Genomic DNA, 72089 nt, shown 5'->3' with positions numbered 1-72089 from the left:
GAATCTTCTGAGAAAGTTCTTACTCGTTCTCAACTGAAAACGAAACAAACAGCATTATTCTCTAAAGTGGAATTTTGTATGTTTAACTCGTTTATCTCCAAGATAGAACCGAAAACAGTTAATGCTGCTCTTGATCATTCTGATTGGGTTCAAACAATGCAAGATGAGCTCCACGAGTTTGAACGAAACCGAGTTTGGAGGTTGATTCCTACACCAAAAGATGCTTCTGTGGTCGGCTTGAAATGGGTATTTAGAAATAAATTGGACAAAGAAGGGAATGTCATTCGCAACAAGGCTCGGTTGGTGGTGAAAGGATATTGTCAAGAGGAAGAGATAGATTATGAAGAAACCTTCGCTCCAGTAGCTAGGTTGGAATCAGTAAGAATCTTCTTGGAATATGCTGCTCATAAAAACTTCGAAGTTTTCCAGATGGATGTCAAATGCGCTTTCTTGAATGGAGAATTAGAAGAAATAGTGTATGTTGAGCAACCGCCCGGATTCGTAAACGAGAAATTCCCTGATCATTGCTATGTGCTAGATAAAGCTGTCTATGGATTAAAGCAAGCACCGAGGGCCTGGTATGAAACTTTAACTCGCTTTCTGAAAATGTCGAAATTTAAGCAAGGTTCGGTTGACCCAACCTTCTTTCGAAAGAAGGAAGGCGAACATCTTATGATAGTTCAGATTTATGTCGATGACATCATCTTCGGCTCCACGAATCCTAGCTTAACAGCTGAATTCAGGAAGTTGATGGAGACTAAATTTGAAATGAGTGCAATGGGTCCAATTAATTTTTTCCTTGGTTTGAATATTAGACAGGGACCATAAGGTATTTTTATCAACCAGGAGGCGTATACAAAGACCCTACTAACAAAATTTGGCATGGCAGGAGACTCAAAAGTGAAGGTTCCTATGGCTTTTGGCACTAAGTTAACACCATCTCTGGAAAACCTGATGTTGACATGATAGGGTCCCTTATGTATCTAACAGCTAGTAGACCGGACATTATGTTTTTTGTTTGTTATTGTGCTAGATTTCAAGCTAATCCAAGAGAACCTCACATGGTAGCTGTGAAGAACATTTTCTCTCGGTCTCTGGTATCCTGTAAGATCTGGATTCTTCATTCAAGCCATTTCTGATGCTGATCTAGCAGGATGTGGTCTGGACAGAAAGAGCACTACCGGTGGATGCCAATTTCTTGACGGGAAACTTGTGAGCTGGCAGTCCAAGAAACAAACCTGCGTGTCACTATCCACAGCCGAAGCTGAGTATATAGCTGTTGCATCTTGCACTTCTCAAGTAATTTGGATTCAAAGCCAATTGAGAGACTATGGGCTGAGTATGAAGAAGATTCCTCTCTATTGTGACTCAGAAAGTGCAATAAGGATTTGTCACAATCCAGTGCAACACTCAAAAACTAAGCACATTGCACTTAGATACCACTTCATCAAGGATCATGTAGAAGATGGGAACGTGGAAGTGCATTTCGTTCGATCTACTGATCAACTGGCCGACATATTTACTAAAGGATTACCTGAAGCACTCTTTAACAAAATCTTACAAGGCTTGGGTATGATGGAAGCAGAGTCGGTACCGAATCCTCAAATCTCTCACTAAAAATTAGACAGGCGAAATGGAGCGAACGCTCGGTCTATTTCGGCTCCATAATTTTCGGGAACCGAAATGAACCGACCGCTCGGTCTATTTCGGCTCTGGAAATTTAAGGAACCGAAATGAACCGACCGTTCGGCCTATTTCGGCTCTGAAATTTTTAGAACCGAAATGAACCGATCGCTCGGTCTATTTCGCTTCACTCTTCTAAGATAAGGTTTCGGTTGTAAAGTATGTACATTTTTCTTTCTCTTGTCTTTAATATGGTTTATCCAAAAATATTTTCTCTTTCTGTTTTTATTATTTTTCAGAAAATTTCAAAAATTCCAAAAATATTTTCTCTTTCTGTTTTTATTTCTTTTTCAGAAAATTTCAAAAATTCCAAAAATATTTTCTCTTTCTGTTTTTATTCTTTTTCAGAAAATTTCAAAAATCCAAAAATAATTTCTATTTCTGTTTTTATTATTTTTCAGAAAAACTCAAATCTTCAAACATATTTTTCGTCTTGTTTGTTTGTTTGTGTGGTGTGTTTGTTTCTTCTTATTTTAATTAGGTCACAAGAGTACCAATACAACTGAATTTGGAGCTAAGGCAGGTACAATTATTTTCATAAGAGAACTAGTTACGTGTCCCTAGAAGCATGCTGCTGCATGTTGACCAAAGCCTCTACGACTTTGAGTAGGTCTTAATGATTCGATCTATACCTATCGTTTCTTCCCAATTAGGCTGTTAACATCTACTCGGTCTAGAGCTACCTTACTCTTCTCATATGAGTTAAGAGTTTTTCTGCCTGTCACGATTTTATAGCAGAAGGTACTTTCGGTTCCCTAGCCACCTTCCTTATATTCTCCATCTACTTTCGGTTCACTATTGTAACCCTTGAGACTCTCGGTCCTCACCACTGAGGTTTATGGTTGCACAAAATCTGTATTAGTGATCTTAGATACGTATACCACGTGCTGAGTGAAACCCAACATCCAACACCTATAATGAATTGATGGTGAATAATTATATTCAAGAACTTACTGGTTACCCAATGAAATCTCTTTTTATTTTTGCGTGGTCTTTTATGAAATTGTCTAAAACCAAGGCTTTTCTTCCCAAAAAGATCCAGTTTAATTTTGTTTTTGAGATTCCTATTACTTTATTTGTCACTCCAACTTATATTCCACCTACTTGTTCAACAGACCACATCGGTCTCACAAGTACTTCTTCCAATGTTCGGTCTTATGTTAAGACTCGATATTCGGTTGAAGATAAGCTACCCTAAGCCTGATAATTAAAAGAAGCCTTTCAATGTTTATTAACAAACACTTGATCGTATTTTTCGGGAAACCACACAAGCACTTCAAGTCTCTCTTGATTATGAAGGAAGCGATTCTTGCCCGGAATCTTCTGCTTTCTGTCTTATAATGAGACATCACTCACATCCCATACACATTTGCTTTATTTCTTTATCTTTTGACACTCTAATGCACGAAAATTTCATTTTCCCACATTCTGGTCACTATTTGGTTCGATCTTTGTTTCTCTATTGAAGTCAAAAGAGGGGTTACTCAGAATTTCAAACGACGATTAACGATAAGATTTAGGCGTGTGAATTTGAACGGTTTCTATACCCATGCGTGCTGACGTATACCTAGGAGTAACCACACTGTCACATCGTGCTTTTTCAGGCGACGTTTTAGTGATCGCGTCATAAAGGGTTTAAAGGGTTTCTTGTTTTATTTGTTTTAAAGGGTTTCTTGTTTTATTTGTCTTTTACCAGCAACAAATTCTCTCAAACTTACAAGGCAAGTATCAACTGTTCATCTTCCTTCTTCGTTCAACAATGGCGACCTCTTCCTCAATTCATGATCAGACTGCGTCGTCTACATTGCTTTCAATCAGGCCAAATCAAAATATGATCATCGAACTTAACCCGTTTATGTATGATTCATATATGCTGCACGTTGTAGAATGTTTGAAATACTCACCGTTGGTTTTAGCCCTAACTCAAGTTGAAGCTGTCCCAATGTCGCTTTTATCCCAAGTTTATTCTACTGCGCAATATGACAAGAATAAAGAGTGCATCTACTTTCAAATCCATGATAAAAAGACTTCTATTTCCAAGGGAAGATTTTGTTCATTACTGCATCTTGCCATAGATTCCTCTGTCATCTCGCCAGATTTTATCACGACGACTCAATTATTCTCGATGCTCTACGAGATGGGGTATACGGATGTGCTAACCACCATTACCAAAGTAAAGAAGTCCTGTTTGCCATCTCAGTGGAATGGTTTGCTAACTCTACTCATTAAGGGTTTGGCAGAAAGAAGTGGTGGATCAGATGGCACTAGCAAGGGTTTCCTGGCCCTTCTTTATGGTCTTTACAACGGAATTAATCTTGATTATGGGACGATTATCTGGTCTCAGGTGGTGCAGAGCCTTAATACTTCTACGAGGCATTCTGAAGTATTATGTGGACGATTTTGGACTCTTATTACCAGAAGGGCGATCAATTCATTGGATATTCCGGTTATGAAAGATGTTCTGCTTGCGTCTATTGCTACCTTTCACACGAAGAAGATCATTATTTCGGATCCACACAAGTTCCCTCACAATGGCTCAATTCCTGAGTCGATGTATCGGTGTGTCACAGCCGAGAGTCACGTCATGGCTGATTATCGAAAACTTCCTCCTACTGGACCGAGAGTTCTTTCTCCAGAACAGCAGGCTGCCCTGGATGCTGTGGATAAGCCTAACAACCGAGGGAAAAGAATTTCCAAGAAAGATTCAACTGAGGAGGGAAAGTCTAAGTCTTCTAAGTCGAAGAATCGTAAGTCTGATAAGGAAGAGTCTTCCAAGCCCAAGAAGATCAAAAGGATGGCAAGAAGGTCAAAGAGTCCTACTCCTCCTGGTTCTCAACACGATGAAGAGGATGACGAAGAAGAGGAAGTTAATCATGCAACACCGAGAGGTAACACTCCTCCCCGTTCTCCTACCCCAACCGAACCCATTCATGACAAAACTCCTACCCCACCTCAATCACCGAAACAGACTGTTCCAGTCTCTGTTCCTATTATTCCTCCACCTATTACTTCTCAAGAAACCACTTCTTTACCACCACCACCACCAGTCACTTCAATTCCTATTTCTACAACTCCATTACCACCTCCCATAATTTCCCAATCGACCACTACTACTATTCCTGACCCAACAGTAGAAGTCAACATATCTGATGCGGGGGCAACTACTGTAACAGAAACTCCAGTCATCACTAAACCTCTTTCACCTACCAACTCAACCGATTCTGGTGCTACTCTCGGTGGAGAGCATGATGAGTATGACTCTACATACTTCAGTCCATACCGGCTTCCCACTGATGAAGATCATGATGCTCCTATCAACAGCCAACACTTGCAGGGTATTCATGAAAAGCTGGATCGTTTGCTTGAAGACAGCAAGGCTTATAGTGGTGTGGTTCTCAAAGCTTTCCTGGAAACTGCCATAGAACAATACACATCGTCAATTGAAAAATCAACTAAAGCCATTGATGCGTCTACTTCTTCCTGCAAAAAGGCAACAGATGATGTTACTGAGATTGTTCACACAACTCAGATTTTTCTTGAATCATTGAAAGGTCATGCTGATACAAGTGCAGCAAAAGTACAAGCCTCTGTGGATTCCTTTTCTAAGTCCCTTCAGGAAGAGAGCACTAAGTTTGAAGCTGTGCGTTCATCTATCCAAACCGAGAACACTTCCTTTTTGAGTTCAGTGAATTCTCGTTTTGCCTCTCTTCACGCTGACCTGGCAACCGAAAGTGCTCTGAAGGCAGATCTGGCCAAACAAGCGTCTACTACTGAAGTCCAGAAGGTGCAGCTAGCCCAAGCTGAAAAAAAGATTTCTTTATTAAAGACAGAACGGGCTGTATTTCGAAGCTGTGCAGGAGATGTAAAGGACATGTTGACCAATCTCCTTGGTGCTCATGATCCCATTCTAACTCTCACCATCAGAAATCATCTAACAACCAAATTGCTTCCAGCCCTTGCAATGCTCCATGAAATGAAGGGTGTTTATGAGAGGTTCGTACCTCCGAAACAAGGGGGAGAAGGTGCTCGTGTTGTTCAACCGAGAGTAATTGTAAAGACAGAAGGTGCTCAACTGAAAGTCTCAACCGAACTGAAGCATAATGTAGCTTTAGGTTCTGGTTCACAAATGAAGCAAAAGGAGATCCATGATGGTAGTGAAAGTGATGTGGAAGAAACAATTGCTGAAGCTCTCCAGAGAAAGAAGAGAGACCGAGAGTTGGATGAAAATTTGAAAGTTGCTAAGGAAGCAGAGGAGAGGGAAAAGAGAAACAAGGAAGTAGAAGAAGCCTTGAATTGTAAAAAGGCCTTGTTTCCCTTATGGACGAAAGAGACACTTGTCAATCAGGCGATAGAATTTCCAAGTATTTATTGGTTAGAACCTGTTGCTTCATTTGACTGTGATAACTCTAAGGACTCGCAGTTCGACATGCCAATTACAAGAAAAGCATTCACGTTCCATTGCTTTGATTCGACTGCTGAGGTTCCTTTTCCTCATCCGAAGGTTGATCGTGAACTGATTGACTTCTATTTTAAGTATGGGCAACCGCAGTACTTGACTTGGAGTGCCCAGAAGATCATTACAGTCAAGGTACTGAAACCTTCACCTGCTGGGAGATTTATCAATGTCCATTTCAAGATCACTCGTGGTACTGCAAACACGGTGTCGACTATCTCTCTAGAAGACCTTCCTAATCTCAATCCCCATGATTGGATTCTACTATATAACATTCTGCTCACTAATCCTAAGGAATATGAGCCCATTATAGAACATTTGAAGAGAATGTTAGCCTCTTACATCCATGAAGTTGCTGCTATGGATCAGGAGATAGCAAAGGTTATGAACAAGAAGCCAACAGTCAAGCCTACACCAAAGCCAGTGGATGTGAACAAGATGAAGATGGGTCAAATAGATTCAACACATCTCACTGTGATGTTTACCAAAGGCGAAGCTCACAGATTTTTGTTTGCTCTGGTTGATAAGCACTTATTTTCCACAGACTGCTTGGAGCACATCATCAACATAATACATCGGTGCAAGCAGAATTCAGAGGATGACAAGAAGAATTTTACAGACATGCTTCGGTGGTACATTACATTTCGCTACCATCTTTTAGCCATTATACCGAAGGTGTTTAAAACTGTGAAGAAGACTTCTGTTGTTCAACAGAATTGAGGTTTCGGCTCCAAAGACGCAAAGGGGGAGATTGTTGAGTCTATTTGTGTTGCATCTTGGGCCTTACGTTTTGTATCCGGATTGGGCATGTCCATCCGTGATTATCTAGATTAGCTGGTAGGGTTATACTATATATATGCATGCATGTATGCATTATACAGAGTCGATTATCACGTTGATTATTTGTAACCCTAAAACACCTCTACAGTTGAAGTTCTTTATCGAGCTCTTCTGAGGTGTTGAAGCATTAATCATACGACATATTCAAAGCCATACTCGTGTTCTTAATTACTTTCATAATTGTTTGCTTGCATAGAATCTAACGATCCTAATTCTTACCCTCAAGGTATTTTTGGTCAAGCAACCCAAGCATACATATTCTAGAAAATTACAAATTTTGATACCACATTGGAGCTCTTTAGGAATTCTTCAACTCTTTGAATATTTGATATTTGATTTCTTTGAATTCACCATCTTCTTTGATTTGATTTTTGGTATCTTCAACTTTTGAATTTCTTCAGATGTTTGATATTTGATCTTCATAATTTGACTTGAACGCTCCAAAATTATTACAACTTTTCTTGTAATTCTCTCTCTTTTTTTTCAATTTTTTTTTACATGTACCTCACTTTTTTTTCTCTCTCAAAACCTACATGCTTAAGCAAGGGCGGTCCACTTCAACCTTTATTGGAAAATTACTCGAAAAGCACCACGTTGTGGTGGATATCACCACGTCGTGGTAAACCAAACAGAACACTTTGTGGTTTTTAAAACTGCGACACCACGTCGTGGTGTCAGATACTGCGTCGTGGTGGCCTTGAAAAGTGATATTTGGAAGGCGAATAGAGCTGCAACTTGAACTAAAATGACATCATCTCTTCCATACAGCTTTAGGTCATGACCCTTCACTCTATGACTCAATTAGACCCCTGAAAAATGCTCTCAAATCACGCTTCTCTCGACGTTCTCTTATACCTTCACTCTAACGAACTTTCTTGTGCCAAATATACCCTTACTTGACTCTTAAATATAACCTGGAACTAGGACAAAGGAAATGCTAATAAAAGTAGGAAAAGCATCCAAACAACCAAATCATCCACAAAACATAAAACAAACCAAAGAAAACCATATTAAAGGACTAGTCTAAAACAAGACAAAAAAACCAAAGAAAAGGATAAAAACTCAATCTTCTTCATCATCACCAGCTCCACCACCACTGCCTCCAGCTCCACCCAACTGCTCTCGCCAAATGTCGTCCCACGTTGGAACATGTGGGTACGCACAAGGAAAATGCTCAGGACGAGATACACACATAGAGCTCATCAAATGATCTAGGCTCATGTTGGTGTAGTTTGTAGCTCTAGACATGTAGTCCTCATATCGTCTCCTTGCCACACTGTAGGGATCCATGGGCATCTCATCTTCTTCCGGCACCACTGGCTCATCTGCTCCGACTTCATTACCCCGTTTCCTTCCACGGCTTGGAACCCAGTGCCGTGGAGTATCGTCAGGAATGCTAAAACCAGCCATTCCATGATCAACAACAATTCGAGCCCTCTTATAAAGAAGAGTGGAAAAGGACTTTTGGGGCTCCTTCAATTCACTTAAAACCTAAAGTTCCTTTTCTTTTTTCGTGGTGGAATTTGGTAAATCGTCATTTACCTACCTTCAAATAGTTTACAACTGGATTACGGCATCCCTTTTCGAATTGTAAAATATTGTGTTGGGTCCTAACCTTAATATTTCATTTGGGTGTTATATTAAGGACTAAAATTAACTAAACTTGAATTTCTCCCATTATAGATGTCTAGTTCAGACAACTATGGTCTTCCCGAATCTTTTGAAAAAAATTGCTTTATAAAGATGATTTTCCACAACGCGGTCAAGGTGAAAGATTAATCCCTTCTTCGTGTTGTAGTGGAACTTCACTTCCTCCACCTCCTCCAATAATTCACCCTAACCCACAAGTTCAAGGTCACTCAAAGCCCTATTGGCAGGAAGGAAAGTATGTGTGTACTCACGTCTTGGAGATGAAGTTACATATTGACAAGCTGGGAGATTTTGGTGTCGAAGTCTCAAGGAAGTTGGCTGTTGATTGGGTTCTTCAATCACTTCCTAAGTAAGATAGCGGGTTCTTTAAGGACTACTATATGGGAGATTATGACATGACCCTTATTGATCTAACATATTTGCTTGTAGCTACTGAATCAGAAATTGTTTGGTGCACTGGTAAAGCTAACTTGATTGGAAGATCTACTCCCCAAACTTCCATGGACATTAACAATGGGAACATTGGAAGTCTAGAAAAGCTTTCTCTTCTCTATGTAAAGGGATCGGCCATAGTCAACCCAGTTGACCAAATGGTAAAGAGAAGGGCTAAGTCTGAGATTTAGATTGTCCCATGTGCCATTCTGAAAAAGTATGTATGTTTCTATTGCCAAGAGAAGGGGAATTGGTTGCGAAGCTGCCATATTTGCCTGAAAAAATCCAAGGATGGTAAAGTCAGAATATTTGACTCTACTTCAGGTAAAATCCACTGTCTAACTCTATTAAGTTCCTATTTGGATATTCTTAATACATGATGTAATGTAATTACATTTTGATGTTTTGAAGAATCGAAGAAATGAAAGGAAGCATAAAGGAAGAGTATGTTGAGTCTGATCGCGAAGAGATGGATTTCGATCGCATGGTTCGATGATCAGTTTATGAGTTGTTGCTTAAGATTTATGATAGATTGCATAGGAATAGATAACAACATATTTTCACTTGTATTTGCATTGTAAGGATAAGTTTTCCGCAATTTTTATAAATAAAGAAAAATTTTGAAATTTATCTTATTTTAAAATTTCCTTACAATGGCATTTGTGAAAAATTGTTGCTTATATGTTTCCATTGATAGCAATATTGGAATATGAATTTGATTCTTCCGTTTGTGGTAGTGTCATAATTTACCAAATAAGGAAAGATTCTCATCACCCAAGTTTCAATTGGATAGGAACTTGGAATCATGCAACTTGTATTGGGTGATGAATGAGAACTTTCATCTTTGAGAAATTAAGACTAATTCCTTGTTCACATAAATATGTGAGTCAAGTGAAGGACTAGGGGATCGAGTACACTGGGTGTGCAATTTTCAAGGTCCACCACAAAGATCGATAAGACTATTCGTCATGATTTACTGAAAGTAAGTCAATATGGTTATGTTTAAAGGTTTAAGTATAATTCTGAAACATTGGAAAAGTTTCAATGTATGGCAGAACGAATGAGAAGAATCAAATTAGGCAGAAAGATAAAAGTTTCTCCAATCTAAAATGATGGGAGAGTACTTCAGTATCGTGTTTTATGATCATCTTATGGAAACCCATATCACAATTGTTCCTCTAAGTATATCTTAGTGCATTTGTATGGCTAAGAAGAGGGATCGTGAATTGTTGAAATGGTTAAATCAAGAAGATGAGTCATACTTCGTTCCGAAATCGAATCTTAGAGTTATACTCCGAGATTGGAATTTGAGTGACATATCGTAAGAAGGTTCATAACACTCATCAAAGGTAGAGTTAAATGTTTTTACTCTTGTACATTTGAAATTGGTAAGTTGTGATGTCTTGGTAAGGACAAAGACCAACTAAGACCAATTGTGTGAAGTGTTTATCTTAATAAGAATCCGCACTAACTCTTGAATATTTGTTTTTCCAAGGAATGGTTCTTGACAGAGAATCTTATATGTCAAGAGGACAGTGGGAGTCTTAAAGATCTTGACAAGTTTCAAGAACTAATCAAGAAGAAAACATATTGTTTATCACTAGCACACGACTTGAGGTTTGAACCTATCGTGTTGACATATTCTTATTTCTGTGCCCATTCCAGTTAAAGTTGACTATGAATATGAGTTCTCAATTTTTTGCATAAGGCAAAGCATCTGGATCAATGAAAGTTTCATCGATCAGTATGGGTGAGCTGCTTAACAACTTGGAAAACATGGTAGGCCTTTGTGATGCCAAGTGGCAAGAAATTAAGATTGAACAAGTTCAATCCATATGAGTTTGGATTTTTCACTAACCTTGTCTTTTGATTATAGTTTAACAAATTCACATGGATAGGAACATATACACCATAAAATCTAATTGTCATAAGGTTTCTCTCCGATTCATGAAAATGATGGTGAGGAAACGCTTTCACTAAGTAGATTTTAAGGAGATAGCAGTTGTGATATTTGCATTCTCAAATTTGATTGTGATTACGGCATCCCTTTTCTTAATTTGAATTGTGAGGAATGACAAAAAGTCTAAACATTTGAGACTTATTGCTGTAAGTTCTTAAATTGTTTAGACACACATGTGAGCTATCTAAGGAAAGGTGTATGAGTTTGAGAAGCCTAGATAAAGTCTTATCAAAGCATCTCGTATCAGAAATCTGAACTTTGGTAATGAAATTCAATAAGTATTGATTTCTAGAAGTCCAACTGATTTCTGGGTACATGTCAAAGCTAGTGGGAGCATAAATGTTATGCTAGTAAAAGTAATGATTATTATGCTAGTGGGAGCATAATCAATTATGATGAATGTTGCAAGTTAGCAATGTTAATTATAGAAAACAAAAGTTTCAATTCGCAAGCTGCAGGGTTTGAAAAGTTGTTTTGCTATAATTAAGGGAGAGGAATTCATACTTCATTTCAAATCTAAAAGCTTAGATTGAGATTTTAATCAGATTTAGTCAATATATATATATATATATATATATATATATATATATATATATATATATATATATATATATGTGTGTGTGTGAATGTTATGTTTGAATGGTTCAACATAAGGAAATTCTATATATGGATGTGTTAATTGCGTTCTCAAAATTCGACTATGATTACGGCATACATTTTCATAATTCGAATGATGAGAACATGGAAAATAGAAATATTATAGCAAAAGACTGGTCAAGTATCATGTCTTTATGTAAGACATCATGAATCGTGTCCTATATGCTTCGGGTATAGGATCAATTACATGTGCTATAATATTCATCTGTTCTAATATTTTCCAAATGCCTAGGGCATTAAGAGGGAAAAAAGAGATAGAACTGGATATGACTAAAGTGGTTAAACAACTGTTAAGGACAATCTAAGGTTCGCCAAAGATTGGTCGCTTAAGGACAGTTGGAAGCATAGCAATGGATGGACCATATTGACATTGTTATGAATAGACAGGATTCTATTAATAATGAATTGTCCTATGGAAAATATGGAATGTTTTCCATATTGGGAGTTGAAGAATAGATGAGAAAATTAGAAACTTTTATGCAAGAAGGATGTTCAAAGGAATGTACTTTGAATTTGAGACTTCATTTCCATGGAATTGTCTTGTAACAATCTCCAAACGAATATTTGGTAATATCGTTGGTAAAGTCTCTGTGACTTTTGGTACCTAGACATTACACAAGAATCATTGCATGATAGTTTAGAATCTAACACTTCATAGCAGTGACAGGAATTTGGAATTCTTACACTTGCAATAGAGATTTGAAATTGTGAAATGAGCATCATTTAAATGTTTTTCAATTGATATATTTCACAAAGTCAGACCCATAGACAAAACATAGTGTGCATGCTTGGAGCATGGCATAGCTATAGTTTTAATTCAAGTATTAAGTTGATAAATCGAAACATTATACAATGAATAATGAGTAATCAATATGGCAATCAAAAGTTTTGGGGCCATATAGGATTAATATTATTCTTGTCACACCCCTGAACCAGACGGCGGAAACGTCCGAGGGCTCGTGTGACTTAAATTGAAATATCATCACAATGAATATACATGAAACATAACATAAACATCCCCATGCATTAATACATTTCAACCGTCATTGTTCATATCCAGTACATTGTTTACATTACATAATCCATAACATAAATTGTTTGAGAGTCACAAAACATAACATCCTAACACACTTGGCAGTTTTCTTCAGCTTATCTGTTACCTAAGAATACAAGTTATTTTGAAAACGGTCAACATATATAATGTTGGTGAGTTCATAAGCAGGTTTGATATGAAAATGTTTTGTGTAGTTTGTAAAACCCAGAAAATCCGATATTTTCTGAAAAGATAATTGTTTACGAAATAGGTGTGATGATCCATAAGTATATACGTGAATGATTTCAAACATGTAAAAGTAGTATGAATTCTTGCATTGTAGTTATCGAAAGTGAAAGCGAATAATGTTGTTCCCCCGGAAAACCGGATGTTTTCCGATATAAATAGTATGATTGTTTTGTATTATTGTATCGACACAATGAATATATATGATTTCCCATGATTACTTAGATGGTATTTGGATCTCTATGTGAGTCGTTATAACCATGCATAATAATGACTATTTCGTCTGTCTTGGCATTCTAGTGAAAGTCGGTATTGAATTTAAGATTTTGTCACCCTAGACTGGCCGAGTCTAACTGTAGCGAACAACTTAGGTGTGGGGGAGTCACCCCCGTATAGATCTATACACAAACTCTCGCTCTCCCTCCAGGAGACTTTGATTATAACTACAGACTACGACCGACACTTTTTGGTGTCACCCGTTATTACTCACTAAATCCAAATGAAATTGAATAACCTTGTTTAACGACCTGAATTATGTTTACTTGAATAAGAGGTAAGCCTAACAGACAAACAGAAGAGGACTACGGGGGCCCACTAATCACGCAAGTTATTAAAGGCTGTCGAGTGTGCGACGGACACGTTAGCCCATCACACATATGATTGATTTGGACCTTACTAGCAATGCAAATGGGCCACTACGGCCCAATAGCATGTAAAAGCTATTGAGGGTCCATTAGGCATGTAATTGGGTCACCTAAGGCCCAGTAAACATGTCTTATTTATGTTGGGCCCAATAGTCATGTTAATGGGTCACGAAGGCCCAATAAGCATGATTAGGAGTATTAAAGCCCAACCGATATAATGTTTACTTGTTTTGTATAGTATTAATGTCGTAAGGATTGTTTCACACGAATTGTTTAATCGAAAAGTCACCATATTCGCCAACTTGTCTTATAATGATATTTAGATTTATATATAAGATGTATTTATATTCCTTCTATTTAAATCCATAAGTTATTAAAAATTATGTATTTTTGACCCAATTATCTTAATATTAACATAATTTGACCCAGAAATAATTGTTTGACCAATTCAGCCCCTTTTCTAGTCAAACTGACAAATTTTTACCCTTTTTATGAAAATGACATTTTTGGTGCTTCGAGTATGTTTCTTGACATTTTCGGCCCAACACTTATTTAAATCATGATTTCAGCCCAAAATAAGGTTTTGGACAGTTTCAGCCCTTTAATTAAAAAGATTTACAATTGTAATCCCAATTTTCGCAATTCTTACAATTTTTGCCCAAAAATCCAAAAACTTTGCATTTTTAGTCCTATTTGATAAGAAAGACATTTTCAACCCCTGAAATTTGTTTATTCATGTTTTTAACTCATATTTTGTTAAACTTACAATTTCAGTCCCTTAAGTTTCCCATTTTTCTCAAATTGGGCCTAAAAGCCGAAAAGCCCAAACTTTAGCCCATTAGGCTAAAATTTACACTTTTAGTCCTTTAAAAACCGTGATCTTCATAATAACTCATATTTTAAGAGATTTGACCCTTTTGATCCTTATAAAAACCGTAATGACATCATTTCCTCCATCTTTTGCTTATTTGTCAAAAATGGTTCATAAATAGAACTTGTGTTTTGTTTTACTTAGTTTAACTTGTATAATACTTTTGACTTGATAATAATATGTACTAGGTGTGAGACCCGTGTATTACACGGGTTGATTTAAAAAAAGATTAAACATTAAATTAATGAATAAACAAAAAATATTTTTTAATTTACAACTTTTAAAATAAGAAAGGAAGAAAACATATTTTTTTTGAAATTTAATATCATATATATGATATTTAATACTTTACATATATAAATATATGACTTTAATTTTAAAAATTGAAACAAATCAAAAATTGACAACTGGATAATATTTATTTCAAAAATTTTTACAAAATGACAAGTGTCAAAACTCATGAGAGATTGACATGTGGCAAAAAAACCTTCATTTATTAAGGAGGATAAGATATCTTAGGTAACATATTTCCTTAACAAGGTTAAAAATCTCGAATAGATCAAGTTTCTAACACATAATCATCAAATAAATTCAAGAAATCACACATATCATACCAAAAACACATGGATCTACATATTTTACTTGTATTCTCCCCCATAAATCATGTAAAAACCAAAAACAAGGGGTATGAACTCACCTTGCTTAGTTGTTTCGGTTTTGAAGAAGATATGAAGAAGATTTTTGGTCCTAGCAACACCTTGATGTGGATCTCGAACTTGAGGTGATTCTAGGAGTATGATTATCACAAATGTTTAAGAGAATGGATCTAACATGAGAAAAAGTGTTATAAAATCCTTGGATATGTATAAATTACCAAGAAATGATGATATTCTCTTGAAAATCCTCTTGATACACAACCAAAACTTCGAGATTTTGGAGGGAGAAGGAGGAGAATGCTTGAGAGAGTTTGAAGGAAGTTTGAAGTTGTGTGTGTGTATGTGTTTTCCTTGTGCTCTCGGCCAAAGAAGAAAAAGAGAGGGGAAGAGAGAGGTGATGAAATGACTAACATGGATATATATGCTGGATTATGCATGGAGATATGAAGGGTAATAAGGAGGTGGCACATAAAAGTCAACCCTCCTTATTCTTTTTTTTATTTGGGCCGAGAGAGAGAGATGAGAGACAAGATTTGGGCCTTTAGTGCTTGATTTCCATAATGTGAAGCCCAAATTGATGGTTTTCGGCCCATTGGGCCTTTGGAGTAGTTCACGGCCCAATCTTGCATAAAGGAATGGATTTATGGCCCATTAGGATTTATTAAATTTGTTATGGCCCAAGAAGGCTCATTAAAGGTTAACTAATCCATTTTAGACTTATAAGGCCCAAAAAGGTTAAGTTTCATGAAAGTGGGTCCAATTAGGGCCCATTTAAGGGTCCTAAGCCCAAAATAGTCAAATTGGAAGCTTATTGGTCCATTAGGCCCAATAAGGAAATCCTAGTCCATAATGGACTTAAACCGGGAGTTTTAGGGTTTCCAATCTTTTGTTGACTATTTGAAGTGTTGCATAGAGTGTTTTATGAAATCTTGGTGTCATTGAATAATTATCATGCATACTTTCCAAACTTTAGTTTCGAATGTTATCATTGTTAATGTTTACAGAAGCATTAGAATTTCTAGTTGTGACAATTCTTGTGTTTCACTTTGCATGTTTTGACTTCCCGAATAACTAGGTTATTCAAACCATCCACAGTCGATCATACTTTGGAAGTAGGTATTGAGGCAAGACTGTCGTGAATGGGTCTGTAGTTTGTCTAGGTGTTTTAGACATAGCTGCAGTGTTCATGAGTACTCCTGGAATAAGATTCGAGTATTGGATTCAACCCACGCTCATCTGAATCACTTCATGGATTTTATCACGAGTGATTGTGAGACGATAATATCTTATATTCTTGAAGCCAAGACGTGTGAGTTGTAGTTGCAAGTCGGTTACGCATTGACATATGTAAACGCACCAGTAACTTGGTGTTATAAAACATATCGTTGTGTGTAATTTGATGAGTAAGTACAAGCAAGCATTTGAGTCGAAGTTTATCCGTTCCTTTTACCCCATGTGGATAAAAGCGATATATGTGGGCCCCTCGATGATTTAGTGATGACACCCGAAGTGCTTGGCCAAGCCTGGACAGATTTTATTTGTTCAATCACTCGGTCATCATAAATCGGAAATCAGGAAACAACAGATGGACAGAGAGAATGATTATAATCCATGTTTCATTCCATATGATATCTAGAATGGAGGAATATATGATCCCTTATCTAATGGACGCGTTATTGAGTAGGTCAGAGTTGGTCAGCGGTTTTTAAGAGCTACGATTACTAGTCGGGATTTTGGAGTCGTACTTTCAATTATAGTTATTAGACTTATCCAAGTGGGAGACTGTTGGATTAGGTGTCTAAGCCCATAAATATTATTGGTATGTACTTGACCCGAGAGTAGCATGGTCCATTTGGGTTGCATATCATCAGGACAATTTGATAGGATGGACTTTTGAGAAGAGGTTATTTATGGTTTATTAATATATTATAAGTTCTAATATATTAATATGAAATAATATTATTTAATTAGTATTGATCAAGAATTAATTTGGAATTAATTATGTGATCAAAAGAGACTAATTAAATATATGGGGATTGATTATGTAAATCATTCATTCTTATAATGTGGGCTTATGATCCATAGTTATTTATGTTGGGCTAAACCCATGTGGTGACCCATGGATGATCCATGGAGGTTTAAACCCATGGATCATGAGGAATATGGAAGGTCATGCATATTAGGGTTTGCATGGTGTAACCCTAATTAAGCCACACTATATAAGAAGCCCCTAGCTCATGAAATCGGCTACACATGTGTTCTTTGGCAGAGCTAGCCGAATTTGAGTGCAAGACACCTTCTCTCAAGTTATCCTTTGTCCTAGGTGTGTTGTTATTCCATTTGAGGCATTCATACTATTGGTGCTAAGTTCTTAAAGGCCAAAACTACAAGCTACAACAAAGAGGTAATTCTACAACTCTTTTCTATGATGTTGTAGACTTAAAGCTTTGGAAACAATATTGCATGTATAATTAGAGAAAACCTAAATCCAAAGCTTTTAGGGTTACATGTACACCATAGGAGTGTTAGAATGCTCAAAACCCTTCACTATTGTCCGATCCCCATGAAACCTGAGTCTGATCCGACTTCCTTTTCCTCTCCATCTCGATATCAATATATATATATATATATATATATATATATATATATATATATATATATATATATATATATATATATATATATCTGGCTCTCGCTTTCATATCCTCCAGTTTCTATTGAATTAGGTGTCTAAGCCTATAACTATAATTGGTATGTACTTGACCCGATAGTAGCATGGTCCATTTCGGGTTGCCTTCACCAGAACAAATTGATTAATGGATATTTGAGTAAGAGGTTATTTATGATTTATTAATATATTATAAGTATAATATATTAATTCATGAATCATATTATTTAATTAGTATTGATCAATAATTAATTAAGAATTAATTTAGTGATCAAAAAGACTATTAATTTGATACATATGAGTTGGGCTAATGATCAATGGTTTGATTTGTGATGCGCTTATGGGTTAAACCATGAAGTATTTATCCAAATCAAATGGATGGATAATGGGCTAATGTGTACGGATTAGGGTTACACATGACCTGTGATATTCTACACACACACACACACACACACACACATATATATATATATATATATATATATATATATATATATATATATATATATATATATATCTATATATATATATATATATATATATATATATATATATATATATATATGTTGTGCTAAGCCCTAAAATCGACCAGTACTTGCATTCCAAGAAGAGAAATCGGTTTTTAGTCTCCTTATCCTCTCTCATATCCATCTAATTGTTTATTTGGTGTTTGTGACTTGTTTGAGGCACAACACTTGGGGTGCTAAGTTCTCTCAAGGCCAAAGTCTGACTAGCTACATCAAGAGGTAACTTTCTAACTTATTTTATGATTCATATGTTAAATTTTGTATGCTAGTTTACGCTTCATGCTTTGGAAACCAATGTTGCATGTATAATTAGAGAAAACTTAGATCCAAAGCATTAGGGTTGCATGTGCAACATAGGAATGTTAGAGTACATAAAACCCAACAGTGGTATCAGAGTCATGGGTGTTTTCTATTGTATTGATGCAACCGTGTAATTTTCAAAGCTGAAAAAACTGCAAAACTGGATTCTGCCAGGGCCTACTCGACGAGTCCATATATGAACTCGACGAGTAGGTGCCTTATGATGATGAACTCGGCGAGTTCATAAGTGCAGTCGATGAATCGGACAGTTAGTGGGCAGAATCTTCGAGTTTTTGGCCTGTTTTGGATTAGGAACATTACGACAAACTGTTTTGGTTCATAAAATTCGATTTTAATGATATGGTAACGTTAATCCCCATCCAATAACATGATGTTTGTCAAATTCTAAGATAACTACTTGATTTTTATGAAATACTAGTTATTTGTAAATTTTGAAGTTATCATGTAACATGAATCAAATTAAGTCAAGTTGGTAAATAATCATCCTATCATAGTTGGATTAGTTAATTTGATCTATATGTGTGTTCTTGAAAAAGTTCCATAACTTGTCCTCAAGTTATGGAATATGAAAAGTCTTTATTTATGAAACCATTAACTAATGTAAGTTATAGAATTCAAAGAGTCTTGAAAGGTTTCATAACTTGTCCACAAGTTTGGAGTTTGAAAGGTCTCATTCATGGAACATAAAAGTTCATAAGTTATAAATGTCAAAAGTTTTTGACAAGTTACAAAACTTGCCCTCAAGTTTTGGAACTTGAAAAATTACATTACTGAAACTTTAATTCCAAACCCTAGAATTTTAAAAGTCCCCAACTCATGGGTTCATAACTTAAAATTAATTAATAGTTTTTATTTGATTTAGCATCTTGATGTGTTTTGAATAGTTCAATTAACTCTTATAGACTTTATTAATAGTTAATTAAATGTTTAATTAAAAGAGTATTATTAAATCCATAATCATATGGTTTAAGTTTAATTAAATTAAGAGTATAATTTATTAATAGATTAAACCATCAAGTATTTTAAAAGTTTAAAATACACCCTTATACTATATAAAATTAAAATTATATGTATAAGTTAAAGGTCAGTCTTACCGTTAGTAGGCCTCATTCACGAAGCCGGTCTATAAGGGGGGGGGGGTATAAGGTTACTGCCTATAAAATGGTGGTTTAATGGGTGTCCACTCTCATCCACCGCTTCCTTGACTGGTGGAGGGTCGTTAGCCGAACGGGTAGGACATGACACAAACTTCCATTAAAAGTATAATGAAAATACTAAGTAACTAAACACTTATAAATTCCCAATCTTAGTTACTTAGGAAAAATGTGAAAATGGTGCTATTCCATGATATTGCACTTTGCACCTTGTTAAGTCATTAGTGGAGCATGTGTGGTTAACCTTCACACTAATTTGGGATTAAAGATGTGTGGAAAAGGGTAGCTTGATGTTAATCATGGATCAATGGAGCATATGTGGTTAACCGACACGTTGATTAGGTGATATGTAACACCGAGAGTACCAAGCTAATTTGCATGGTTATTCACACCTTGTTTGTGATCCTCGGTATCCCAGTCACAAACTTGAGACGGTATAATCGAGATTAAACATGCCATTGAAAAGTTCAATGAATCTCAAAAGATCTAAGAATTTCAATTCATTTAAAACCTAAAATTCATTTTCGTTTTTCATGGTCGAAATTGGTAAATCGTCATTTACCTACCTTCAAATAATTTGCAATTGGATTACGGCATCCCTCTTCCGAATTGCAAATTATTGTGTTGGGTCCTAGCCTTAATATTTAATTTGGGTGGTATATTAAGGACTTAAATCAACTTACTTGAATTTCTCCCTTGTAGATGTCTAGTTCAGACAACTATGGTCTTCCCTATTCTTATGGAAAAAGCTTTCCTCATGAAGATGATATTCCCATAAATCATACTTCACTTCCTCCACCTCCTCCAATTATTCTCCCTAACCCACAAGTTCAAAGACTTGAAAAATTCAAGGTCACTCAAGCCCTATTGGCTAGCAAACATCAAGATGGAAGGTCTGTGTGTGCATATGTCTTGGAGATGAAGTCACACATTGACAGGCTGAGAATGTTAGGAGTCGTTGTGTCAAGGAAGTTGGTTGTTGACTTGGTTCTTCAATCACTTACTAAGTCATATGGTGAGTTCATTAGAGATTACTATATGACAGACCGCGACATGTCCCTTACCGATCTTACCTATTTGCTAATTGATGCTGAATCAGCAATGATATGGCGCACTGGTAATGCAAATTTGATTGGAAGATCCACCTCCCAAACTTCCATGGACATTGACAATGGTAACATTGGAAGTCCAGAAAAGATTTCTCTTTCCGAGGGAAAGGGAAAGGCTAAGTCTGAGATTGTCCCGTGTACCATTCCAAAAGAGTCTGTTTGTTTCTATTGCCAAGAGAAGGGGCATTGGTTGCGAAGCTGCCCTGACTACCTGAGAGATCTAAGAGATGGTAAAGTCAAAATGTATGACTCTGCTTCAGGTAAGTTCACTATCTAGCTCTATTAAGTTCCTACTTATAGATTCTTAATACATGATGAGATAAGATTGCATTTTGATGTTTTGTAGGATCAAAGAAGAGAAAGGAAGCTTGAAAGAAGAATAAGTTGATTGTGATCGCAAAGAGATGGATTTCGATTGCATAGTTCGATGTTCAGAAATTTGAGCTGCTACTTAGGAGTTATGATAGATTGCTTAGAAATATGTAGCGACATAGTTTTCATATGTACTTGCATTGTAAGGACAAGATTTTCCGCGTTTTATAAATAAAGAAAGAATTTTCATTTTATCTTATTTATATTTCCTTGCAATTGCATTTGTGAAAATTGATGTGTGTATCTTTCTATTTTTAGCAATATGGATTTGATTCTTTCGTTTGTGGTAGTGTCTAAATTTACCAAATAAGGAAAGATTCTCATCAACCAAGTTTCATTTGAATAGAAACTTGGAATCATGCAACTTGTATTGCATGATGAATGAGAACCTTCGTCTTTGGGAAATTAAGACTAATTCCTTGTTCACATGTATATATGAGTCAAGTGAAGGACTAAGGGATCTAGTACACATAGTTGTGCACTGGTCAGGTCCACCACAAAGAAAAATAAGACTAGTCATCATGATTTACTAAAAGCTTAGTAAATATGGTTATGCTTACAAGATTAAGTGTAATTCTGAAGCATTGGAAAAGTTTTAATGTAAAGCAGAACGAATAAGAAGAATCAAATTAGGCAGAAAGATAAAAGTTTCTCCAATCTGAAAGGAAAAGAGAGTACTTTAGTATCGTGTTTTATGATCATCTTAGTGAGTATGAAACCATATCACAATTGATCCTATAAGGACACCTTGGTGCATTTGTATGGCTAAGAACAGGAATCATGAATTGTTGAAATGGTTAAACCAAAAGATGAATCATACTTCGTTCCAATATTAAGTCTTAGAGTCGTACTCCAAGATAGTAACTTGAGTGACATATCTTAAATAGGTTTATAACACTCATCAAATGTAGAGTAAAATGTTACTTACTCTTGTACATTTGAAATGGGTAAGTTGTGATGTTTTGGATAAAACAAAGACCAACTAAGACCAATTGTCAGAAATGTTTGTCTTGATAAGAAACCGCACTAACTCTTGAATATTTGTTTGTCAAGTAAGACTCCTTGACAAAGAGAATCTTATATGACAAGAGGTCAGTGGGAGTCTTAAAGATCTTGAAAAGTTTCAAAAACTAATCAAGAGTAAACCTATTGTTAATCACTAGCGCACGACTTGAGGTTTGTAACTTATCGTGTTGACATATTCTTGTTTCCGTGCCCATTCCAGTTGAAGTTGACAATGCATGTGAGTTCTATGAGTTCTCAAGTGTTTGCATAACAACCTGGAAGAAATGGTAGGCCCTTGTGCTGCCTAGTGGCAAGAAATTTAGATTGAACAAGTTGAGTCCATATGAGTTTGAATTTGTCATAGACCTTGTCTTATGATAATGACAGACTCACATAGATAGGAACACATACACCATAAAATCTAAGTGATAAAGGTTTCTCTCCGCTTCATGAAAATGATTGTGAGGAAACATCTTCACTAAGTAAAATTTAAGGATATAGCATTTGTGATATTTGCATTCTCAAATTCGATTATGATTACGACATCCCTCTTCATAGTTCGAATTGTGAGAAATGGCAAAAGGTCTAAACATTTGAGACTTATTGCTGTAAGTTCTGAAATTGTTTAGAAACACATGTGAGCTATCTAAGGAAAGGTGCATGAGTTTGAGAAGCCTAGATAAAGTCTTATCAAAGCATCTCATGTCATAAATCTAAACTTTGGTAAGAAAGTCAACAAGTATTGATTTCTAGAAGTCCAGCTGATTTATGGGTACATGTCAAAGCTAGTGGGAGCGTAAGTGTTATTCTATTAAAGAAATAATCGTTATGATAATGGGAGCATAATCATTATGGTAAGTGTTGCAAGTTAGCAATGTTAATTATAGAAAACAAAAGTTTCAATTTGCAAAGTTGCAGAGTTTAAAAAGTTGTTTTGCTATAATTAAGGGAGAGGAACTCATACTTCATTTCAAATCTAAAAGCTTAGATTGTGAGATTTTAATCAAATTTAGTCAAGGATATATATGAATGTTATGTTGGAATAATTCAACATAAGGAAATTCTATATATGGAAATATTATAGCAAAAGATAGATCAAGTATCATGTCTTTATGTAAGACATTATGAATCTTGTTGTTGGATTAGGTGTCTAAGTTCATAACTATTTCTGGGATGTACTTGACCCGGTTGGCATGGTCCATTTGGGTTGCATGGCATTGCAACACTTGGATAGATTAAATGAGAGAAAGGACACTTAAGGATTATTAATATATTAAAAGTTCTAATATATTAATAATATTATTTAATTAGTATTGATCAAAGAATTAATTTGAAATTAATTAAGTGATCAAAAGAGACTAATTAAATATATGGGGTTGATTGTGTAAATAATCTATTCTTATATAGTGGACTAATGATCCATGGTTTGTATGGATTGGGCTCAAACCCATAAGGTGCTCCATGGATAATCCATGGAGGTTACAAACCCATGGATCATGAAATATGAAAAGCCATGACAATTAGGGTTTACATGGTGTAACCCTACTTGTGCCACAACTATATAAAGACCCCTAGTCTAGCAAAATCGGGCACTACTGGTACAAGATAGAGGGCTAGCCGATTTTGAGGTGCAAATGAACTTCTCTCAAGTCTATTCCAAGAGTTGTAGTGTTGTGTGAGACATTTGAGGCATCACACTTGAGGTGCTAGGCTCACAAGGTTCTCAAGGAATCCAAACTACAAAAGGTATGTTCTTCTTCTAGCATTTATGTTTAAAAGTTCCCCAAGGTATGCTAGATAGGTTATGAACCTTGGAAAAACAAATTTGCATGTATCATAGATAAAACATAGATCCAAGGTTTCTAGGGTTGCATGTACACCATAGGAGTGTTAGAATGATCAAAACCCTTCAGTGGTATCAGTGCCTAGGTTTGTTTTCTTGATACTTGATGCTATTTGCAAGAAAATTTGGTTTTTTCGGAATCTGCCAGTTTACCACAAGGTGTTAAATATTACCACGAGGTGGTGACTGTTCAGTGAAAAAAAATTAGTTTTTGGTCTGTTTTGGATTAGAATCATTACCATAAAGTGTTTTTCTTCATAAAACTTAATTTTGATGTTATGGTAATGTTTATTCTCATCCAAATAAATGGTTATTATCAAAATTTCAAGCTTTGTATGGTTTATTTATGATTCTTGAAATTGTTGATATGAAAGTTCATACACTTATGAGTTTAGAAGATCACAAGAATTATTTGTAACTTCCTTGTTAGTTTTATTCTTGATCATTATGTGTTTTAATGGAATCCATAATTTGTCCTCAAGTTATAGATTACCAAAAGTCATCCTTTTAAAGTCCATTAAAGAAACACATAGGTTACATAAAATGAAAAGTCTCTCATTTTAATAAACCATTTAACTCATAAGTTATGAAAAATGAAAAGTTTTGAAAGTTACAAAACTTGCCCTCAAGTTTTGTAACATGTAAAGTCACTTTAAAAACTTTAGTTCCAACCCCTAGAATTTTAAAAGTTAAAATTCAACCCTTATACTTTATAATATTATAAGTTTAGTAATAATCATATATGTATAAGAATAAGTCGTTTTACAGTTAGTAGGCCTCATTCACGAAGTCGGTCTATAAGGGGGGTATAAGGTTGTTGTCTATAAAATGGCAGCTTAATGGGTGTCCACTCTCACCCACCGCTTCCTTGATCGGTGGAGGGTCGTTAGTCGAACGGGTAAGACAAGGACTTTAAATCTTCATTAAAAGTATTAATGATGAATATAAAGTAACTAAATGTTTTTATAAATTCCCAATCTTAGTTACTTTAGGAAAAATGTGAATAAGGTGCTAACCCATGAAATTACACTTTGCACTTTGCTTAAGTCGGTTAGTGGAGCGCGTGTGGTTAACCGACACACTAGCTGGACTTAACAAGGTAGGCAAAGGGTAACTTAATGTTTATCATAGTATCGATGGAGCGCGTGTGGTTAACCGGCACATCGATTGAGGGGTAAACATTAAGGGTACCAAGTAATTTGCATGGTTACTTCACACCTTGTTTTGTGATCCTCGGCATCCCAGTCACAAAACCTGAAGGGCACACTCGAGATTGAAACATGCCATTGAAAAGTTCAATGAATCTCAAAGATCTAGGAGTTTCAAATCCAATTAAAACCTAATAAATTATTTCGTTTTTCATGGTGGAAATTGGTGAATCGTCATTCACCTACCTTCAAATATTTTATAGCTTGGATTACGGCATCCCTCTTTCAGGTTATAAAATATTGTGTTGGGTCCTAGCCTTAATATTTCATATTGGGTGTTATATTAGGGACTTTAAATCAACTATCTTGAATATCTCCCAAAAGATGTCTGGTTCAGATATGATCTTCCCAAAACTCTTGGAATAAGCTTTCCTAATAAAGATGATGTCCCGTGACTGGATCATGGAAATCATACTTCAATTCCTCCACCTCCTCCAATTATTCTCCCTAACCCACAAGTTCAAGGTCCTTCAAGCCCTATTGGAAAGCAAGGTCTATGTGTGATCACATCTTGGAGATGAAGTTACATATTGACAAGCCGGGAGAGTTGGGTGTCAAGGTCTTGAGAAATTTGGTTGTTCAATCACTTTCTAAGTCACATAGTGAGTGTCATTTGGGACTAATATGAAAAATACTATGACATGACCCTTAATGATCTTATCTATTTGCTTGGTGCTGCTGAATCAGAAATGATTTGGAGCTCTGGTAAAACAAATTTGATTAGTAGATCAACTTCCCAAACTACCATGGATTATATGAGCACTTATCTTAAATGGCGTATCATCATCATCTCAGTTCCGCGAGACCTTGAAAGAGCTAAGATTGCTGATCGGTTCCTGAAGTTATTCTTGCTGATATAGTTATTAGACTTATCCAAGTGGGAGACTGTTGGATTAGGTGTCTAAGTTCATAACTATTTCTGGGATGTACTTGAACCGGTTGGCAAGGTCCATTTGGGTTGCATGGCATTGCAACACTTGGATAGACTAAATGAGAGAAAGGACACTTAAGGATTATTAATATATTATAAGTTCTAATATATTAATAATATTATTTAATTAGTATTGATCAAAGAATTAATTTGAAATTAATTAAGTGATCAAAAGAGACTAATTAAATATATGGGGTTGATTGTGTAAATAATCTATTCTTATATAGTGGGCTAATGATCCATGGTTTGTATGGATTGGGCTAAAACCCATAAGGTGCTCCATGGATAATCCATGGAGGTTACAAACCCATGGATCATGGAATATGAAAAGCCATGACAATTAGGGTTTACATGGTGTAACCCTACTTGTGCTACAACTATATAAAGACCCCTAGTCTAGAAAAATCGGGCACTACTGGTACAAGATAAAAGGCTAGCCGATTTTGAGGTGCAAGTGAACTTCTCTCAAGTCTATTCCAAGAGTTGTAGTGTTGTGTGAGACATTTGAGGCATCACACTTGAGGTGCTAGGCTCACAAGGTTCTCAAGGAATCCAAACTACAAAAGGTATGTTCTTCTTCTAGCATTTATGTTTAAAAGTTCCCCAAGGTATGCTAGATAGGTTATGAACCTTGGAAAAACAAATTTGCATGTATCATAGATAAAACATAGATCCAAGGTTTCTAGGGTTGCATGTACACCATAGGAGTGTTAGAATGCTCAAAACCCTTCACTTGTCCCATATGCTTCGGGTAAAGGATCGATTGCATATGCTATAATATTCATGTGTTCTGAATTTTCCGAATGCCAAGGGTATTAAGAGGGAAAAAGGACTAGAACCGGATATGACTAAAGTTGGTAAACAATTGCTAAGAAAAATCTAAGGTTCGCCAAAGATTGGTTGCTTGTGGGCAATTGGAAGTATTGTAATGGATGGACCATATTGACATTATTGGGAATAGACAAGATTCTATTAATAATGAGTTGTCATATGGCAAATATGGAAATGTTTCCATAATGGGAGTTGGATATTAAGAATCTTTGTGTAGGTTAGAAACTTTTATACAAGAAGGATGTTCAAAGGAATGTAATTTGAATTTGAGACTTCGCTTCCATGGAATTGGTTATCAATCTCCAGTGGAATACTTTGTAATTTCATTATCCAAGTCTCTGTGGCTTTGGTGCATTGACATTACAAAAGGAATAATTTCATAACGGTTAGAACCTAACACATTCTAATAGTGGCAAGAATTTGGCATTCTTACACTTGCGATAAAGATTTGGAATCGTGAAATGAGCATCATTGAAGTGTTGTCAATTGATCTATTTCACAAAGAAAGGACCATAGGTAAACATAGTATGCATGCTTGGAGCATGGGATAACTATAGTTTTAATTCAAGTATTAAGTTGAAAAATCGAAACATTATACAATGAATAATGTGTAATCAATATGGTGATTAAATAAAATGTGTTTTATTTATATTCAAAAGTTTTGAGACCATATTGGATTCGATCATTCTTGTGTTTCACTTTGAATGTTTTGACTTCCCGAATAACTAGATTATTCAAACTATCCACAGTCGATCATACTTTGGAAGTAGGTATTGAATCTAGACTGTCATGAATTGGTCTATAGATTGTCTAAAGGTGTTTAGACATAACACAAGTTTGCTGCAATATTCATGAGTATTCCTATAATAAGATTTAAGTATTGGACTAAGCCCACGCTCACATATCACTTCATGAAATTTATCACGGGTGATTGTGAGATGATAATATCGTATAATCTTCAAAGCAAGATATATGAGTTGGCGATTATTCGTTGGTTGTACATTGATAGTACAAAAATGCATCGGTAACTCGATGTTATAAAACGTGTTGTTGTGTATGATTCAACGAATAGTTAGTACAAGCATATAAGTCGAAGTTTATCTATTCCTTTTATCCTAAGAGGATTAAAAGCGATATCTTGGGCCGCTCGATGATTTTGTTTTGACTTATGTGACGGGCCCGGTCAGAACTAAATTGATGTGTTTAATTATGTTCTATGTCAGACAAATCGGAAATCAGGAAACAAACTGCAGGACAATAAGTATGACTATGTTCCATGTATTTGTCTGCATGTTATCTTGTAGAACAGAGGATTATATGATCACTTATCTAATGGACGCGTCAGAGTTCGACAGCGGCTTTTTGAGAGCTATGATTGCTAATCAGATTTTAAGTTGCATTGGCAATTATAGTTATTAGACTTATCCAAGTGGGAGACTGTTGGATTAGGTGTCTAAGCCCATAACTATAATTGGTATGTACTTGACCCGATAGTAGCATGGTCCATTTCGGGTTGCCTTCACCAGAACAATTTGATAGATGGATATTTGAGTAAGAGGTTATATGATTTATTAATATATTATAAGTATAATATATTAATTGAGGAATCATATTATTTAATTAGTATTGATCAAGAATTAATTAAGAATTAATTTAGTGATCAAAAGAGACTAATTAATTTGATACATATGAGTTGGGCTAATGATCCATGGTTTGATTTGTGATGGGCTTATGGGTTAAACCATGAAGTATTTATCAAAATCAAATGGATGGATCATGGGCTAATGTGTATGGATTAGGGTTACACATGACCTTTGATATTTTACATATATATATATATATATATATATATATATATATATATATATATATATATATATATATGTTGTGCTAAGCCCTAAAATCGACCACTACTTGCATTCCAAGAAGAGAAATCAGTTTTAGTTTCCTTAGCCTCTCTCATATCCATCTAGTTGTTTATTTGGTGTTTGTGACTTGTTTGAGGCACAACACTTGGGGTGCTAAGTTCTCTCAAGGCCAAAGTCTTACTAGCTACATCAAGAGGTAACTTTCTAACTTATTTTATGATTCATATGTTAAATTTTGTATGCTAGTTTAGGCTTCATGCTTTGGAAACCAATGTTGCATGTATAATTAGAGAAAACTTAGATCCAACGCATTAGGGTTGTATGTGCACCATAGGAATGTTTGAGTACATAAAACCCAACAGTTTCTTGCAATTGGATCGGCTCACAAACTGTCGGATAGCTCCTCAACATCTCGTGATACCTCGCATTCTTCATCTCCGCCACATACTGTGGAACCAAAAGCGCCCTCTCACGAAACATCGCGATGATCTCAGCTATCATCTCAGTAGTCTGGCAGAGATCCTGAAACTCTCGCGCCAACTGCTTCACCACAATCACTGGTGCAGACTCAACCCTGAACCTGGTCAAAAAATCATCCCATGACATGGACTCAATCGTCTCGCCTCCTAAAGCATGTCCTACCTCCTCCCACCAGTCTCATGCCCTATCCTTCAGAAGACAGGAAGCAAGTCTGACCTTTGCCCCCTCGGGGAAACTGCTGGTGCGGAAAGCGTTAGCGACATCTGCTAACCATCGCCTAATCGTTATCGGGTCCTTCTCCATGTGGTAATCCGGAGCCCCGCATGCCCGAAACTCCGTAAATGTCAATGAACATGTCCCTATCAAGGCTACCATCTCAGAATGAAAAGAGCTCAAATGCTCATCCAAAATCTCCAGAATGTCCTCCTTGACTGTACCAAAGATCACATGAGTCTGCTCAAGAATGCAACGTGTAATCTCAGACGAAATGAACTCTCGCGTCTGATCATCCAGCTGCCCGGCTCCTGAACCTAAGCCCGAGCTGTCACCAACACCAGAACTACCAATCGGTCTGCCTCGAAGAGTTACCATACTGAAAATAGATCATATAAACCATCACAATACACATCATGATATATATCGAGGGATCTCATACTCTACAAGCTTCCTCGTTTCATTGCAACTTTCCTTGACTCGAGTATGGATCCTCTGCTTCCAATAGTACGGCCCATACTACCTTCCACATCTATCCTTACTTTCCTCAAGGATTGCCTTGAATCCGCCAAGTCACTCTTTATCCATACAACTAACCCTCAGCAAGATAAGGCTCCCAGCACTAAATGGAACATCCCAAAAATCACAACCAAAAATTTCATTTTTAATTGTTAAATAAAACCATAGTTATCAAAATCATCTCATAAAAACATAAGTAATAGTATATCATATCAAAACATCTGTCAAATATATCAGAGTAAACATCCTAGGCTAAAACATCATGGTGTGTGCAATGCAGTCATCCCAAGCTCCCTTTGCTACCGAAAATACCTGAAACCAAAACTGAAAACTGTAAGCACGAAGCTCAGTGAGTCTCTCCAAACTACCACATACCATACACATATTCACATAATCACATAATCACATATAAATATATCGTGGGCCCTGCCCGGCATCGGACAGTGTCCGACATCAGGCCCCGCCTGGCATCAGACAGAGTCCGGCATCGGGCCCCGCCCGGTATCGAGCAAAGCTCGGTATACATATAAACATATCAACATATACACATAGATAATAACATAACATAAACATATAAACATTCCTCGGGCCCCGCCCGGCATCGGACCGAAATCCGGAAGCATACAAACATCCCTCGGGCATTGCTCGGCATCGGACCATAATCCGGAACATACAATACATACACATGCAAGAATCACAAAGACATAAAGCATACAAACATTCTCCGGGCACCGCCGGCATCGGATCGAAATCCGTAAAACATATAAATCTACATTGGGCACTGCCCGACATCGGACCTTAGTCTGGAACATACTATAACTATACGGGTCGGCATGGGTGCCTTCGACCCATTCATATAGGAGGAAAATGATGGGTTCTGAGCACTACAACATTCATATGGTGCACATACAACCCTAATGTTTTGGATCTAGGTTTTCTCAAATTATACATGCAAAATTAATCATCCAAAGCATGAACCCTAACTAGCATATAATTTTCGAAAATTATAACATGAAACTAAGTTAGATGAATACCTTTTGCTTGTAGCTAGTAATCTTCAACCTTTGAAAGCTTAGTACCTCAAATGTGATACCTCAAATAAGTTACAAACACCAAGAGCAAATTGGAAGAATATGAGAAAGGTTAGGAGGCACTCAAAATCGGCTAGGGTATTCTTCTAGAAGCATAGGCCAATTTTGGGAGTGCTAGGGGTACTATTTATAGTGTAGGATCCTTAGGGTTTTAATCTTAGAAACCCTAATTCACTTGCTTAGGCCTTAAGCAATCCAATAATCCTTATGATAGGCCCTTGGATGAAATCCTCATGGACCCTCACATAGATTTCGTCCACCCCTAATCAATATGGATCATTAGCCCAAACTATAAGTATTACTGATTTACCTAATCTGTCCCCGTTAATTTAATTATTCTCTTTTATCACTAAATTAATTCCAAATTAATTCTTGATCAATACTAATTAAATAATATGATTTCTCAATTAATATATTATTCTTATAATATATTAACAAATCACAATTAACCTCTTTATTCATAATTCATCCAGTCAAGTTTCTATGGTGAAGGCAACACAAAGGACCATGCTACTATCGGGTCAAGTACATACCAATTATAGTTATGGGCTTAGACACCTAATCCAACAGAAACACACCTAAAATGTCGGATAATAGCTGAAACGTCTCTACCCCGGAATCAGCTCTACTCACTCCCTGAACCAAGTGATCAATCCATTAAAATCCCGAAATACCCAAAATGCCCTCAGAAGTCAAACTTGGTCAATCATGGTCAAAGTCAAGGTCAACAATCCATGTTGACCCAACTCGTCAAGTGCATCTATCAACTCGTCGAGTTCCTTCAGTTTTCAGAAAACCGAGAAACCCCTAGCCAACTCGCCGTGTCATCTCAACAACTCGCCGAGTTTGCTCAGAATCAGAAAGGTCGGGGGACCACAATCCAACTCGCCGAGTTGGATAAGCAACTCATCGAGTTTTTCTAGTCTTAACTCATACAGTCACTTCCAAGCAAGTCTAATGCATCCAAACCATAGATGTGGTCCCCTAGGGCTGAGATACCACGTAAAGTTGCTAACTTTACGTCCATGCATGGTATCAAGAGGCTAAAAACACTAAAACTAAGCTTCATAAGAGACCTAGGGCATGGAGGAGGGCCAAGACTTGATAAAGCTGGCAACTTTAGTCTCAAAAGGCCATGAAATGTCTAGATCTGAAGTCATAACTTCAAGACATGCTCAAATCCAAGAATGACTACAAAATAAGCTACTAAAGGCCACAAACTTCTCAATGAAGAGATCTATCAAATAAATGGTCAAGGTATCGACTTTATACCTTAATATGTCTGCCACAACAGAGGAATTCTCGGATCCAAAGCTTCTCCCTTCAACTAAGCAACCCCAAACTTCAAGCTCCTTCAAGAAAGCACCAAAGAAAACACTCTTTACACTCACACACACTTAAAATGATAGAAAGCATGATTTAGGGTTTTACTGGATGGAGGGAACGATGAGGGAGGCCACAATGAAACATTAAGGCCTTTAAATAGGGTACAAAACCCTGAAAATTAGGATTTCATTTCTGCCAGCCTACTCGTCGAGTTGAGGCCTCCCAACTCGTCGAGTAGGTTTCTTAACCCGCGTCCCGAATCATCTATACTCAACGAGTCTAGGGCTCCCAACTCGTCGAGTTTCTCTACGAAAGTGAATAAATTATGATTTTAAATACATACCAGGAACCAGGCGTTACACTAAATCTCTTCCTAGGTTTTCTTAGAGCAATCTCTACACTACTTTCTGCCATCAGTTGCAGAAGGAACTCCTACCGACACCCTCTAACTAGCTTACGAATATAATTACATATTAATGACCCCAGATAACTCTTCGAATGAAAGGTCTCACACTACAATGGTTGGACTTAGACAAGAGCTACGCAATAGAGTTAAAACCTAACCTTCTGAAATTATTTAGTCTTCGCAATATGTAACTTAACATATTCACTTACTAGTTAGCTGATGTTAGTGAGAACTCCTAGAAATCACAAAGTAAGCAGCATTCGAGGATCGAGTAATCAGAACCAAGCATAACCTAATCAGGCCATCCTATCACTGGTTGATCAGTACTAGCATGCAAGTGTACAAGCTCATAGAACAGGCATACAAAGGCATCTCTCCTAGAATTCTATCATACAAATACTTAGCAGATCCTTAGACCTAACTAACATGTGATCAAAAAATTCACAAATCAAATCATATCAAATAACATGTATAGGTATTTTGGGAAAACTTACTTGAGCTCGGTCGATTGCATGCACCACACCCTTTCTTGTATTAGAAAACCATTTTCTTTAAAAACATTTCCTTTTTGAAAAAATTTACCAAATCCTCAGTTTGAGTTCAGACACACCCGAGAGTATATCTGAATCCCTCATACTAAGGCTCTGATACCAACTTGTAACGTCCCAAAAATAAGACCCAAAAACTTCATTTTTAAAATTTATAAAACGGTAATCCAAAACATCGTTATACAACTAAGGTGAATCAAAATATATCACTACATCATAAAATATCAGAGTAAATCACAAAATGCGGAATGAGGTGGTGTGTGCTCTGCAATCATCCCGGGCTCTTCCCCTTAGAACCAGAAGTACCTAAAACGTAAACTGAAAACTGTAAGCACAAATCTTAGTGAGTTCCCTAAAATACCAAATACCATACATAAATAAACACATAATGGGCCCTGCCTGGCATTGAGCCCCGCTCGGTATATAGATTTGTCAGTCATCAGGCCCCTTCTGGCATCGGGATCCGCCCGGTAAACATATAATCATATAATCATACAAACACATGCAGTAATCACAAAGACAATAACATACAATACAGTCATCGGGCCCACCCGGCATCGAGTCCCACTTGGTATACATACCAACACATACACATGCAAGAGTCACACAAACATCTAGCATCCTAACATAATAAACCATGAGCTGACATTGGTACCTTCGACCCGCTAAACACAGTGAGGAAACTCATCTTAGACTGCTGAATCTCACAGATAAATCTCTGGCTGCTGGTCCGAAAATCCCCGCGTTATCATCATAAAATAACATCCAATTAATAATTGGATTCCGACCCATAACTAAGAGTCTAAACTAGGGTAAAAGATCATTTTTACCCTTTACCTAACTTGACCCAAGGCCAAGGCCCAACCAACTACTTAAAAAGGCCCAATTCTAAAAATGGTCACCTAAAGCCCAATTATGGACCAATCTTCCAAATTGGGCCCAAATCCCTTCGTGGGCCTTCATCCAAAAGAGTCTAAAATAATAGAATTATCCTAAAATAGAAATCTGATGGCCCAACAAATCCCATCTCCTAAGGTCCAAACATGGGCCCAAAACCAAGAAGCCCAAATATGAAGCCCACTTGTTGAGTACGTGGGGCGTACTCAGCTCGTACGCTTAGCGTACACGCTCTGGGACTAGTACGTGCAGCGTACTAGCTTGTACGCCCAACATACTCCCCATTTGGCCACCTCACTTTATTAAGCACTTAATCCATTGAGACTTCAAGCCAAACTCTCAAATCTGATTCTATAAGACCATTTATCACGTAAAGTTGGAAACTTTACATACATGCATGTCTTAATGGGGCTCAAGAGCTCAAAAAGGACTTAGCCAAGGTCTTAATACATGTATGATCCAAGATACACCATAAAGCTTACATTTTTATGAATAAAGGGACCAAAAGAAGCCTAGATCTAACACCCAAACTTCTGGAGCAAGTCAAGAAGCTCATCAACCACTCCAAGGACTCAAAAAGCATAAAATAACACCATAACTATATATAGCATCATGGATCATCAAGATGTGAGCTTTTCACCTCAAAAAGCTTGCAAATGATGAGATAATCCTGGATCTTTAAGCTCAAGACACTTCTCCAAATGGTCTTCTTCTTTTTCTGCTTTTCCTTCACAAATCACCAACAAACACTCTTTAAGGTTTAAAACTCACTAATACACACTAGGGTTTCGATTTCTGGACAAAGGAGGGTGGAGGCTGGCTAAACATGACTAAATGAGGCAATCATAAGATTTAAATAAGGTACAAACCCTAAGAATTAGGGTTTCATTAAAACTCACATACGCCATATGTACTCCACGTATGCCCAGCGTACGTGGATGAGCTCTGTGATCATGATCAGGCTAGTACGCTAAGCGTACCACCTAGTACGCTCCGCATACTAGCTTAAGGACCAATTTGCAAACTTTTTAGAGGAAAGGGCTAAATGTGAAACTTACCAAATTCAAGTGTTATAGATACTTTCCGTAGGAGGTAGGGCGGTTCTATTGAAATCGATCTTCGACGGTTTAGGAATATTTTATATGTCTATTTTTAAATTGTCGGAAGTTGTTAACAAGTTTTTAAAAGGTATACGGAATGAGTTTTTTTGAGGAGGGAATCATTCTAAAAGAAAAATAACTTGGATTAAATAGGACCTATCTATGGCTAGTATGGAAAGCGACATGCTTGATATTGGTAGTTTACAGGCGTTTAACCGAACGTTGTTATATAAGTGGAAATGGAGGTTTTTTCAAAAACCTCAAGCTTTATGGGTTAAAGCTTTGTAATCGATTCATGGTGTTTATACGGGTCTAGATTATGGCTCTCTTTTGGTGGGACGTAAGTGTGACATCCCCAAAATCACGGCCAGAAAAGACCGGTTTAAATTATGCTTTTAAAACAATTTCAGAGTAATCCTTTGATTTAAAAGAGTTGCGGAATTTGTTCCCAAAACGAAATATGATAAAATAAGATTTACCAAAGCATTTCATAAAGAAATGTATTTTCATTGTATAACAAAACTCGGGATGTCATGTTCCGATAAACAGACCAAAAGCATAAACATTACAATACAGACCTTACAACAGTTATATATATAACAGCAGGTCTATAATCCAAAAATAACTTGACAAGTCATCCAACTTATGCTCTGGTGCCACTACCTGTAATACAAAGAAAACTGAGTGGGTCAGGCTTGGGAGCCTGGTGAGCATATAGGGTTTTCAACCCACAATAAATAATTATATTTAATTCCACCAACCAATAATAACCCAATTACCCATTCCCGTTATTCTCACTTTACGTCCCTAAGACAACTAACATAAGGGACCTAGTCTAAGAATATTTCATCGGGGCGACAACACATGCATTCGGGGGTTTCCCAGCAATATATGTCAAATAAGGCAACCATGAGGGGGATGGAGTACAGCGAATGAACACCCAAGTTCATTAACACCTACAGGTGGCGAGCCTGCTAGCGTTCCACAGGACTGTCTAGAAAAGTCCGTGGTCGTCATTTAAACTCCGCTAGATGACTAAATCAAAAACATCGAGACCTCTCATCTTTTTATCACAAGACAACTATCTACCCATGTTCTACACAACATTTTAGTAGATAAAATATACATTTTTATACATAATTTAAAACCTACATAGTATGTTCATTCAAAACACATTCCAGATAAAAGATGAGACACATAAACATAACACGTATTTCATAGAGAATAAATCATATCTATGAGATTAGAAGATAACATCGATACACTCACATAACACATATACTTAGTACGTTAAATTGATACTTGTATAAAATCGTGCATTTGAAAGAGATTATGTACCCCCTTCAAATCAACACCAATATATAAACACATAACACGTATTTCATAGTAAATACTTCGTATTTATGTATTAGAAGAAAGTGACTACACACTCACTTGATCAGAAGATGATCGGACAGCACTACGGCTTGTAGAAGTAGTATTCTTCGGTGAAACCGGGATCACTTCACACACCGGGCTTCTCGCGGGCAGAGCTTCGGCTCGGAAACTCTTTTCTTCTCGGGATCTTCGGGCTTCGGGACTTGCTTCGGGTCTTGAGATGAACACCAGGGCTTCGGGGGTTAAAATAGGGCTTAGAGAGAGTATCGGGAGTGGGAGAGAAGAGATGGAGCAACCATAATCGGCTGACCCTTGATTTCTATTTATAGGCTGAGATTTCAGGGTTCACGTCGTGAGTTTTAAGGGCTCACGTCGTGGGGCTTGATCGGCACTGCATGCGTCATCACAAGTGGGGTCTGACAGAGTCCAGGTGATGTTTTTCTGAGTTCACGTCGTGAACACAGTGTTCACGTCGTGAGTTCTGACACAGGATCGGATTTCGTGCCCCGAACTTCAGAAATTGATATCTTTCGCATACGAGCTCCGTTTTCGACGTTCTTTATATGCACGCGTAGGTGAGATTATGCTCTACAACTCTCGTTTAGACTCCGTCGGCTAATTTTGACTTTATTTTTATTATATTTTTATTATATTATTTTTAGTAGGCCGGGACAGGAAAACTCCGTTAAAGTTCATAACTTCTTCATCCGACGTCCGTTTTCGTCTGTATTTTTACCGTTGGACTACTATCGACGAGATCTTCGATTCTCGTTTAGATTGTTTCGGCTATAAACCGCTCGATCTCAAATCGAGTATTCGGGCTGCATACCGCTAAGTCGAAACTTCGGAAAATCATAACTTCCTCATACGAAGTCAGATTTGGGCGTTCTTTTTATGCACGCTATCGGTTTAACGAACTCTACAACTTCCGTTTAGATCACTAAGGCTAGATATCGCTATATATTAAATTCATATTTTACGTCATTCAGCGTCGTGCCAGTTCTGTCGCGAAACTTCGACAAGTCATAACTTTTTCGTTATAACTCGGATTTCGACGTTCTTTATATCTCCGGAATCCTTGTTTCAACCACTACAACTTTATGTAAAGATATCGGGTTTATCTCTTTCACTTTAATTTTGACGCTTATTTTATTCTTAATTCAATTAAGCCACACAACTAAGCATAAAACACATAATACTCAAATATTTCATCATTAATACTTCAAAAGAGTTACAAAGGTTAACCTAGACTTATTACATCAACAATAATGCCTAGCCTGGAAACGTGGGCGTTACAATTCTCTCCCCCTTAGGATAATTCCGTCCCCGGAATCACACATCAACAAACAAATGCGGATAGCGACTCAACATGTCACTCTCCGTTTCCCAGGTGAGATTTGGCCCATTCGTATGTTTCCAACGGACAAGCACTAATTCGACCATCTTGCGTCGCAATTTCTTAGTCTTTCGGTCAACGATTGCCTCAGGTTCTTCAATTAACCTTTTGTTTTCATCAATTCTCAATTCAGAAATTGGAATTATATCGGGAACTTCTCCCGTGAACTTCCTCAAATAACACACATGAAAAGTGTTATGAATACCATCCAGTTCTTCTGGTAGTTCTAGCTTGTAAGCTTGGTTCCCAATCCTCTGAAGAACTTTAAACGGTCCAATAAACCTTGGACTTAACTTTCCCCTTTTACCAAATCTTATAAGTCCCTTCCACGGCGAGACTTTAAGCAAAACCGAATCTCCAACTTCAAAAGTCATCGGTCTTCGCTTTTTGTCAGCATAGCTCTTTTGACGATCTTGAGGTGCTAACATTCTTTCCCTGATCACTTTCAACTTCTCAGCAGTCTGATTGACCATCTCGGGTCCCATAAACTGCTTTTCTCCAGCCTCTAGCCAACAAGACGGCGTATGACACTTCTTTCAGTACAAAGCTTGATAAGGTGCCATCTTTATGCTCGAGTGGAAACTATTATTGTAGGAAAATTCTACCAAAGGTAAATGTTCATCCCAGTTACCTAGGAATTCCAGGGTACATGCTCTCGGCATATCTTCAAGTGTTTGTATCGTTCTTTCACTCTGACCATCAGTTTGTGGATGGTAAGCTGTACTTAAACACAACTTGGTACCCATTTCCTCTTGTAGACTTTTCCAAAACCTTGAGGTGAAACGGCTGTCACGATCCGATACAATCGTTAACGGAACACCGTGAAGCCTCATAATTTCCTTTACGTAAGAATTCGCAAGCTTTTCCATAGACCATTTCTCATTGGCTGCTATGAAATGCGCACTCTTAGTGAATCGATCAACGACCACCCAAATCATGTCGTGACCGTTCTTTGTTCTAGGCAGTTTAGTGACAAAATCCATGGCCATATCTTCCCATTTACCTATGGGTATACGCAAAGGTTCTAAACTCCCATATGGTTTCTGATGTTGTGCCTTAACCCTCGCACAAGTCACACACTCGGCCACATACTTTGCTATATCAAGCTTCATCATCGGCCACCAGTAGTAGGGTTTCAGGTCCCTATACATTTTAGTGCTGCCAGGATGAATCGAGTACATGGTTTTGTGAGCTTCTTCCTGTTGGATATAGTGTCTAAGTCCATAACTTTATTTGGTATGTACTTGACCCGACCCGGCATGGTCCATTTGGGTTGCATGGCATTGCAATACTTGGATAGACTAAATGAGAGAATAAGGCACTTATGATTATTAATATATTATAAGTTCTAATATATTAATAATAGTATTATTTAATTAGTATTGATCAAGTATTAATCTAGTATTAATTTGGTGATCAAAGTGAGACTAATTAAATATATAGGGTTGATTATGACAATCATCAATTCTTTTATGGTGGATTAATGATCCATGGTTTATGGGTTTGGTTATAACCATATGGAGCTCCATGGATAGTCCATGGGAGTTACAAACCCATGGGTCATGAGAAATCAAGAGTCATGACAATTAAGGACATTCATGTGTAAACCCTAATTGTGACAACACTATAAAAGGAACCCTATGGCTAGCAAAATCGTGACCTAGGGTTACTAGAGAGGGCATAACCGATTTTGAGTGCTAGAAGTATTCTCTCAAGTTATTCCAAGTCTTGTGGTGTTGTGTGAAGCATTTGAGGCACAACATTTGGGGTGCTAGGCTCACAAAGTCTTGAAGGAATCCAAGCAACAACAAGGTATGTATTTCTACTAGTTTTATGTTCTATGTAATCCCCATGCCATGCTAGTTAGGAAATATCCTTGAAAAGAAATTTGCATGTATATAGAGAAAACATAGATTCAAGGTTATTAGGGTTGCATGTACACTTAGGACGTGTTAGAATGCTCAAAACCCCATCAGTGGTATCAGAGCCTAGGATTGTTTTCTGTATACTTGATGCAAAACTGCTTAAAAATCGAAAATTATGCACTCTGACGACTGGACTCGCCGAGTCCATGGGGAGGACTCGCCGAGTCCATGAACAAATTCATCCTACTCGACGAGTAGAATAATGCACTCAGCGAGTAGGAGCGTGCTGGGCAGTTTTTTCGAGTTTTGTTGCTGGAAATGGATTAATATCATTATCTCAATCTGTTTTGGACTTGTAAAATCTGTTTTTCAAAATGATAATGATTATGTTAACCCATTTTACATTACTTTTATCAATTTTCAAGTATTGTATATGTTTATATGATTTTTTTGAAATTGTTTGATATGAATATTTGTTCTTATGAGTTTTTAGAAGATCATAGGAATTTTGTGTAACTTACATGCTTGTTTAATTCATGATCTTAATGCTAATGATGGTGTCCATAACTTGTCCTCAAGTTATGGATAACCAAAAGTCACTTCTTTTAATTATGATTAAAGAACTAAAGAGGTTTCATAAAATGAAGAGTCTTCATTTTATGAACCATTAAAACTCATAAGTTACAAATTGAAGAGACTTGGAATAGTTTCAATTGTTGCCCTCAAGTTTTGGAATTTGAAAAGCCTTACACTTTAATTCCAAATTGAACTCTTAGAATTTTTTAAAGGTAAAATTCAAGCTTTATGGACTTCATTAAATTAATTAAAGTGTTTAATTAAAAGAGTTAATAATTCCATAAAGACATGGTTTAAGTTTAATTAAATTAAGTATAGTTTAATTAATAGATTAAACCACCAAGTATTTTAAATGTTTAAAATACACCCTTATACTATTATTATAATTTTAATTATATAGATATGTATAAGAATATGTCATTCTTACCGTTAGTAGGCCTCATTCACGAAGCCGGTCTATAAGGGGGGTATAAGGTTGTTGCCTATAAAATGGTGACTTAATGGGTGTCCACTCTCACCCACCGCTTCCTTGATCGGTGGAGGGTCGTTAGCCGAATGGGTAGGATACGACTTTAAATACTCGTTAAAAGTATAATGAATTATAAAGTAACTATACATTATAAATTCCCAATCTTAGTTACTTTAGGAAAATGTGAAATTGGTGCTAGCCCATAAAATTACACTTTGTACCTTACCAAGTCGTTAGTGGAGCGTGTGTGGTTAACCGGCACACTAACATGGACTAGTAAGAGTGGCAAAGGGTAACTTGACTTTATTATAGATCGGTGGAGCGTGTGTGGTTAACCGGCACATCGATTAGGTAATATTGTTGAGGGTACCAAGTCAATTTGTATGGTTATTCACACCTTGTTTGTGATCCTCGGCATCCCAGTCACAAACTTGAGAGGGCACAATCGAGATTCAAACATGCCATTGAAAGTTCAATGTATCTCAAAAGATCTAGGAGTTTCAAATCCAATTAAAAACTTAATTATATTTCGTTTTTATGGTAGGAAATTGGTAAATCGTCATTTACCTACCTTCAACTATTTTATAATTTGGATTACGGCATCCCTCTTCCAGTTATAAATAGGTTGTTGGGTCCTAGCCTTAATATTTCATATTGGGTGTTATATTAAGGACTTTAAATCAACTAACTTGAATTTCTCCCATTATAGATGTCTAGTTTAGACAGCTATGGTCTTCCCAAATCTTTAGGAACAAGCTTCCTAATGAAGATGATATCCCAAATGGCAACCAAGGTGAAAGATCAATCCCTTTGTTGTGCATTAGTGGGACTGGAAATCATACTTCACTTCCTCCACCTCCTCCAATAAATCTCCTTATCCCACAAGTTTCAAGACATGATAAGTTCTAAGTCACTCAATCCCTATTGGCAAACAAAGTCTATATGTGCTTAGGTCTTGGAGATTAAGTCACATATTGACAAGCCGGGAGAGTAGGGTGTCGAAGTCTCAAGGTAGCTGGCTGTTGACTTGGTCACTCCCTGATAACAGATCACGACATGACCCTTAATGATCTTACCTATTTGCTTGATGATGTTGAATCAGCAATGATTTGGAGCATTGGTAAAGCAAAATTTGATTGGAAGATCAACTTCCCAAACTTCCATGGACGTTGACAATGGTAACATTGGAAGTCCAGAAAAACTTTCTCTTCCCAATTGAAAGGGATTGGCCATAGTCAACTCGGTTGACCAAATGGTAAAGAGAAAGGCTAAGTCTGTGATAGTCCCGTGTACCGTTTCCAAAGAGTCCATATGTTTCTATTGCCAAAGGAAGGGCATTGGTTGCGAAGCTGCCAAATTTACCTAAAAGTCCATAAGGATAGTAAAGTCAAATGTTTGACTCTACTTCAGGTAAAGTCCATTGTCTAACTCTATTAAGTTTCTATTCTGAGATTCTTATTGCATGATGTGACTGGGTCACATGTTGATGTTTTAAGAATCAAAGAAAAGTGAAGAAACTTAAAGGAAGTATATGCTGATTCTGATCGCGAAGAGGGATTTTGATCGCATGGTTCGGTGATCAAAATTTTGAGCTATTACTTAAGAGTTGAGACATATTGCTTAGGAATAGATAACAACAAGGTTTTCATATGGGTTGTAAGGATAAGTTTTCCGCAAAGTTTTAAAATAAAGAAAAGTTTTGATTTTATTTATTTTAAGTATCCTTACAATGGCATTTGTGAAAAATTGTTGATTATATGTTTCCATTAATAGCAATATTTGAAAATGGATTTGATTCTTTCATTTGTGGTAGTATCATAATTTACCAAATAAGGAAAGATTCTCATCGCCCAAGTTTCAGTTAGATAGAAACTTGGAATCATGCAACTTGTATTGTATGATGAATGAGAAGTTTTCGTCTTTGGGAAATTAAGACTAATTCCTTGTTCACATGTACATGTGAGTCAAGTGAAGGACTAAAAGATTGGGTACACTTGGTTGTGTGCTGGTCAGGTCCACCACAAAGATAGATAAGATTATTCGTTATGATTTACTAAAGTTTAGTAAATATGGTTATGCTTACTAGTTTAAGTGTAATTCTGAAACATTGGAAAAGTTTCAATGTATGGCAGAATGAATAAGAAGAATCAAATAAGGCAGAAAGATAAAATTTTCTCCAATCTGAAGAGATGGGAGAGTACTTGTGTATTTTGTTTTATGATTATCTTAGTGATTATGGAACCATATCACAATTGATCCTCTAAGGACACCTTAGTGTGTTTGTTGCCTGAGGAGAGGAATCGTGAATTGTTGAAATGGTTAAATCAAAAGATAATTCATACTTCGTGCCAAAAACAAATCCTGGAGTTATACTCCAAGATTGTAACTTGAGTGACATAGTCTTTAGAAAGTTCATAACACTTGTCAAATGTAGAGTAAGATGTTTCCTATTCTTGTACATTTGAGATTGGTAAGTTGTGATGTTTTGGATAAAACAAAGACCAGCTAAGACCAATAGTGAGAAGTGTTTAACTTGATAAGAATCCGCACTAGATCTTGAATATTTGTTTTGTCAAGGAATGGTTCTTGACAAAGAGAAGTCTTATATGTCAAGAGGATAGTGGGAGTCTAAATGATTCTGAAATAGTTTCAAGAACTAAATCAAGAGTTTTGTTAATCACTAGCCCACGACTTGAGGTTTGTAACCTATCGTGTTGACATATTCTTGTTTCTATGTCTGTTCCAGTTGAAAGTTGATTATGCTTGTGAGTTCTATGAGTTCTCAATTGTTTGCATAACAACCCGGAAGCAATGGTGGGCATTGTGCTACCAGATGGCAAGAAATTGAGATTGCACAAGTTCAGTCCCTATGAATTTGGAAGTGTCACTAACCTAGTCCTGTGATTATGGTTATGACAAATTCACATGGATAGGAACACATACACCATAAAATCTAAGTGTCATAAGGTTTCTCTTCGATTCATGAAAATGATGGTGAGGAAACGCTTCCACTAAGAAGATTTTAAGTAGATAGCGGTTGTGATATTTGCATTCTCATATAGTTAGTGGAGCGTGTGTGGTTAACCGGCACACTAACTAGTGAGAATTGCAAAAGGTCTAGACAAACATGTGAGCTATCTAAGGAAAGGTGTATGTTTTTGATAAAGTCTTATCAAAGCAATCTAGTATCAGAAATATGAACTTTGGTAAGAAAGTCAATAAAGTATTGATTTCTAGAAGTCCAGTAGATTTCTGAGTACATGTCAAAGCTAGTGGGAGCATAAAGTGTTATGCTGGTAATCATTATGCTAGTGGGAGCATGACGATTATGTTAAATATTGCAGGTTAGCAATGTTAATTATAGAAAACAAAAGTTTCAATTCGCCTTGAAAAAGTTGTTTTGCTATAATTAAGGGAGAGGATTTTATACTTCACTCCAATTCTACAAGCTTAGATTGAGAATTTAATCTACTTTAGTCAAGAATATATATGAATGTTATGTTGGAATGGTTTAACATAAGGAAATTCTATATATGTCGCGTTCTCAAAATTCGATTATCATTACGGCATCCCTCTTCATAGTTCGAATTATGAAAACATGGCAAATAAAAAATTTTATAGCATAAATCATGTCCCATATGCTTTGGGTATAGGTTTGATTACATGTGCTATAATATTCATCCATTCTAAATTTTCCAAATGCCTAGGGCATTAAGATGGAAAAAGGAATAGAACTGGAAATGACTAAAATGATTAAGCAAAGTTGTCGAGGACAATCTGAGGTTTACCAAAGATTGGTTGCTCATGGACAATTAGAAGTATAGAGTAAGGACCATATTGACATATTTTGAAAAGAGGCAACTCTTGTTCAGAAGTGATGGTCAAAATGGTAATATGGAATTGTCTCCATAGGTGGAAGTTATTCTTTGAATCTGTGTAAGATTAAAGAACTTAATGCTAAGAAGGATGTTCAAAGGAATGTACTTTGAATTTGAGACTTCATTTCCATGGAATTGTTTTCCATTGGAATACTTTGTAATTTCTGTTGCCAAGTCTTTGTGACTTCTGTGCATAGTCATTACAAGGGGATCATTGCATATAAGTTTAGAATCTAACAGATTACAAAAGATGGCAAGAGTTTGGTATTCTTTCATTTACAACGAGGATTGGAATTGTGAAATTAGCATCATTGGAATATTGTCAATTGATCTATTTCACAAAGAGAGGACCATATGTAAACATAGTATGCATACTTGGAGTATGGCATAATTGTTGTTTGGAAAAACATAGTGTACATGCTTGGAGCATGGGACAACTAATGTTTTAATTCAAGCATAAAGTTGATTAATCGAAACATAAATAATGAGTAATCAATATGGTGCTTAAATAAAAGGTGTTTTTATTTACACTCAAAGTGTTGGGGCCATATAAGATTAGTATTATTCTTATGTTTCACTTTGCATGTTTTGACTTCCAGAATAATTATGTTATGGTATATATCATATTATTCAAACCATCCACAGTCAGTCATATGTTGGAAGTAGATATGAATCAAGACTGTCATGAATTTGGCTTGTATGATTTGTCTAAAGTGCTTTAGACAATGCAATGGTTGCTACAACATTCATGAGTACTCATAAGGGCTGAGTATTGGATTCAACCCACGCTCACTTGCATCACTTCATGGAATTTATCTCGAGTGATCGTGAGACGGTAATATCATATAAATCTTCAAACCTAGAGATATGAGTTGTTGACTATGAGTTGGTTATTCATTGATTGTACGGAAACGCATTGGTAACTCAATGTTATAAAACGTGCCTTTGTGAATAATTCAACAAGTAGTTAGTACAAGCATATCAGTCGAAGTTTATCTGTTCCTTCTAGAAATAGAAGCGATATCTGGGCCCCTCGATGATTTGGTTTTGACTTATGTACCGGGCCCGGTCAGAACCTAATTGATGTGTTCAATTTAGTTCTATGTCGAAACAAATCAGAGATCGAGAAACAAATGTTGGACAATAAGTAAGACCATGTTCCATGTGTTTGTCCGTCTGATATCATGAGAACAGAGGATTGTATGATCACTTATCTTAAATGGCGTATCATCATCATCTTAGTTCCGAGAGACTTTGAAAGAGCTACGATTGCTAGTCGGATTCTGAAGTCATATTTGCAAATATAGTTATTAGACTTATCCAAGTGGGAGACTGTAGGATATAGTGTCTAAGTCCATAACTTTATTTGGTATGTACTTGACCCGACCCGGCATGGTCCATTTGGGTTGCATGGCATTGCAATACTTGGATAGACTAAATGAGAGAATAAGACACTTATGATTATTAATATATTATAAGTTCTAATATATTAATAATAGTATTATTTAATTAGTATTGATCAAGTATTAATCTAGTATTAATTTGGTGATCAAAGTGAGACTAATTAAATATATAGGGTTGATTATGACAATCATCAATTCTTTTATGGTGGATTAATGATCCATGGTTTATGGGTTTGGTTATAACCATATGGAGCTCCATGGATAGTCCATGGGAGTTACAAACCCATGGGTCATGAGAAATCAAGAGTCATGACAATTAAGGGCATTCATGTGTAAACCCTAATTGTGACAACACTATAAAAGGAACCCTATGGCTAGCAAAATCGTGACCTAGGGTTACTAGAGAGGGCATAACCGATTTTGAGTGCTAGAAATATTCTCTCAAGTTATTCCAAGTCTTGTGGTGTTGTGTGAAGCATTTGAGGCACAACATTTGGGGTGCTAGGCTCACAAAGTCTTGAAGGAATCCAAGCAACAACAAGGTATGTATTTCTACTAGTTTTATGTTCTATGTAATCCCCATGCCATGCTAGTTAGGAAATATCCTTGAAAAGAAATTTGCATGTATATAGAGAAAACATAGATTCAAGGTTATTAGGGTTGCATGTACACTTAGGAAGTGTTAGAATGCTCAAAACCCCATCACTTCCATCAGAAGATCTCTAATTCCTCTGGACTTAGGTACCCAAATCCGATCTTGGAACACCTTCAGTCCGTGACTGTTTATACCGAACACTAACGTTTTACCCAAACGTTCCTCCTTTCGGTCATTCTTCTCTAAAGCTTCTTCTTGAGCTTTCTTTATACTCTCCACAATCGTCGAGACAACTTCTATTCTTAACGCTCTTGGCCTCTTTCTTTCAACATTGACTTTCCGACTGAGAGCATCAGCAACAACATTAGCTTTACCGGGGTGGTAAAGTATCTCAAAGTCGTAGTCCTTGAGTAATTCTAGCCAGCGTCGTTGCCTCATATTCAATTCTTTATGATTAAAGAGATATTGGAGACTCTTATGATCAGTGAAAAGCTTGCACTTCGTGCCATAGAGGTAATGCCTCCATATTTTTAGTGCAAATACTACCGCAGCCAGCTCCAAATCATGAGTGGGGTAGTTCTTTTCGTGCACTTTCAACTGTCGAGACGCATATGCTATCACCTTTTCTCTTTGGGTCAAAACACAACCCAACCCAACACCTGACGCATCACTATATACAGCGAAGTCTTCGACTCTGTCGGGTAGAGAAAGAATCGGTGCTTCACATAGCTTCTTCTTTAGCAACTCGAATGCTTCCTTATGCTTATCACTCCAAGCATAAGTAGCTCCTTTATGGGTCAAAGTTGTTAATGGACTAGCGATCGAAGAAAAGCCTTGGATAAACCTTCGGTAACATCCGGCTAAGCCTAAAAAGCTTCGTATCTCCATGGGAGTTTTTGGTTGTTCCCACTTCATTACAGCCTCAATCTTTGCTGGATCAACCATTATCCCTTCTTGGTTGACCACGTGACCCAAGAATTGGACTTCTCGAATCCAAAAATCACATTTGGAGAACTTAGCATACAACTTCTCCTTCTTCAAGACTTCTAACACTTCTCGCAAGTATCTACCATGCTCCTCTTGGCTTTTCGAGTAAATCAGAATGTCAGCTATGAACACTATCATAGATTTATCAAGGAATGGATTACAGACCCTGTTCATTAGATCCATGAACGCTGCTGGTGCATTGGTTAGTCCAAACGACATAACCAAGAACTCGTAGTGTCCATATCTCGTTCTAAAAGCAGTATTCTCTATATCCTGCTCTCTTACTTTCAGCTGATGATATCCTGACCTTAGGTCGATCTTTGGAAAATAACTTGAACCTTGTAGTTGATCGAACAGGTCATCAATCCTCGACAACGGATATCTATTCTTTATTGTTGCCTTGTTCAGCTCTCTGTAATCGATGCACATTCTCATACTTCCATCTTTCTTCTTCACGAATAACACCGGAGCTCCCCAGGGTGATGAACTAGGTCTAATGAAACCTTTGTCCAATAACTCCTGAAGTTGCATCATTAGCTCCTTCATCTCCGTCGGTGCTAGTCGGTACGGTGCTTTTGCTATTGGCGTGGTTCCTGGTAACAAGTCTATTCTGAACCCCACTTGTCTATCAGGTGGTAATCCAGGAAGATCTTCGGGAAATACTTCCGGATAATCACATACCACTGGAATACTCTGCACCTCCTTCTTTTCCTTCTTAGCATCAATCACGAATGCTAGATACGATGTACATCCCTTGGCCAAACACTTTCTGGCTTTCATTAGCGAAACGATTCCAGAATTTGCTCTGCGTTTGTCCCCATACACCATAAATGACTCTTTCCCTGGTGGGTTTACTTTTACTATCTTCTTCTTGCATAAAATCTCGGCATCGTTGGCGCTAAGCCAATCCATTCCCAACACGATGTCGAAACCATTAAGTTCGATAGGCAATAATTCCTCGTGAAACTTATTCCCATTCAAGTCAATTAAGATGTTTTTCATACGATGGCTAACAGGTACAAACTTGCCACTAGCAACTTTGACTAATAAAGCATTATCTAGTCTATCGACAGGCAAAGCTAGTTTTCTACCAAATTCATGAGATATAAAGGAGTAGTTGGCTCCAGAATCAAATAAAATTTGAGCAGGTAATTTGTTTACGAGAAAGGTACCTGAAGCGACATCAGCTTCATCCTTCGCAGCTTCCAGTGTCATCTGAAAGGCTCTCGCCTTCGGCTTTGGTAGAATGTTGGGCCTAGCTGCCTCCTTCATCTTCGGACAGTCTTTCAAAATGTGCCCCTCTTCATTACAACCAAAACACATCCTTTTGTTGGACGGACACTCATTGGCAAAATGCCCAGTTTTTCCACACTTGTAGCAAGTTACATCATCACTACATTTCCCAAAGTGTTTTTTCTTACACTTATCACACCATTTTGCTTTGCCTCCTTTTCCTCCAAACTTCTTCGAAGTAGACTTCAAAAATTTACTTTTCTTATTGGAACCTGAAGTTCCTTCAAACTTTCTCTTCTCGCCAACTTCAACCTTGCTGGCGGTTCTTCCCTTGATCATATCCTCAACAGACTTGGCAACGCAAATAGCTGCCTCCAGAGTAGGTGCCTGACGAACTGGCGCTGCGTACTCCCATGGGAGTCCCTTTGCGTACCGGTCAACTTTAGTCAGCTCGTCTGGGACGATGCGCAAAGCAAACTCCATCTTGTCTGTGAAGTTATTAGTGTATTCATCAACTGACATGCTGCCTTTCGTCAATGTCAGAAACTTGTTTTCCAACTCCAACAGATTTTGAGCCGAGCAGAACTTGCGCTTGAACTGCACCAAAAATTCTGCCCAAGTCAATTGCAGTGGCTCGTTAGGGCTTAGGGTTTCCCCAGAGTGTTCCACCAACGAACAGCTCGTTAGGGCTTAGGATTTTCCCCAGAGTGTTCCACCAACGGCCAGAAAAGACCGGTTAAATTTATGCTTTTAAAACAATTTCAGAGTAATCATTTGATTTAAAAGAGTTGCGGAATTTGTTCCCAAAACGAAATATGATAAAATAAGATTTACCAAAGCATTTCATAAAGAAATGTATTTTCATTGTATAACAAAACTCGGGATGTCATGTTCCGATAAACAGACCAAAAGCATAAACATTACAATACAGACCTTACAACAGTTATATATATAACAGCAGGTCTATAATCCAAAAATAACTTGACAAGTCATCCAACTTATGCTCTGGTGCCACTACCTGTAATACAAAGAAAACTGAGTGGGTCAGGCTTGGGAGCCTGGTGAGCATATAGGGTTTTCAACCCACAATAAATAATTATATTTAATTCCACCAACCAACAATAACCCAATTACCCATTCCCGTTATTCTCACTTTACGTCCCTAAGACAACTAACATAAGGGACCTAGTCTAAGAATATTTCATCGGGGCGACAACACATGCATTCGGGGGTTTCCCAGCAATATATGTCAAATAAGGCAACCATGAGGGGGATGGAGTACAGCGAATGAACACCCAAGTTCATTAACACCTACAGGTGGCGAGCCTTCTAGCGTTCCACAGGACTGTCTAGAAAAGTCTGTGGTCGTCATCTAAACTCTGCTAGATGACTAAATCAAAAACATCGAGGCCTCTCATCTTTTTATCACAAGACAACTATCTACCCATGTTCTACACAACATTTTAGTAGATAAAATATACATTTTTATACATAATTTAAAACTTGCATAGTATGTTCATTCAAAACACATTCCAGATAAAAGATGAGACACATAAACATAACACGTATTTCATAGAGAATAAATCATATCTATGAGATTAGAAGATAACATCGATACACTCACATAACACATATACTTAGTACGTTAAATTGATACTTGTATAAAATCGTGCATTTAAAAGAGATTATGTACCCCCTTCAAATCAACACCAATATATAAACACATAACACGTATTTCATAGTAAATACTTCGTATTTATGTATTAGAAGAAAGTGACTACACACTCACTTGATCAGAAGATGATCGGATAGCACTACGGCTTGTAGAAGTAGTATTCTTCGGTGAAACCGGGATCACTTCACACACCGGGCTTCTCGCGGGCAGAGCTTCGGCTCGGAAACTCTTTTCTTCTCGGGATCTTCGGGCTTCGGGACTTGCTTCGGGTCTCGGGATGAACACCGGGGCTTCGGGGGTTAAAATAGGGCTTAGAGAGAGTATCGGGAGTGGGAGAGAAGAGATGGAGCAACCATAATCGGCTGACCCTTGATTTCTATTTATAGGTTGAGATTTCAGGGTTCACGTCATGGGGCTTGATCGGCATTGCATGCGTCATCACAAGTGGGGTCTGACAGAGTCCAGGTGACGTTTTTCTGAGTTCACGTCGTGAACACAGTGTTCATGTCGTGAGTTCTGACACAGGATCAGATTTTGTGCCCCGAACTTCAGAAATTGATATCTTTCGCATACGAGCTCCGTTTTCGACGTTCTTTATATGCACGCGTAGGTGAGATTATGCTCTACAACTCTCGTTTAGACTCCGTCGGCTAATTTTGACTTTATTTTTATTATATTTTTATTATATTATTTTTAGTAGGCCGGGACAGGAAAACTCCGTTAAAATTCATAACTTCTTCATCCGACGTCCGTTTTCGTCTGTATTTTTACCGTTGGACTACTATCGACGAGATCTTCGATTCTCGTTTAGATTGTTTCGGCTATAAACCGCTCGATCTCAAATCGAGTATTCGGGCTGCATACCGCTAAGTCGAAACTTCGGAAAATCATAACTTCCTCATACGAAGTCAGATTTGGGCGTTCTTTTTATGCACGCTCTCGGTTTAACGAACTCTACAACTTCCGTTTAGATCACTAAGGCTAGATATCGCTATATCTTAAATTCATATTTTACGTCATTCAACGTCGTGCCAGTTCTGTCGCGAAACTTCGACAAGTCATAACTTCTTCGTTATAACTCGGATTTCGACGTTCTTTATATCTCCGGAATCCTTGTTTCAACCACTACAACTTTATGTAAAGATATCGGGTTTATCTTACACTTTAATTTTGACGCTTATTTTATTCTTAATTCAATTAAGCCACACAACTAAGCATAAAACACATAATACTCAAATATTTCATCATTAATACTTCAAAAGAGTTACAAAGGTTAACCTAGACTTATTACATCAACAATAATGCCTAGCCTGGAAACGCGGGCGTTACACTAAGGGAGTCTGGAGTCGTATAATTGATTCTATAAATTATTTTCATGGCACGAGGGATCCTTCTTAGTTCAGTTATGACGAGACAAGTTGGCGATGGATCTACCATTTTTTTTTTGGAAAGATTCTTGGTTGGGGGAGGATTCTTTGCTCACTAGATTCCATGGACTTTGTATTCTCAAAAATAATAGGGATTGTTTGGTGAAATATAGATGGAATGGTAGGATGTGGAGCTGGAACTGGTGACATCAGATCACGTGAGGGACTGAGTTGAGACTGTTTCGGGAGCTTAAGGAGTTTCTCAATTCAGTCCAGATTACAGACCAAACTGATAGTTGGAATTGAAACTTGGGAATAATCTGATTTTTATAGTCAATGAAACACGTAAGTATATTGATGATGTCACTTTGCCACATTCTAATATTTCTACTCGTTGGAACATGTGTATCTCCAGAAAAACTTATTACTTTTTGTTGGAGACTTCAGTTTGGATAGACTTCCAATTTTCTCAAACTTGGCTCATAGAGGTGTTGACTTGAACTCGTCTTTATGTCTAAGTTGTATGCAATTTCTGGAAACAAACAATCATACGTTTAGTGGGCCGATTTGAACATTCCTTTGTTTTCAACTGTGGAAGACATTTTTGGATGGGTGGATACATGAAATATTCAAGCTTGTAAAAGGCTTGTTTTGGATTCTATCATTATGGCGTTATTATCGGTGATCTAGAGATATCGTAATAATATCATTTTTGATGATAAAAAAAATACCAGTACGTGTTGTTTGGTATGATTCAAAGTTGGTTGTTTCAATGGATCATGTATAGAAATAATAACATAATTCTTAGTTGGATTTCTTGATTAAATGAAAAGGACCCAGTGAGGTTTGCAGCCATAATATATTAATATACAAGTCTCAGTTAATATTAACGTCCAGTTTAAAAACACATACATCGGTTTCGTGGTGTAGTTGGTTATCACGTTAGTCTAACACACTGAAGGTCTCCGGTTTGAACCTGGGCGAAGCCATTTGTTTTTCTCCTTTACTTTTTTTTCGGTTCCTTTTTACTTATTTAATTTTCTTGGGATAACATAGTCAACGGTTTCGTGGTGTAGTTGGTTATCACGTCAGTCTAACACACTGAAGGTCTCCGGTTCGAACCCGGGCGAAGCCATTTACCTGATCAATTTTTCCGGTTCACACCCGGTTAGTCATTTCTTTGTTTTTTATTTTTTCCGTGTTCTTTTAAGTTATTTAGATTTTGTGGGTATCATATTCATCGGTTTCGTGGTGTAGTTGGTTATCACGTCAGTCTAACACACTGAAGGTCTCCGGTTCGAACCCGGGCGAAGCCATTTTTTCCTTTTATTTTTTTGGCGGCTTGATTGAAAAGCAGCCAGCAAGGGGGACCCACCATTTTCACTTTCAGAGTTGTACTGTATAACACAGTGAACGACAGTGCCAACATTCGCCCTGAAGAATGGCTATCAAATTCCCTCTTTTTGACTCGATGTTTGTCTTTCTCTAACCCTTTTTTCCACCGAAAATTTCCCTCTTTTTATTTATTCCTTTTTATTAAAATTAAACACTTCAAAACCAATAGTGGGATTTCGTTAACAAAAACCCTTTGCTTTACCCTTCTCATCGCTTCACTACCCTCTTCATCGCCGTTTTCATCAAGTGATACATAAAAGGCAAGGACTTTTGTTAGGTAATCATGATTTCTGTTTATAGAAGTTTAAAATCTTACTGAAATTTGAGCTGGGTATGTTTTGTTTAAGGATTTTGATTATCTAAACTTGATGGGTAATTCTCGTATGGTGAAGGTTATAAGTTTTTTTTATTAGTATTATTCAGGTTTCGAATGCTTATGAGCTGAGTTATTGACTGAATTTTGAATTAGTATGTTTGATTTTGGGAAATTTGTTCTTCTAGTGTTCTTTGATGACTTTTCCTGATGAGATTTTATAATTTTAGTTAGAAATGTTTGTAGGTTTGAGATTAATTGTTCATGTAAAAATGATCTATGTGTATTCATATGCCAAATGTTTATGAGGTTTAAAACTTTGATTTTTAACTAATGGTTGTGTCCTTGTGTGTTAAATTCTCAGAAATTTTGTTCCTTTTAGATCGATCTCATTGGTGTCTATGTGTTTATGTATGTAATTCAAGGTGTTTTCTGATGAAATATAGCGACTTTTATGTAAAATCTTTATGTGTGTTTTCTTGTATGTTTCGATTATCTATTGGATGTGTTTCTTTAAAATGATTATTCCCACTGCAAGATTTAGAATCCGATAATTATGTGTTTAGGGTTAGGGGTAGTTAAGTAAGTTTATATGTATTGCAATAATAAGTTTCTTTACCCATTGTAGGTTTGGAAAATAGCAGGAAAGATTATATTAATTTATAAAAGAAAACCAAAAATGGGAGGTTGCTGTTCTTCATCTCGGAAATTCCAATTCCAAGGAACCCCTGTCTATTACTACGTATGGATGTTTTCTCTTTTCTTTATACTTCAAAAAGGCACAAATGTCACCATTTTATCTGATTTAGTCACTGAATATTTTACTTTTAGGGATTTAGCCACTAAAAGAGTAGTTAAGTGGCTAAATCCATAAATAACCACATCGTGTTTTTCTATATCTGAAAATGGTTTTTAAAATGGTAAAAAAACGGAGTCATGGTTTAATCACTGTTCCATTCCACAACTAGTTTGGTTGCCAAACTAACGGAATTGAGTTCCGGGAGATTGCATAAAAAATCCACGTTTGACGATTTTACCATTCGAGATGAGGAATTCAATTCCATTATTTCTTTTTTCTTTTATATATATATATATATATATATATATATATATATATATATATATATATATATATATATATATATATTGAAATAAATAAAAACTAAAAAAGATTAATTACAAGTGAAAGTTTTAAAATTATTCAATAGTTATTATTGATTTCCTTTTTGCAATTCCTTTGAAAAATTACATTCCTTTCAAAATCATTTTGCGAATCAAATGTTAAATTCTACTAAAAGACCATTCTTTTTACTCCAATTGTAGTGTCCACCACCTTTAGAGCAAAGTGAAACGTCATCACCCCACAATGGTCCATTTCCTGGGAGACTACATATCGATGTAAATCTTGACATGTCAATTCCGGACACTTATCGATCTCCGCCAACACCGATTCCATTCGATGTGGTCTTAGGAATTCCACAATCAACAAACACCGGCCTTGACGACCAAGCCTTTTGTGATCTTGCTTATCAGAAACCGATTCCGATTCCGATTCCGGTGAATGTTAAGGAATTAGACCGTGAAGCCGAGGGTGACACCCCTTTTGTCGGGTCCACAAAGAATATTGATGTTGGATTTCAAATATCGAAAGGTCTTGATGGTTCGAAAGTAGAAGAGGAGGATGTTTGTCCCACTTGTTTTGAAGGTATATTGACTTTGACTTTTTAGGTCAAACTAGTATTCACTCTGTTCCATATTACTAAAATCCATTTTTAATCCGGAAATTTCAAGACTGAATCCCACAGCCTTCAACCTTGGGGTGGCCTGCTGTTAAAAAAGTTGAAAAAAATATGTATATCGTTTTTTTTCATCTCAAAAATGGAGCTTGCTGATTTTCAAAGTCAAAGAGTAATAGGTTTGACTCTTGAAAGCCAAAATGGTTTTCAATTTTGGGACAAAGGTTGTGTTTTTAGGGTTAAATTCAAGAAACAACGATGTAGTTCTCTTGATTTGTTTATTATAGCATCCTACTATTGATTACTCCTATTACAATGTTAGACTTTGAAAAATCTACTGAATTATAGCAATGTCATCCAAATACAAAAAAATTTTGGAAAAAAATCGAAGATTAATGTTCTAATTATAAAGAAATATGAAGTATAATACTATAATTGAGTAGATTTTTCAAAGTATATTGTCTTGATAAGAAAAAAAATCATATGTATAGGTATAGAAAGAAATAAAATCAGGATGCTATAATACACAAATAGATGAAAGTATATTGCTATTTCTTAAAATTTTAAAGTTGATCATCGGTGAATTTGATCTCAAACATTGATGATATGCAGAGTATGATGAAGAGAATCCAAGAATTATAACGAAATGTAACCATCAATTTCACCTTTCGTGCATTCTCGAGTGGATGGAAAGAAATCATACTTGCCCATTTTGCAGTCAGGTATTGTCACTTTTAAAATTAGAATCAGATAATCATTTTATTAAAAAAAATTATATAAACCCACATATGTTAAACACATTCATTTTTTTTTTCAATGTAAACCATGAAAGCATTATAGCTATTTCAACTTTTAGCATAATTAATCATATAAATTTATACATAAACTACATCGCTTTGAGTATTTCAGTTCGGTTCACGACTTCATGTTTCTTGAATATTTTTTATTCAGACAACACTTTATCTAGAAAAAACCAACACTAACCGACTAATAATAAAATGTGACTTTCTTATATCAGGAAATGGACTTTGAAGTTCTATAGAAGCACTCGTTAAAAAAGAAATGTTCAAAGCAATTCTCCTTCACCATTGAAGGTTGCTAGATTGGTCATGAAGATTTGTGTACTTAGGTTATCATAGTTGTTTCTACCATTTGGTAGAGATTAAATAAGCGTTTAGTTTTATCCTCATACAACTGAAGAGGCTAAAACTGAACGCTTACTTAATCTGTATCAATATTTATGGATTGGCTATGTAAATTAGTCGCTGCGTGTTATTGGCTTATGTATGTAAATGATGTGCACAAGTTAAGTTGTAGTAATGTGATCCTTCATAACTACAATTTTTATTGCACGATGTATGAATTACTATAAGCAAGATTTTGGTCAACTACTTATTTGACTTGTAATGACCTTTGAAAAAGAACTTGGTAACGAAAAAATATATATAAAAAATTGATCTTGAACGAAGTTTGTATTGGTGTGTAAAATTTGGTTAAAGCTTAGTAGAACAAGGGACCATTTTAGAAAGAGCATTTTCATTGTACATTGAAAATGAAAGAAAAATAATACAGATGGACTAAAACTGCATGGCGCAAGTTTTGAAGTGGCAGTTTTACAATGAACAAAAACTTCTTTTGACATGACTAAATATAAATCAATAAAAATAACTCTTATTTTATTCTGTATACGAACAATTTATAACCTTATACGTTAATATTATAAAAAAAATCTTATTTTTTATATTCTTTCTATTTATACCTGAACTTTTTTGATTATTCTTAAAAAACCCCATATTTTCTTTTAAAATTTTCATTATCTCCATTTTAAGAAGTTTACCGGTAATCTTCTTGTAATTGATAATTTGGAGACTTCGTGCTTTTTAATTTGAAAACTAAAGGTTCTATGTTTGCTAATTTGGATAAAATTATATAACAAATGGTTTCGTGTAAGCTAACTTGGAGACTAAAGGTTTCGCATATGCTAACTTGGATGCAATCGTATCACAAATGATTTTGCATATGCTATTTTGAAGATTGAATGTTCTACTTCTATGTTTGCTAACCAAAGGTTTTGTGTCTGCCAACTTGAAAATAAAAAAGAATATAATGTCTAAGGAATTTGTTGACTCTGTTGTTATTATGTGGCTATTGATCGGAAAATCGAATCTCAAAAAATCTAATGAGGTTATTACAGATTAAATCATATGAAAGCTGAATTTTGATTTCCAAACATATATGGACTTCGAGGGATATCTTTATGTTGATTTTGAAAACAATCTATAATATCTTGTCATTCTAGATCATTGTTCTTCACCAACAACAATCTTTTAGCATCCTGCAAATCAGCTGTGATATGTATTTTGTCAACAAGAATTAGACACAACAGTTTCTCTCTTTGTTCCGAAAATAATCTAATGTTTACCTTAAGTTTTAATATTGAAACCACCGAGAACGCCATAAACAAGAACATGTGGATTATAAATAATGTTAATGAATTATCATGTGATATAAATATGAGATTTACTATTAAGTTTTTGACGAGTCGCCCTTCTAGCAGTTTATTTTATCGTTAATCTCACAAAGGTTTTGGGTACCTAGGTGTTGTAGGCAGGAAAAAAACCTAAATTTAATACATTAATTAAGTAAAAATATCATGTTTAATCTATAATAACTCGAGCACATGTGGTCATGGGCGGAGCCACATGAGAGTCAGGGTAGCCCATGCCCACCCTCAAATTCTCAAAAATAATTTTTCTTATATATATATATATATATATATATATATATATATATATATATATATATATATATATATATATATTCTAATTAATTTATAAGGAAAACTCATTTGTCTCACGAAATCAGCTAAGAACACAGCTAACTGTCACGCAGACGATGCAACGACCCACATATTCAATCAAACAGGGACCCCCTTGAGTCTAACCTCAAAATTGGTCCAAAAGTCAAACCACATCAACAAGGTTAAAGTCAACGCTCAACTCCTCCATCAGTTGACCCTCACGTCGTGACCAACCCATGGTCACGTCGTAAGAAACGAGCTCAACCTGGTCCCAACTCAGTCACGATTCCACAATCTCAGCACGACTTAATCTCGATCCAACCCGTCGTCACGTCCTAACATATTGGTCACCACATCGACAGAGAACAGTCCAAAATAATCGGGGGAAACCCTAGTCCTCACGTCGTGACAGTAAGGGTGTCACATCGTGAAAACTATACATTCCAACTTAATGGATTAAGCCATTTTCCATCGATTCCACAAGCTCTAATTCTCAGATCTGATTCGCCCTAAAGTCTTAATGGATAAAGTTTCCAACTTTATCCGTTGAGACATCACTCTAAGATCTCAGCCCAAAGTCCTTAATGATAACTTTAACGCATGGAATAACCCATTAAGCACTTAATCCATGAAGTCTTCAATCTAAATTTTCCAGAAAGACTTTAAGGACCCTAATAATCCCTAAAAATTCAAACTTCATGGACATGCATGCTCGATGCATTTCCTTTCCCAAATCTAGGTCAAAAGATGCAAAATGACTTAAGATCCTAGCAAAGTCCTTAAGCCACCACCAAAACCTAGATCTATAAGATATGATGCTCAATGGGACTTAAAGGAACCATAAAGTTGCAAACTTTATCTCTTCAAACCATACTAACCACATTAGAGGGACCAAATCATGACATAAAACCTAGATCTAAAGAGGAAAGCATAAAAAGATGGAAACTTGAGGATTTACCAAGAGTCCAGAAGATGCACACAAATGAGGGGTAAGATTGCTTGGGGAAACAAGGCACAACTTCTTCTCCTTCCTTCAAAACCACCAAAACTTGCAAGAATGAGCTCAAAAGCCTCAAGAGAGATAGGGTTTGGCCAAAGGGTCGTTTCGAGGTGATGGAGGCTGAGGGTGAGGGAAAACCTAGTCCTCACTTTCTTTAAATAGGGTCCAAGTCCAAAATAAGGGTTTTACATCTGGTGAGGTGTCACATCGTGACCCATAAAGTGTCACGTCTTGACACTCAAAAGTTCCCCCCGATGAACGCGGCCATGTCACTACATGACGGTGCATCCATTACGCCGTGAACTACACAAAAACCCCAAAATTGATTTACATTTACATACCTCAAGATCAGGATGTTACACAAGATCACGACAAGCACGAAGTCGTATACTAATGCACACGCATGCAAGATGATGTAATAGGATATTACTAATGTAATGGAAATACTAGCAACAATGAAGGTTTCCGAACTCAATATTATTATTTCCTATTTTTCTAGGATAATTAACCTTGTCGCGCTCCATTTGATCTTCCTATAATGATCCTTCCGATCATCTCATGAAGCATATGGGTAAAACAAACAAAAGACACTTGCATCCGTATTTATGTACTAGCTACGATGGTTGCAACTTCCCTGGCTTCTTGAATGGAAATCAATAGGTTTGAACCTATCTACTAATGGTGGTGCTTGAACCTTCACTTGTTCTTTTATCCACCGATGGACCTTTAGTCGTAACTCTCGAAACACAAGTTGACTTTTATCGAAAACTATTGCTCCTTTCTAAATTGGGTCATAATCTCAACCCATGATGTAACACTCTGTTCCGAATTGACTCCTAGTCTGAGGTTGTGGCTCGAAGGCCGGTCATTGTAAGGATTATGGCTCTTGGAAAGGTAAGATCTAGGCCCATTTGGGTGCGGGTGATGTATTAGAGGTGATCCGGGTGTTCGGTTCGTGTTCTGGAAGCCTAGGGGTATTTCGGTAAGTGGCAGTTTGGGCTTTTGTGGAAAATGGATTTTTGTTCGGAAGGTCTTAAGAAAGGTTTGATTTGTTAGAAGTGTAGGGCTTCTCGTCACCTTTCCGTGGATATAAGGATCGTCGGAATCGGGCTTATAACGAAGAAGTTATGGCCTTCGGGAATTTCGTGGTTTTCAGGCTTAGCCGAGTACACGGGGCGTACACAAAGTGTACGCGGGGCGTACTAGCGAAGAAGGTAGTACGCTGGGCGTACTGACCAGGAGGGTCGTGAATGTTCCCCGGAGTACGCGGGGCGTACCATATGTACGTTGGGCGTACTCCATTCAGATCAGAACCCTATTTTAGGGTCTTGGACCCTATTTAAACTCCTTATCTCATAACCTAACCCTAATATCTTCAGCCTCCACCCCTCTAAACCCTAGAAATTGTCATATATCATCCATGGTGGCATTTTGAGCTTATGGAGTCCATTTTTGGGGTGTTTGATCCATTTTCAAGAAGATGGAGTTTGATGCAAAGATGGGAATCAAGGAGGAGCTTATGGATCTAGCTTTTAGGACTCATTCTCAGCTTGATGAAGGTATAAATCTTTGAACTTGATCATTCATCTCTTAGATCTACCATTTTGGGGTTTTGGTTCCTTTTTGGTCCCAAGGATGAAGTTTTATGGTTCAAATCCGATTCTTAAGCTTAGGGTTGCCACCCTTGGTGCTAACTGAGTCCCTAAGGCAGAAAGTTGCTATCTTGGAGGTCTTAATGGGTTCATGCAAGAGTTATGGTCACTTTTATGGAAGTATAATGCCATTTTTGGAGTTTAGGTTTGTTTGGGGCATGCAAAGTCACCAAGTCAGTGACTTTATGGGTTTAGAAGTTATGTATAGCTCAGATCTGTGTTTTGGACTTGTTGGATTAACTATTAAGCACTTAATGGATGTTGTGCATGAGCTGTTTGTACGATGGGCGTACTATGTAGTACGCTGCGCGTACATCCCATTTGCCCAGTACGTTAAGCGTACAGAAGAGGTACGCTGGGCGTACGCTCTCAGGAGGATTTGGGCCTTAGTGGACTTCGGACCTTTGGGCCCTAATGGTTTTGGGACTGGATTTGCTGATTATTAGGCCTGAATGTATCTTTGGGCCGATATGGGAATGGTTGGGCCAATTTGGCCTCGTGGCCCAATATAGATATGGACTTCACATTTGTGGGCCTCAGTTTGGGCCAATTCTTGGATTAGGTTGTTGTGGGCCTTCGTGGGCCAATTGGGGTCAGGATTATGGACTAAGGAGAATATTGGGCTTTAGTATAAGGTCCATTAAAAAGATCCGGGCCCAATTTGGAAAATTGGGCCATTGATGGTTTTATGGACATTATAGTGATGGGCTTTTGTTTTGGGTTTAGGCCTTAGTTTTGGATCATATTGGGCCAGGGGTAAAATGGTAATTTTACCCCATGCATGGATTAAGGATTATGGTATGGGACCCAATTGCTAATTGGGTATATTGATTGGTAGTGACAGCTCGGGAAGTTGGCGGGGCAACAACTAAGGATTTTATGCGGGAAGCTTCTGCAGTGCGAGGTGAGTCCTCTCACCATACCAATGGGTCTAAGGCACCAAGGCCAGCCCATTTTATGTTATGTGGTACACTAGCTATAGTAGAGATATGTGGTATGATAGTTAGCTTTATGCTAAGTGGTATGCTAGTGATTATATGATATGTGTTATGCTAGTTGTGTTTGTGATACTTGCATGGAAGACCTTGGGGGGAGCCCGTGGCATTGGAAGTAAGACCATGTGGGGTAGCCCATGACATTCCTAGGTAAAGACCATGTAGGGTAGCCCATGTCATTGGATGTAAGACCATGTGGGGTAGCCCATGGCATTCCTAGGTAAAGACCATGTGGGGTAGGCTATGGCATTGGATGTAAGACCATGTGGGGTAGCCCATGGCATTCCTAGGTAAATACCATGTGGGGGTAGCCCATGGCATTAGATGTAAGACCATGTGGGGTAGCCCATGGTATTCCTAGGTAAATACCATGTGGGGTAGCCCATGGCATCCTTACAGGTTTATGTATGCATGGCTTATGTGATATATGTAGCTTTATAGCTAATACGGTATGTGTTATGTGGATTGTGTGTGGGGTATGCTCTGGGGGACTCACTAAGCTTCGTGCTTACGGTTTACAGTTTTGGTTTCAGGTATCATCGTTTTGGAATGAAGAGCTCGGATTGATCGCAGTGCACACACCTATGATTTCTACAATGAATGATTTTGGGATGAACTCTGATAAATGTTTTACTTAATGATGATTTGAAATGTTTGAAATAAATGGTATCAATGTTTTAGCTATATTAAAAATGAAACTTTTACCCTTGATTTTTGGGTCGTTACACATGATAAGTTCTTTACTTTGGCTACAGTAACAGACTGAATGGCCACATTCTAGTGACATTGCATTGCATAACACAACATATATATAACAAACTAATTATTGTGTCTACAAAATGACATTAACACGGACGACACCTTCCGTCTTGTGTTAAAACCTGATATTTCCTCTTTTGGTCAAGGAAGAATGACCTACAACCATATCGTAGTAGGTAGCATCTCTAGCTACTAGTTGCTCAGTGCTAACGAAGGCTACAATACTTTTGTCGATTACTTCGATCACCTTTATCTCACATCTATCGACTAAAATCGGTTATTACACGGGACATGGTTCTCTGAACCAATTAACTCACTTTGTAGACTTATATTAATCGGACCCGATCCTTTATGACCACTTGGGTCTGAATCAAAATGTAATACCCGTGTTTCTAGGCTAGGCATTAATATTGACATGATAGTCTAGGTTAACCTTTGTGACTCATTTTGGAGAAATGAAAAGGAATTATGTGAAAATTATGTGTTTTATGCTTAATTATTATGATTTAATTAATTAAGATTAAAAATGAGCCTCGAAAATAAATATTATATAAAGCCGATATTTATTGAGAAAGTTGTAGTAGTCGTGACAAGGATTACAGATATATAAAGAATGCCGAAATCCGAGTTATAACGAAGAAGTTATGACCTGTCGAAGTTTCGCGACAAACAGGCACGGTGCCGAATGTCGTAAAAAGTGAGTTTTTGATAAAGTACTTTTTAGCCTTAGTGATCTAAACGAAACTCGTAGTATTCGCTAAAACGAGAAGTTCGATAAAAAGAACGCCCAAATCTGACTTCGTATGAGGAAGTTATGATTTTTCGAAGTTTCAGCTTAGCAGTAGACAACTAAAAACTCGAATTTTAGATCGAGTGATTTTTAGCCGACATAACCTAAATGAGAATTGAAGGTCTCGTCATTAGTAGCACAACGGTAAAAAGTCTGACGAAAACGGACTTCGGATGAAGAAGTTACGAATTTTTAACGGATTTCCTGTCCCGATCTGTTAAAAATAATAATATAAAAATAAATTCAAAATTTTCCGACGAAGTCTAAACGAAAGTTGTAGAGCATAATTTTCTCTACACGTGCATATAAAGAACGTCCAAAACGGAGCTTGTATGAGAAAGTTATGGATTTTACAAGATTTGACACAATTTTCGAGAAAAATCGCATGAATAGTGATTGCCACGTCACCCTCGCTCGGAGCGGGCCACGTGTCCGAAGCTGCTGCATGGCACGTCCGAGAAGCGACGCGTGTTGCATAGGTATCCAAAGAAGCCACGTGATCCTCGCATGTAACCCACGTGATCCGACTCGCGTATAGGCTTCTGATTCGACCGAGGAGGAGGCCCAATCCGAAGCGAGCATCTGTCCGAACCGAGGCTGCTGACCAATCCGAAGCTCGCAACTGGTCCGAGCCTCGCACCTCCTTAGCCTCCGAACCTCGCAGACTGCGAAGCGTGTCTGCTTCTCACTGCTTCGGGTCCGAACCTCGGGCCTATATATAGAAGGCTTGCGAGATCTTCCGGGTACTTTTGGAAAATTAGCAATTTTGGCCCCTTTTTCAATATTTTTGCTATTTTCACATCCCCCAAAGCCCCCGGTATCGATTATAACCCCTGGAATACGCCACGAAGTGCCCGTGAAGCCCGAAAAATTTATCTTTTCGGTTTCGAAGCCCGACCCTCGCAGAGCCCGGTTTCTCAATAAAACTCCCGGTTTTATTAGAAACGATCGTTTTAGGAAACGAATTGCTGCCCGATTTTCATTAAATCAAGTGAGTGTATAGTCACTTTCATCTTACACATAGATATGAAGTATTTTATATAAAATACGTGATATGTGTATATATGTTGTTTGTTTATTTGAGATGGATGTTGAATGAATGTTTTATACATGTTTAAAATGATTTAAAATGTATATATATTTTATCTTCAAATATGTTGGGTAAAACATGGGTATATAAAGTATGAGGGATAAAAGTACAGTATAGATGTACGTTGGTAGCTATGAATTTAGTAGAGTATAGATGTACGTTGGTAGCTATGTATTTAGTACGTTGGCAGCTATGAGACGTAGTGCCTATTGGATAAACCCTGGCGACGATGTGACTTCGTGCCTATTAGATAAACCCTGGCGACTATGAGACGTAGTGCCTATTGTATAAACCCTGGAGACGATGTGACTTCGTGCCTATTAGATAAACCCTGGCGACTATGAGACGTAGTGCCTATTGTATAAACCCTGGCGACGATGTGACTTCGTGCCTATTAGATAAACCCTGGCGACTATGAGACGTAGTGCCTATTGTATAAACCCTGGCGACTATGATACGTAGTGCCTATTGTATAAACCCTGGCGACTATGAGACGTAGTGCCTATTGTATAAACCTTAGCGACTATGAGACGTAGTGCCTATTGTATAAACCCTGGCGACTATGTGACGTAGTGCCTGTTGTATGAACCTTGGGCAGCGATGGACTTCATGCCTATTCCTTAGGATGAATCCTTAGGAATGAGTGAGATTTGATTCTTAGGGTAAATCCTTAAGAAATAAATAAGATAATGGGGATTGGGTAATTGGGTTGATTGTTTGATGTTTAAGCATAATAAATTATTTATTGTGGGTTGAAAACCCTATATGCTCACCAGGCTCCCAAGCCTGACCCACTCAGTTTGTTTGTATCACAGGTATCGATACGAAGTTACTTTACACTGAGAGATTAAAAGAGATGTAGATCACTAGTGTACGTGAGTGTAAGTTCTGTTTATGCTTATGTGTCTGTATTGACGATGACATCCCAATGGTTTAAGTGAATAAAATACATTTCTTCAGAAATGATTTGATAATATAATTATCATGTTTTTATGGGAACAAATTCCGCAACATCTTTTAAAAGGATTACTCTGATTTTATTTTAAAAAGCATAAACGAAATTGGTCTTTTCTGGCCGAGAAATTAGGGGATGTCACAGTTGGTATCAGAGCATTAGTTTAAGCGAACTAAGAAATTGTAGGATTTCTAGACTTAAACTTAGAATGCTAAGTGATTATTGTGAGACGAGTGTCTACCATATTTTAGACACGAGCACTAGTTTATTTTAGGAAAGATGCCTAAAATGTTTTTATGTGCTAATGCTATATGTTTGCCATATATGCCATTATTTGTTCGGATCTATGGTCTGTTGCTGACCGGATCTGGAAACCTTATGTGTGTAGGATTCTAAGCGTACGATTACGATATTAGAACTAACATGTAAACGTTTCGGAGTGATAAGGGAATTTAAATACATATCGAGGGTAAAGACCTAAATTTTCCTTATTCGGTATATAGATTGTAATGGTAAGAACTCGTAGTGGAGTTGCAAATGCAAACGGAAACAGGGATCAACAGCCTCAACCTCAAGTAGTTGAGCAAGTACCTGTTGTAGGAGCTGCACCTGAGCCAATGACGATGGTTGGGGTACAAGCAATGATGCAGATGATGTTAGATCGCCAAATGGAGGAGACCAGGCGATTACTACAACAGAATAGGGAAGAAACTACGATACCTGTTGAACAACCCGTATTTAATGAAGGGCAATCAGTAGGAGGGAACTACAGTGGGACTCTTGGTCAAGCCAACCCACCGATAGTTAGACAAAACAACCAGGATGAAGGAGTTGATGGACGCGGGTGCAAATACAAAGATTTCATGGCATCTAAACCACCGTGTCTATCTGGGAGTCTGACACCGGTGGAAGTCATGAATTGGATCTCCGAAATGGAGACGATGTTTGAAAGCTGTGAGTGCAGCAACAAACAAAAGACTGCACTTGCAATTCCTCTGTTGAAATCTGGTGTGTTGAGCTGGTGGAAGTTACTAGCTGATTCGATGCCCAAGAAGGAAGCTAGCAAGATTTCGTGGGAAGAGTTCGTGGTGCAACTGAAAATGCAATACTGCTCTGAGCAGGACCTTCTGGAAATCAACAATGAGTTCCAGAATCTGAAGAAGGGAAGATTGAGCGTCATCGAGTACGCTACTAGTTTTACAGAAAAGATGAAGCTTATTCCCTATCTAATTCCAACTGAACTCTTCAAGGTCAACAAGTTTGCCCACGGTTTACCAGAGGACTTTGGTCTGATAGTCAAACAAGCAGCCACTCTGAAAGCCGCCATCTTTGCTGCTAAGAATGTCGAGACTCAGATAAGAGAGAAATGTTTGGAGAGAGCTGAAGTTGGAGAGAAAAGGAAGCATGAGGGATCTTCGAAGATCATCAAAGAAAGCAAATTCTCAAAATCTAGAGGAAGAGATGAAGCTAAGTGGTGTGAGAAGTGTAAAAAGAAACACTTCGGGAAGTGTAGCGAGGAGATGACTTGCTACAAATGTGGGAAGACAGGGCATTACGCCAACAAATGCGCATCTAACAAAAAGGTGTGCTACGAATGTAACGAAGAAGGGCATATTTCTAGAGACTGCCCAAAGAAAAACACACCGCCAAAACCAAAGGCATTCCAAATGATCCTTAATGAAGCAGATGGAAATATAAGAGATCAGGAGTAAGGACCTTATATTTCCAAAACTAAGACATAAAGTAGTAATGCAGTTAATAACTCGTGGTGTAGCCTATTAGAGGCGTAGTATAGGGTAAACTCGAACCTCTGTGTAATTATTTTAAGAAATAATATAAACCCTGGTTTTGTCATCTGATGAATTGAATGACTATGTGAAATTCTTATATGGTGACTTGGAGAACTGCGAGACAATACTTGGGACGAGTATGAGTAGGTGTGAATGGTAGTAGAGGCATATACTACCGGAAGCACATGACTCGTACTTGGATCAAGGAAAGTCACAAGGTTACCAAGAAGCTAGAAATTGATTCCGTTATTGTTCGAGTACTTCATTACCTTCGTTTCAGTAATGACTAAGAAGATGATTGTTATTCCAACCCTAGAGGTCATATCAAATTGAGTCCGACTACGATGAGTTTGTTACGTGTTCAGAGAACCAAGTTCGATGTAGTAGTTGACTTAAGCCGAATTGAAGTAAAGGATGTTAGCAGCTCAAGAACGTTAAAAGAGCTATGCTGACAAGAAAAGATAACTGATATCATTCGAAGTTGGAGATTCGGCTTTACTTAAAGTCTCGCCATGGAAATGACTTATAAGATTTGGTAGAAGGGGAAAGTTGAGTCCATGATTTATTGGACCATTTAAAGTTCTTCAGAGGATCGGGAATCAAGCTTACAAGCTAGAATTACCGGAAGAACTGGAAGGTATTCATAACACCTTTTATGTGTGTTATTTGAGGACGTTCGCGGGAGATGTGCCCGACATAATTCCCATTTCTAAATTAAGGTTGGATGAAAACAAGAGGTTAATTGAAGAACCTCAGGAAATCGTTGACCGTAAGACTAAGAAGTTGTGACGCCAGATGGTCGATTTAGTGCTTGTGCGTTGGAAGCATATGAATGGGCCAAATCTCACCTGGGGAAAAACGGAGAGTGACATGATGAGTCGCTACCCGTATTTGTTTGCTGATGTCTGATTCCGAGGACGAAATCATTCTAAGGGGGAGAGAATTGTAATGCCCGTGTTTCTAGGCTAGGCATTAATATTGACATGATAGTTTAGGTTAACCTTTGTGACTCATTTTGGAGAAATGAAAAGGAATTATGTGAAAATTATGTGTTTTATGTGTTTTATGCTTAATTATTAGGATTTAATTAAATAAGATTAAAAATGAGCGTCGAAAATAAATATTAGATAAAGCCGATATTTATTGAGAAAGTTGTAGTAGTCGTGACAAGGATTACGGATATATAAAGAATGCCGAAATCCGAGTTATAACGAAGAAGTTATGACCTGTCGAAGTTTCGCGACAAACCGGCACGGTGCCGAATGTCGTAAAAAGTGAGTTTTTGATAAACTACTTTTTAGCCTAAGTGATCTAAACGAAACTCGTAGTATTCGCTAAAACGAGAATTTCAATAAAAAGAACGCCCAAATCTGACTTCGTATGAGGAAGTTATGATTTTTCGAAGTTTCAGCTTAACAGTAGACAGCTAAAAACTCGAATTTTAGATCGAGTGATTTTTAGCCGACATGACCTAAACAAGAATTGAAGGTCTCGTCATTAGTAGCACAACGGTAAAAAGTCTAACGAAAACGGACGTCGGATGAAGAAGTTACGAATTTTTAACGGATTTCATGTCCCGGTCTGTTAAAAATAATAATATAAAAATAAAGTCAACATTTTCCGACGAAGTCAAAACGAAAGTTGTAGAGCATAATTTTCTCTACGCGTGCATATAAAGAACGTCCAAAACGGAGCTCGTATGAGAAAGTTATGGATTTTACAAGATTTGACACAATTTTCGAGAAAAATCGCATGAATAGTGATTGCCACGTCACCCTCGCTCGGAGCTGGCCACGTGTCCGAAGGTGCTGCATGGCACGTCCGAGAAGCGACGCGTGTCGCACAGGTGTCCGAAGAAGCCACGTGATCCTCGCATGCAACCCACGTGATCCGACCCGCATGTAGGCTTCTGATTCGACCGAGGAGGAGGCCCAATCCGAAGCGAGCATCTGTCCGAACCGAGGCTGCTGACCAATCCGAAGCTCGCAGCTGGTCCGAGCCTCGCACCTCCTTAGCCTCCGAACCTCGCAGACTGCGACGCGTGTCTGCTTCTCACTGCTTCGGGTCCGAACCTCGGGCCTATATATAGAAGGCTTGCGAGATCTTTCGGGTACTTTTGGAAAATTAGCAATTTTGGCCCCTTTTTCAATATTTTTGCTATTTTCACATCCCCCAAAGCCCCCGGTATCGATTATAACCCCCGGAATACGCCACGAAGTGCCCGTGAAGCCCGAAAAATTTATCTTTCCGGTTTCGAAGCCCGACCCTCGCAGAGCCCGGTTTCTCAATAAAACTCTCGGTTTTATTAGAAACGATCGTTTTAGGAAACGAATTGCTGCCCGATTTTCATTAAATCAAGTGAGTGTATAGTCACTTTCATCTTACACATAGATATGAAGTATTTTATATAAAATACGTGATATGTGTATATATGTTGTTTGTTTATTTGAGATGGATGTTGAATGAATGTTTTATACATGTTTAAAATGATTTAAAATGTATATATATTTTATCTTCAAATATGTTGGGTAAAACATGGGTATATAAAGTATGAGGGATAAAAGTACAGTATAGATGTACGTTGGTAGCTATGAATTTAGTACAGTATAGATGTACGTTGGTAGCTATGTATTTAGTATGTTGGCAGCTATGAGACGTAGTGCCTATTGTATAAACCCTGGCGACGATGTGACTTCGTGCCTATTAGATAAACCCTGGCGACTATGAGACGTAGTGCCTATTGTATAAACCCTGGCGACGATGTGACTTCGTGCCTATTAGATAAACCCTGGCGACTATGAGACGTAGTGCCTATTGTATAAACCCTGGCGACTATGAGACGTAGTGCCTATTGTATAAACCCTGGCGACTATGAGACGTAGTGCCTATTGTATAAACCTTAGCGACTATGAGACGTAGTGCCTATTGTATAAACCCTGGCGACTATGTGACGTAGTGCCTGTTGTATGAACCTTGGGCAGCGATGGACTTCGTGCCTATTCCTTAGGATAAATCCTGAGGAATGAGTGAGATTTGATTCTTAGGGTAAATCCTTAAGAAATAAATAAGGTAATGGGGATTGGGTAATTGGGTTGATTGTTTGATGTTTAAGCATAATAAATTATTTATTGTGGGTTGAAAACCCTATATGCTCACCAGGCTCCCAAGCCTGACCCACTCAGTTTGTTTGTATCACAGGTATCGATACGAAGTTACTTTACACTGAGAGATTAAAAGAGATGTAGATCACTAGTGTAAGTGATTGTAAGTTCTGTTTATGCTTATGTTTCTGTATTGACGACGACATCCCAATGGTTTAAGTGAATAAAATACATTCTTCAGAAATGATTTGATAATATAATTATCATGTTTTTATGGGAACAAATTCCGCAACACCTTTTAAAAGGATTACTCTGATTTTATTTTAAAAAGCATAAACGAAATCGGTCTTTTCTGGCCGAGAAATTAGGGGATGTCACATAAAACTACTTTCCTAGTCATCACCATAATGCAGGTAATAACGGAAATAGACAAAACAAACTCAACTACTAGCGCCTTAGTAACCTTTCGACTCTTCCTGCTTCAAGTGTGAATCATGTGCTTCCAGTAGTACAAACATATACTACCTTTCACACCTAGTCATACTCATCCCAAGAATTTTCTCACAGTTCCCAAGTCACTATACATGTGTAATGTCCCATTTTTCAACCCAAAATTTTCATTTTTATTTATTCAAAATATTCATTTACATCAGAGTATTTATTTTAAATTATGTGGAAACATGATTGCTAATGCGCGTATGTACAGTCGAACCTTACCTTTCTTATGAACCAATGAACCTCCTGAAAAACATTTATAAACATCTGGGTAAGCGCTAGGCTTAGTGAGTTCCCCCAATATACCATATACCACAATACTTATACATGCATACAAATAATGGCTCCCATACTTTAATCATTCCGCCATAAAATCTACGTGGGTCTATAGGCTCCCATACGTATTTCGTTCTGCTATCAACCCTCACTAACTTTTAAGCATACCAACAATTACGCACATAGATACTACGCATTCGGCTCTACAATCACATAGAAACTACACTATGGATTTTACTCTACTGATCCTAACATACATGGATATATACTAGAATACATAATATAGTGAGATGAACTCACCTGGATAGTTACTTTGAAGATTAACAACTATCCGGACGATCCCGCTGATGAGCAACGAGCCTAACGAGTATTAACCTATAATATTATAACTTATTAGATGCTAAAGGAATCCCGTAATGTAGACTAGACCTATCACTAATCCCAATGAATACCGATAGTTCTATCAAGTAAGGATCAGCCAGGCAGGACAGTTGGGAGGCAGGATCATTTTGGCATATAGCTTTTCTAAAACTCAACAACCAAGCCAACGTGATCATTCTACACACCCCTCCCGTAAGT

At 37.2% G+C, this 72089-nt stretch overlaps 1 protein-coding gene and 3 non-coding genes across 4 annotated transcripts; all 4 read left to right on the top strand.

The window, feature by feature from the left end:
• The first annotated feature begins 53278 nt into the window (after positions 1-53278).
• TRNAV-AAC (transfer RNA valine (anticodon AAC)) lies at positions 53279-53352 on the top strand. Its single transcript has one exon. It is a non-coding gene; the product is annotated as a tRNA-Val (tRNA).
• A 72-nt stretch (positions 53353-53424) lies between these two features.
• On the top strand, positions 53425-53498 carry TRNAV-AAC (transfer RNA valine (anticodon AAC)). The gene has a single exon. It is a non-coding gene; the product is annotated as a tRNA-Val (tRNA).
• A 107-nt stretch (positions 53499-53605) lies between these two features.
• TRNAV-AAC (transfer RNA valine (anticodon AAC)) lies at positions 53606-53679 on the top strand. Its single transcript has one exon. It is a non-coding gene; the product is annotated as a tRNA-Val (tRNA).
• A 104-nt stretch (positions 53680-53783) lies between these two features.
• On the top strand, positions 53784-57271 carry RHB1A (RING-H2 finger B1A). The gene is made up of 5 exons (XM_079082077.1): positions 53784-54035; positions 54700-54813; positions 55395-55776; positions 56420-56529; positions 56826-57271. Exons 2-5 carry the CDS (start codon positions 54751-54753, stop codon positions 56847-56849), a joined length of 579 nt encoding a protein of 192 aa, XP_078938203.1. The 5' UTR covers positions 53784-54035; positions 54700-54750; the 3' UTR covers positions 56850-57271.
• The last annotated feature ends 14818 nt before the right edge of the window (positions 57272-72089 follow it).

This window comes from Lactuca virosa, chromosome 3, assembly GCF_052849685.1.
Source record: "Lactuca virosa cultivar CGN04683 chromosome 3, Lactuca_virosa_CGN04683_v6, whole genome shotgun sequence".
NCBI lineage: Eukaryota > Viridiplantae > Streptophyta > Magnoliopsida > Asterales > Asteraceae > Lactuca > Lactuca virosa.
This window is presented reverse-complemented; position numbering and strand designations above follow the sequence as displayed.

Excerpts from the sequence above, each read along its gene's own strand:
- RHB1A (XM_079082077.1), top strand. The coding sequence starts at position 54,751 with ATGGGAGGTTGCTGTTCTTCATCTCGGAAATTCCAATTCCAAGGAACC. Across the intron at positions 54,814-55,394 it reads GAACCCCTGTCTATTACTAC|TGTCCACCACCTTTAGAGCA; the intron begins GTATGGATGTTT and ends CTCCAATTGTAG. Across the intron at positions 55,777-56,419 it reads TTGTCCCACTTGTTTTGAAG|AGTATGATGAAGAGAATCCA; the intron begins GTATATTGACTT and ends GATGATATGCAG.